Source organism: Delphinapterus leucas, chromosome 17 (genome assembly GCF_059928025.1).
Source record: "Delphinapterus leucas isolate spDelLeu-1000000601 "Yukka" chromosome 17, BTC_Dleu_Yukka2, whole genome shotgun sequence".
NCBI lineage: Eukaryota > Metazoa > Chordata > Mammalia > Artiodactyla > Monodontidae > Delphinapterus > Delphinapterus leucas.
The window spans coordinates 80,907,508-80,979,596 of NC_143145.1; the positions used below are offsets into that span (position 1 = coordinate 80,907,508).

Sequence of the window (72,089 nt, forward strand, 5' to 3'; positions counted from 1 at the left end):
AAATGTTACTTGAGGGACTGTAGTAGATGGGTCATGATGGCTATAGCTGTCCATGGCCCTCCGCAAAGGGAGGCATCGGGCCATTGTTCTTAAAGTAACTATGGCTTTTATCAAGTGTGGGGATGTCAAATGAAAGTAATCTTGCTACCTTGGCTAAAATGACTCAACTAGTGCCAAGTACACCCACGTAGAGGTATTACAGAACTACACCATGAGAAATAACTTGGCATGAAACACTGCTAGTATGAGTGACCCCTTCAGGCTGGTGTGAACATGAGGCAGGCAAGAAAAAGTGGATCACTGGAGCTGCCTTTGTATTCTACAGGACTGTGAGTCATCCTTGAAGTACTCTGTGATCCGCTGAATACTCCAGTTTTAGAAGTACTGAGACACAGAATGACTCTAAGTTGCTGGGAGGGTCCTGGGGTTCCTCGTGACTGCAGATATTCTTACATAAACCCTTATCACCGAGAGCAATCTGGGTGTGTCTCGCCTTTTCTAACTACAAAAGCCTTGAGGACAGGCAGGGTGAATGGGGCTCTAGGGTAAAGACAGATGAGCAAGAGACTTAGTTCTGCTAATAGGATAGGTGATTCTGGAAGACACTTTGTAGCAGAATATAGTATCATTAGTAAGTTCGCGCTGCAGAAAAATGTCTTTTCTATTTGCTTTGGGATTTAGATGAAGAAATCAAGTTGTGAAAATTGGCTTTATGACTTAATTGACGATGTGGGGATATTGACTGTCAAAAGAGGGGAAGGGTCTGAGATTTCACCCTACTGGCAGCTAGTAAGTTAGCCCGCCAGTTTCATGGAAGCTGGCGGAGAACACGAGACTCCTGGCTCAGAGACAAAACAATTGCGGCATTCAGAGTGTCAGCATTCCCACTTGTTTCTCAAGCCCCAGTTCCCACGGGGTGACACTTAGAGGGTCAAGACTCCTGCACGCATGCATAGTGGCTTGCCTAACAGGAGAGGAAGTTTGAACTTAGGGACCCTGAATCTTTTATAATTGGTAGTAAGCGTGCCTGCCATTATTTTTGTAGAGGAAACAAATAATAATGTACAGGAAACAAATGTGTCCTTCTCCCTGGAGGGAGATTCCATCTCTGTCTTTCCAAGCTCTTTGCTGTACAATCATCCTTGCAAAGATAAATCCTTGAAAAGGGAGTCAGTGCCTCTGCTGGAAAGACAAACAGAAAACACAGAGACTCACAGAGAACTGTTTCCCAACAGTGACCCATGAATAGAATCATGAAATTGATTCAGAGGGTTTAAAACCACAGAAGGATATTTCAGGTCATAGGGTAAGCACTGTTTAGTGAAGCTCTCTTTTGTTATAGCTATAAAGTGAAAAAAATTTTTTTAACTTTTTTTTCATTGGCAAAAAGTTTGAGACACATAGGCTAAGATATTAAATTATAGAGTTCTTACATTCTGGGTGACATGACTTGGCTTGAATTATACTAATCTGTGCAATAGTAATGTGTATTACGTTGGGGTTCTTCTGTAATATAAATTTTGAACACAGTTCCATAGACTATATATTCTAATCATATTTGATAAACACATTCAAATACTATTTTTTGCAAATCAGAACATTCCAGATACTAAATATTTTTTTAACTAGATGGGTTGGTTTTTTGTTTTAGAATTTTTTGATATGGACCATTTTTAAAGTCTTTATTGAATTTGTTACAATATTGCTTCCTTTTATGTTTTGGGTTTTTGGCCACGAGGCATGTGGGATCTCAGCTTCCCGACTAGGGATCGAACCCACACCCCCTGCATTGGAAGGTGAAGTCTTAAGCACTGGACCGCCAGGGGAGTCCCAACTAAATGGAGTTTTAAGAAGATAACTTTACCTTATTTAGGTTTTGGGTTGATAATGGGCAAAATGTGTAATATGAGCTCAGACTACCTACAGAAGAAAATATAATGTTGGACATTTTACGTTATGAACTGAACCGATGCTTTGTCAGCACTGGATTTAATAAAGAACACACACAAAAATTAACAAATATTTGACTTCTCAACAGCTCCAAAGCTAATATTTATTTCAGCTTACTTGTATCCTCGTGAAACGGATGTTTTGAAAAGACAAAATGAATGTTGGGTCTTCAATGTATCTGCTAAATTCAATATTTGAAAAAAAACACTTTACACAATAGACAAAATTTTGTTAAAAATCCAGTTTCATAAATATTTACTGAGTTCATACATGCAAAAGATCTGAGTTAGGTCAACAGATATAAAGATATGTAAGATACCTACCTGGCTTCATGTTGATCATATGGATTATAATTTCAAAAGGTAGAAATTATATCCAGTTTTCTATTGTACATACGTACAACATTGCCTCTATTTTAAATAAGTTTTAACTATTATTATTGCTAAGATCAGGGCTGCAGTAAGGGTTATAATGCTAACATATTACTTTATACGAAGTGAAAAACTTACTCATTTAGTTGAGTATTTCTAAATCTTGGGGGAAATCAGTTTTAAGAATGGACATAAATCATGTTTCAGAAACTGACCATCCACAATCTTAACATATGCAAGACACTGTCCCAAGAATAGTATGATTTACCAAAGAGAGAACTTTAGTGGCAGAAGCAAACACCATATCACTGGATCTACTATAAAACAGAATTATTGATTTTATAGGATTGAATCATTTAAAGGAAGAATATACAAATAATACTCTTTTTGGAAGTTTAATACTTAAACGTGAAGAAATGCCATCAGTTTGTTGTTTTGTTTTGCTTTCTCAGAAAAGTAGTAAAACCACTGTTACCTAGGGTTCACCTGGCCTGAACTTTTAAGTAATTTAATTGTCCCCATAAAATGCACTTTTATACAAAAAAAGAAAAATACAAGGAAACTAACTGGCAGAGACTTACCACAAACACGCTAAGTTTCTCCAAGGTAAATGTGGGGGTCAGGAGTCATTCAGACAAACCAAAATATGCCCATCATTTAAGACGTTAATAACGTTTCATAAACGGGTCTGACTTATTTCACACACAATGCAGAGCAGAAGGCAAGGTGGTACTTGTAGGAAGAAGGTAGTAACAACACCCAGGCGTTCAGGAGAGCTCCTTGTCTGACGTCCTCAGGACTGTAGCAACTCGGTTAACTGAGAAAACTCAAAGTGGGGAATTATAGAACAGATTAGACATCTTAGGCGCTTAGAAGATGTAAATATATCATCATTTGTCGATCTTTTAGTATAAGGCAGGGCTTTCTTTGCTGGCCCTTGTTGCAGTGTCAACTATATGGGTGATGCATCGTCCACAGGATGACCAGATTGGTTTCTTTAAGTCCAGCAATCTGATTTCAGCATCAGTTTGAACTTCCACAATTCTTGTTCTTCACAATCAGTTTTTGCTCCAACACCTAATTTGATGGAAATTTTTGTTTTTGGTGACTCGCCTTAATCAAGATATTTAACGCTTTCAGCTTTATATTTATACTCATGTTTGATTCTCTTATATTGTATTTAATTTACGTGTAATTATAATAATAACCACAATGGCAAAATGGGGTTGAAATAAACAAAACTAACTCTTATGGTATATATACAGTTTTACTAGTGGGAGTGGAAGGGGGCAGGTGCCCCAAGAGCACATACCCTTACTAGGTGTGAGCACATAGAGAGGAGTATGTGTGAAGCCAGTTAAGTGGAAGGTGGTTAAAGAAGTTTCTGCTCTACGTCAATGCTCGTTGCCATCAGCACTTATACAGAAGAAATATTAGTTAGTCCTCATAGTTTTCGACTCCTAGAGAAAAGGTTATTTTTGAAAGATCAGTTTGCCTCCGTTCACAAACCTATTATCTTACATTTACTTTCATATAATTTTCATTAGTATGTATGCAGTTTTTCAAGCTTCTAGCAACTTGTTACTGAAACCGCAAGTTTCTTTCAATCAAATTCCTATGAAGTTTCAACAGAGGAATGGATAAAGAAGATGTGGTACATATATATAATGGAATATTACTCAGCCATAAAAAAGAATGAAATAATGCCATTTGCAGCAACATGGATGGACCTAGAGATTGTCATACTAAGTAAGTCAGACAGAGAAAGACAAATATCATATATCGCTTACATGCGGCATGTAGAAAAAAAGGGTACAAATGAACTTATCTACAAAACCGAAATAGAATTACAGATGTAGAAAACAAACTTATGGTTACCAGGGGGTAAGGGGGGCAGAGGGATAAATTGGAAGATTGGGATTGACATATACACACTACTATATATATAATAGATAATAAGGACCTACTGTATAGCACAGGGAACTCTACTCAGTACTCTGTAATGACCTATATGGGAAAAGAATCTAAAAAAGAGTGGATATATGTATATGTATAACTGATTCACTTTGCTGTACACCGGAAACTAACACAACATTGTAGATCAACTATACTCCAATAAAAATGTTTTTAAAAATTCCTATGAAGGTTCTAAGACAATATCGCTGTCCCGCATGTAAATTGTTCTTCTTGTCATAAAGCTTCTCTTAAGGATTACATGCTGTCTTTTATCAATATCTATTAGCTATTATCAGTTGTTACCTGAATACTAAAGCACTTGGAACTACGATCTTTAAACTCACTTTCACTCTTTGCATGTGCCTTGTCATCTTCTCTCTCAAGTCTTAATCCCTTTCCTGCAGTATAAATGCCTCAGAACTTTTAACATCTCTCTCTGTGTCTCACGAAGGCTTTGTATAGTGCCACAGTGAGCATAGGCCAGTATTCCTTTCCACTATCCTTGGAATATACTATTGATTATTTTTACAAACCTCAGCCAGACTTTCCAATAATGCTTTTAATATTTTCATAACTACTATGCAACTCACATCTTTTGCTGATCTCATGGTGCAGTTTGAGGTGATTCGGTTGAGCTGAATGAAGCCTTCACTTCAACCCCGGTTTTTATATTTATCCCTAGATTTGGTAACCATAATTACCCTGTGTGACCTTCACTTTCAGATTTCTTTGGAAAGCAGCATTGCTTAATTGTGAAGTTGCTCCCCAAAGCTGACAAAGACAGTGCCAGTTCCTTAAGATTCGGTGCCGTCCACACTCCAGGAACTGTTCCTACATTGATTTGTATTTGTACGTGACTTCGTGCTGTGATTATAAGCGAGGAAACCAAGCAATCAATAGTCTTTGTTTATTGTATCTGTATAACCACAAGCGAATTCTACAGGTGCTCTGAACTCAAAGGAAGTGGTAAGTAAGAGTCAGCCGTCTCTAACAACTTGCTCAGCAATGGATGTTCATAATGCATTCTGTATACCTAAAGTTTTTAAGGTCGTTAATATTAAAGCTCATTTAAAACCAATGACTTTTGGCTGTGAACAGTAAAACCGGCTGCATTTTAAGTTGATTTTGTGTAAATATTCTAACACTTAAAATGATACTGCTCACCTTAATATTCACTTTCAAGATGGAGGATAAACTTACTAACGCTTATTATAATACTTATTAAAATTTAGTAAGCACTTATATTATTGCTAAAATCAGTGGCATAGTAGAAGGCAGTTACTTTTGTTAAATGCTTCTGCAAGTACATTTGAAGGGCCTACATTGACCCAGAGATTACATACTCTAGATTGACGGGCCACCCTGAGACAACCTTTATATTGCAGGCCATTCCTCTGCCCCCTCAGCCTCTGCAAGGTACTGTATGGGTAAGGTGGATGTGGCAGTGAGGCAAGCCCGGGGTGTTTTCTCACATCGTGAGAGCCCAGAATCAAGGTAAGTTCTTCACCTGCCTACAGGATGGTTTATTCTGGGGGGTGAAGGTAAAGGGGAAAATCTATGCAGACAGACAGATATAAATGCATAAACGTTTAGACTGGGGTGCCGAAAGAATAAAAAGCCAAGTAAAATTCCTCCCATCCCCGCCCAACTCCCGCTCCGCCTGGAAGAGCGCCGAGAGGCGATTTAAAGCTGCAGGCTCTGCCTACACAAGCGCCGACGACGGAAAAAAAGCATAGGTTTCTCTTAAAATGGATTGCAACGTCCTCCGTTCCTCAATAATCTGAGCGACGGGACGTCTAGACTGGCCCTATGGCTCTATTTCAGATATACGCTGTCGTTCAAAGAGAGATTTAATTTAAATTTCCACACGGCACTCAGCATCCTTCCGTGCCTGGGAAGTAGCTCCGCCATATCCCGGAGTGACCTGAAAACCCAAACACAGCCGTCCGACCGGAATAACTGAGGCGCCGCCGACCGTCACTACCCGGAGCTACCGGCCGGCCGCCCCGCCTCCGGTCGCCCCGCCCAGGGGGTTGGGGCTGGCTCACCCCGCCCCTCACCAGCGCCCCGCCCCCTTGCGTAACCCGGATACACACCCACGCTCCCCTTTCACCTCACGGCAGTTGGCTAACGTGTAAGCCAGGCGCGCGGGCCGGCTGAGTAACTGGGAGCGCGCCGCCCCGGGAATCGGGCGTGCGGAAAGGCGGCGAGGGGATTCTTGGCGCGGCTCGGCCTTTCCCGGGAGCGAGCGATGGGGCGCGCGGGCGCCGGGGAGCGGGCGCCGGTGTAGTCCGCGCGCTGCCCGACCCGGGAGCGCGGGCAGGCCTGTGAGGGCTGCCGCCCCGAGGGCCCGGCCTCCCGCCATGGCCCCCATGGGCATCCGCCTGTCCCCGCTGGGGGTGGCCGTGTTCTGCCTGCTGGGGCTCGGCGTGCTCTACCACCTCTACTCGGGCTTCCTGGCCGGCCGCTTCAGCCTCTTCGGCCTGGGCGGCGAGCCGAGCGGCGGGGCGGCGGGGCCCGCGGCCTCGGCCAACGGGGGCACGGTGGATCTGCGCGAGATGCTGGCCGTGTCCGTGCTGGCGGCCGTGCGCGGCGGCGACGAAGTGCGGCGCGTCCGCGAGAGCAACGTCCTCCACGAGAAGTCCAAGGGGAAGACGCGCGAGGGGGCCGACGACAAGATGACCAGCGGGGACGTGCTGTCCAACCGCAAGATGTTCTACCTGCTCAAGACCGCCTTCCCCAACGTGCAGGTGGGCGTCGCGAGCCGGCGCTGGGGCGGAGGGCGGAGCGGGGGCTTGGGCGCGGGTCCCGGCGCGTCGACTCCTGCAGCAGCCCCAGGCGTTCCGGCTCTGGCTCCGATTTTGCAGATCCGGAGATGGAGACGCAAAGGTTTAGGTGCTCAAGGTCATAACAGAGAGTTCTTGGAAGAGCTGGGTGAGGTCGCGGGGCGTCCGACTCGGGGCGCGTGACCTTCTGGCCCCTCCCCAGGTGTGCGCGCCCGCTTGGCACCTGGGATCTGGAGCTTTGGCTTCTGGGTGGGCCCTGCTCTCCAGAGGCAGAGAAAGTTAACTTCGCTCCCTGCCGCAGGCTCTTCTGTCGAATGAAAGGGTTGGGCTAGCACCCCCAAGGCCCTCTAGCCTCCTTTCATCTAATTGCTGGAAGGGTCGTGACTATAAAATACATGTTTTACGGTGGACCTGCCAGGAACCAGCTGAAGGCCACGGTAGACGTCTTGCTGCAGAGCTCTGGGTGTGCAGGACATTTGTGGCTGGTGCGCCCACGATTTACTTTAGCTGTGGTCTCATCAGGACCCTCTTACTGGCATATATTTGGGGGGCCCTTCAAGGAAGTGTTTCGAAGTATATTTCCCAGCAACTTCAGCCTTCTATCCCTTATTTACTCCAAAGAGTAAGGATTGAAGAACGTTTCTGGGGAAGGAATTGACATTTTCTTAGGGAAATCCAGACATTTTGGATTTGTTATTAATACTTCATCCTTTCAGCGCAGCTGCTGTTGAATGAATAAAGCTTTTTAAAATGTATTACAATCCAGAGGAAGAGCTACCATAGTGTGGCGGTACTTTCTATGTTTTAGCTCACCTAACAGTAGATTTTGGCGACGGGGAAGAAAAATTGTTTCCAGTGGAATTTTATTGATTCGATAAACAGTGAAACGTAAACCCCAGCTTCTTTGGAAGGTATCTGACCTTTTACTGTTGTTCTTGTAAGACTTAGGAGTATTGTCATTGTAGAATTACATATCTTGTTTAACCCTCTCTCCAGTCTGTTGCATTACTGCTTTTTCTTTTTTTTGGTCTTTTTTTCTTACTTTTTTTTTTTTTTGTCTTTTTAAAAAAATTTTGCAGTGGGAAGGAACTCTGGCTCTCGTATCACGAGCTGCTGGATACCTGATGTAATTGACATGATCGTTCTCAAACAAAACATAGAACACTTCAGGTTTTTCTTTTGCCCTACTGCGCTTTATCATCACAAATAATACTTATCTTGTGTTGGCTCCTGGATGTAAGATGTGCTTGTAAAATTTCTTTTTCACTTCTCCGAAGCACATGGTGTTCCCTAAGAGTTTGTGGAAAAAAACGGGAATTTCAGAGAAGTTGATATATGCTAGTTATAAACAATAGTGATAGTAACCACGTATTGAGTGTATTTTAGGTGTCCAGATCCTGGCTACATAGGACTTGGCTTGATCCTCACAGCAACTTTAAGAAGTAAATTTTATTTTCCCACTTTCCACGTGGGAGACCTGAGACTCATGAAACTCCTGTCCACAGTTTATATGAACTACCTTTAGGAGGCTACTTAAAACTTGTAGTATGATTTTTCTGGGGAAAATTTAAAATTGTAGAAGCTTAAAGGCAATAATAGTGAAATATGGCAGAGAGTTGACTTTTTAAAAAAGGCCAGTTCAGGGCTTCCCTGGTGGTGCAGCGGTTGAGAGTCCGCCTGCCAATGCAGGGGACACGGGTTCGTGCCCTGGTCTGGGAAGATCCCACATGCCACGGAGCAGCTGGGCCCGTGAGCCATGGCCGCTGAGCCTGCGCGTCCAGAGCCTGTGCTCCGCAGCGGGAGAGGCCACAACAGTGAGAGGCCCGCATACCGCAAAAAAAAAAAAAAAAAAGGCCAGTTCAAAAATATTCTCAAATATTGGATGTGTATATCCATATGTACATGTGTGTTCAAATGTGAACTCCACCCCACTGCACATCTATCAAAACTTTTGCCTTGGGTAACTTCCACAGGATTCTGCATTTGTTTTCTCCCTTCTTAACAAACGCTGGGGGAATAGCTGCCAAGGGTGATGAGCTGCATTTTGTTAAAACACAAAAACTAAGCTTTTTACAGATGTTGAAGTCTGCTTTTATGTAAAATAACTTTTTGTTTTCTTGTGACTGAGTGTTTGCATGTACGTCTTTTTGCGTGTCTTTTTGTGTTCGTGTTGGATGGTGATTAGTGGAATAGAGGAGGTTATGTTCACTTACACAATGTCACAGTAGGATGGTGTCATGATGAGCTGTCTCCTTTTGTCAGTAAGTTGTTAGACTAGAGGCCAGATGTTACTGCCATCTAGGTAGTGACTCAGCCCTACATTCTTTCCTGTCTCCTTCCCTTCCTCCAACACCTAGAAGTACAGTCTTAAATGTCTAGCTGTTTTTGAAGCTGCACCTGAAATGTTTTGGTGAGGATCTTAAGTCGAATCCCACTCAGTTTATGTCCCCGTGGAAAATTAGCATTGAGAAACCATAGATCCTCTCCTTTTATCCTGGTGCCCTAAGCAAATGGAGAGAGGTCCCTTTCTCCCATGACTTCCCTGTCTGGAGTCAGAGGCTTGAGCTTGCCTCTCTTAATTGTTCACTCCTTAGTAAGAGGATATTGCAGGTGTCCCTCACTCTCAACTGGACAATTTTGCCCCCAGGGGACAGTTGGCAATGTCTGGAGATTTTTGGTTGTCACAACTGGGGGAAGAATGCTATTGGCATCTAGTAGGTAGAGGATAAACATCCCATAATGCACAGAACAGTCCCCCTTAATGAAGAATTACCTGGCCTAATTTTTCAATTGGTGCCGAGGTTGAGAAGCCCTGCTCTAAAGCAGTGCATGTTGGACTTCTCTGGTGTTCCAGTGGTTAAGACTCCCCTCTTCCGGCGCTTCTATTGCAGGGAACCCAGCTTTGACCCCAGGTGGGGAACTAATATCCCACATGCTGCCCGGCGTGGCCAAAAAAAAAAAAAGGTGCATATGCTGTCCTAAGAAAACTCAAGTTTGGCCTGGGATCTCTGGATTCCCTTTTGCCTTCAGTCTTTCTCACGTTTGGGATCTTGGGAGAGGTCTCAGGGCAGCCTTTCTCCTCTTCCTAAACACATCGGCAATGCTTGATTTCATGGTGTGAAAATAATAGTGACTGCCGCCATTTGTATGCCACTGTCTCATTGTGTGCTTGTGGGTAATGATGAAAACGGAGGCTGAGGATAGCTTTCTGGAGTGGATTTGCACTACAGAGCACATTTAGACTTACAGTTGTGGTTTAATGTACAGGGAACTCGCTTTCTAAGGGGCTCCCGTCCTCAATTTGTTACAAGTTTTTGACAGTGATTTATTTGAAGATAAAGCATGATACTTCAAGCTGGTAGGAATCTTGGGTCTGTGCCTTTCTTGACCCTCAGGGATGAGAGACTCTTCTCTCTCAACAGGAGTACTCACCGGAAAAGTTTGAGAAGCGCTAATATAGTGCAAAGAACACTCGCCTTAACGTCTTGTCCTGTCACCAGGCTAGGTGATCCTGGCCAGTCATTTAACTTCTTTGGGCTACAGTTTCCTCTTCTATAAAATTGAGATAACTAGTAATTTGATAATTAGTACAGACATAAGCATCACAGACAGAGAAAAACCAAGTTCAAAGGAGCAGGCGGTATAGAGGTGGTAGTGTAGTAAATTCAAGTAGCCTGATGAACTTGAAACAGATGCACGTGGAAGGCTTACTGTGGAAGAAACTAGGAAGGTAGGCAGAGGCTAGATCCTATGCTAATCTCAAAGAAGTTTGAACCTGATCTTTAGTTTAATCCTAGAGTACTAAAAGAAGGCCAGACTTACCTGACTTTTCTTGAAGCCTACATGATGCCATACTTTGTTTGGGCTTTGGGCATTGAGAGGTGAGCGAGACCAGTTAGGAGACTGTTTAACTAGACTTTGTGAGAGATGAGGACCCAAACTCAGGCAATGGGAAAGTTATACTCAGCTTGTTTTACCAGCCAACATTTATTTAGTCCTCGGTAAGTGGCAAGCCCCGAATTAAGCTTTTTCTTACCATTATTAATTTACTCTTGACAACAGCGTAGGAGGTTAAGTGCTATTACCTCCATTTTGCAGGTAAATAAATTGAGGGTTGGAGAGGTAAATAATTTGGCAAAGCTTACACAGGTAGAAAATCATCTTAGGCTCACAGAGATTCACTTAATGGTCTGGGAATTATCTCAGGTCTGTATAATTTTGTATATAAGGCAGCATAGGAGTAGCAAATAAAGTGTACTCTTAACTACAGTTTTTTAAAGGTTGGAAGAGCTCATGGCGTAGATGCTTAGAGAATGGTTTGGAGGGGGTAGACCAGTTAGGAGGCTTTCTCAAGTGAGAGATGATGCATTTTGAATTGGGGGTCATGGTTGTGGAGAGGAGGATATATGTGGAAGGATATGAGAGAATTTCTAGGGATGTGTGTCAAAAATGACTTCTGTTTCTGGCTTTCACAATTGGCGTTTTGCTGGTGGTGAAGGGCAGTGGAGGATGACAAGTGCAATAGGGCACATTACGAATGCCATCTTAGCCTTGTTAAGTTAGAGGTGCCTTTGAAAGGTCCAAGGGGACTTGTTAAAGTGGTAGTTGAATATATGGGTCTTAAGCTCTGAAGAGACATTTGAATTAGAAATATAAATTTGTGAGTCATCAATGTTGTAATATTAATTGAAACCAGTTTTGGACAGGGGTGCTTCGGGAGAGAATATAGTGTGAAAGGGAAGATCAGGGCCTAGGACCAAGAATAACGAAAACTGAAAATCATCCTTTAGTAAGAATACTAGCAGCCAGCTTTTATGAAGTGCTTACTCTGTGTTAAGCACTGTACTGTTTGTTGGTTTTGCCTATTGTATGTCATTGATTCACCCGAAGAACCCTATAGGAAGGTGCACGTATCACCCACTTTTAGCAATAAGGTAACTGCAGCTCAGAAAGATTAAGTGACTAGCCTAGGTAAGTCACATACCCAGTAAAATGAGGAGCTGGAATGTAACTCAGGCAATCTGATGTAGAACACATACTCTTTATAATGGCTCTGTGTGCAGGTCATTGGTAAATTTTGTGAGAGTTCTCTTGGTGTCTTGATGAGAAGGAAGCAAAATTTTAAAAGATGGGAAGTAAGGAAAAGGAGACATTAAGTAAGACAAGTCTTTCAAGAAATTGGGCTCTAAGGAACTTGGCTAGGGTATTATGTGGGACTAAGAGAAGGTTCTGTGGATTTTTTGATTCATGTGTTTGTTTTTAAAGTGTGAGACACCAGAGCATGTTTATTTATAGGGGTATATTTGAGAGGTAATAGCTGGCAGTAAAAGGCTTCTGTAGGTAAAAGGAGAAGAAGACAGCTAGAGAGCTATATATATCCATTTAGAAAATAGTTATTGAATGCCTACTGAAAGCACAGTGTGAAGCATTATATCTAAAAACTTATCAGGATATAATGATTTAGGGAGAATGCAGTAAATGCTACCTTCTTAAGGCATTAACCAAAAGTTTCTTTGACCCCAGAGTAACTGAACTGTCATATGAATGGCACTAATTGTATTTTAGGGTCTTGATTTCTTATTCTTCAATTCCTTGGTGAGGACTGAGACAGATAGGCAGTAGTGATGAGAGTAGATTGAGTGGAAGGTCTTACAGGGAAGAAATGAAACTGCATTGATGAAGAATAATGTTGTCAATCAAGAAGTATTTATGTAGCACCTACTGTGCCAGGCCCTGGTTTGGGCACTGGGGATAGCGCTATAGTAACGAAGGAAACTGTGTCCTTGAGCTCACAGAACTTATGTTCTCGTGAGTCAAGATAGATAGTAAACATATAAACACATACGTCCGATACTAATGAGGGCTTTGAAGAGAATAAGATTGTGTGGGGAGAGGGGTGGGGTGGGGTGGGGCCCTGCTCTGGCCATGGTGGTCAGGGAAGGCCACTCTGGGGCCCTGTTTAGGGGCTGAGAACTGAATGACGAGAAGCAGGCAGACCATCATGCAGAGGTTTGGGGAGAGTGTAGATGAAAAGAAGAGTACAGGTGCAAAGGCCCTGAGGCCAGAGGATCAGACGAGGGCAAGTGAGTGGAGTGTAGTAAATAAGGGCGCAAATAGAGAAAGGTTACTGGAGCCAGATCATCCCGGACTTAACCTTGTAGGTGATGGTAAGAAGTCTGGATTTTATCTCAATGTAATGAGAAACCATTGGAGGGTTTTAAGCAGGGAGTGACATGATGTGATTTAGGAAGATGTCAGGTTGCTGGGTTGAGAAGTGAAGCTTCAGAAAGGCAGTAATTGATCTCTTTTGTTCACTATTATATTCCCTTGCCCAAAGCAGTTTAGAATATGTAGTCATTAAATTGTTGAATGAATGAATGAATCAGTGAATGCACGATTGGAGGCAGAGCAGTCAAAGGCTATTTTTGGAATCCAAGTGAGAGACAGAGGGTGGTTCAAACTAGGATATATTTCTTGGTACACATAGTGACAGATGTTTAGAATCGAGAGCTAGAATTTCCAGAGCTTACTGGCTGGTGGAATGTGGAAAATAATTGAGGAAGACTTACTGGTTTTGACTTTAACAACTGTTGGTGAGGCTGTTTACAATGGTGGGAGTGTTTATTAAATTTGTAGGTGTGACGTGGTAGTAGCAGGTAACAAATAGCTGTTGTGCAAAAACAGATCAGATAATTGTGCTGATGTTCTTATTCTCTTACTCTGTTTGTTTCTCCCTTACCTGACTCTCAGTGAAAATCTTTTCAAATAAAGTTCTGTAACTTGTTAGCACATACTCAGTTGAAAGAATATGAAGAAGCTGATGAACTCCAAGCAAAAATCTTAATCATTAAGGCACAGCGATAGGGCTTTCCTGGTGGTCCAGTGGTTAAGAATCCACCTTCCAAGGCATGGGACGCGGGTTCGATCCCTGGTCAGGGACTAAGATCCCACATGCCACAGAGAAACTAAGCCCACGCGCTGCAGCTACCGAGCCTGCACGCCACAGCTAGAGAAGCCCGTGTGCTGCAACTACAGAGCCTGTGTGCTCTGGAGCCCACGCACCACAACTAGAGAGAAACCCATGCATAGCAACAAAGAGCCCATGTGCCTCAATGAAAGATCCTGTGTGCCACAACTAGGACCCGACACAGCCAAAAATAAATTAATTAATTAAAAAAAAAAAAAGGCACAGTCGTTGCCACTCAGACTTGGCACTACCGTTTTTGTAAAACTGGAGTGATCAAGACCCAGGAACTGCTTCTCTTTTCTTGGTGTCACATCCATTATTTGTTTTAAGTTTATTCTGGTTTTTGCATGTTCTTACTGCTGCATTCATTCATTGAGGTGGCCTAGCATTGTCATTAAGAGCGTGGGCTCTATACCCAAAATACTTTAGAGTGATATTTGCAAGATGGTAGTATAGGAATTCTCTATTGTCATTCCCTTATAGAACATTGATTTTGGCAGTCACCCACGGACAAGAGTTTCTTTGTGGGAGTCAAGGAGTCCAGCAGAGAAGTTTCAGCACATTACTGAGACAAAAAAATCCAAAAATAGATGCATTGAAGAGGGTAAAAGGAACATTTTTCACTTTTCTTACGTTGCCCCTCTGTCAAGGTAACACAGCTCAGTGCCAGGAGAGAGAGACCCCTTCAGCCTATGATTTCACCCACAGGAGTGTGTGAGTGAGTGCCTGGCTTTTCTAGCCATGCAAGACACTGCCAAAAGGCCTACTTTTTTTTCACCTCCCCTAGATTACTGAGGTGATCTGCAAGTCGGAGGGGTTGGGAGAAACTGTGGGAGCACCTAAGTCAGGAATCAACTCATCAAACGGATGCTACTAACCTCTTTGCAAATGCCGTCAGGAAGCCTGCCCATAAGCCACTGGGGACTCCTTACCTGCAAACCCCCCCAAGTGGCCTGTGAACACCCCCAACAATACATGCCTCACCCACACCACCCACCCGCTTTGGCCTGATTTTGGCACATGCTCCCACAGACCATGAGATTAAGCCTTTGCAGATGGCTAGTGAACAAATGCAGAAAGTCACCATGACTCTGGGATGGGGAAAAGGCTCACAGACTTGAGCATTTCAGGACACCACCCTAGAGAAAACAAATGAGAGGCTCTCGGCACTTGGCCTGGCTTTAGGGGATTGAGATAAAGCAAACTATAACAAGGGATGAAGAAGGTCAATCTGTAATGATAAAAGGGTCATTTCATTAGGAGGATATAACAGTTGTAAATACCTGTGCACACAACATCGGAGCATCTGAATATATTAAGCAAATATAGACCTGAAGCTAGAAAGAGAGCAATGCACTATAGTAGGGACTTCAGTACCCCACTTTCAGTTACAGATCATCCAGACAGATCATCAAGAAAGAAATAATAGACTTGCGCCATAGATTGAATGGACCTATCATACATATACAGAACATTTCATCAGCAGCAGAATAATACACATTCTTCTCAAACTCACATAGGATATTCTCCAGGATAGATCACATATTAGGCCAGAAAACAAGTCTTAACAAATTGAAGAATATTGAAATCATATCAAGCATCTTTTGTGACCACAATGATGTAAAACTAGAAGTCAGTAACAGAAGGAAAGCTGGAAAATTTACGAATATGTGAAAACTAAACAACACTCAGAAAAAGTCAAAAGGGGAATGAAAAAAAATATCTTGAAGTAAACAAAAATGGAAGCACAACATACCAAAGCTTATGGGATGCAGCAAAAGCAGTTCCAAGGGGGAAATTTATACAAAAAAAAGAAAAAAGCCTACATTAAGAAAAAAGAAAAATCTCAAACAACCTAACTCACACCTCAAGGAACTAGGAAAAGAAGAACAAACTAAGCCCAAAATTAGCAGCAGGAAGGAAATAATAAAGATCAGAGCAGAAATAAGAGACTAGAAAAGCAATAGAAAATATGAACTGAGATCTGGTTTTTTGAAAAGGTAAAATTGACAAACCTTTAGCGAGACTAAGATAAGAGAATACTCGAATACATAAAATCAGTAATGAAAGCATAGACATTACATCTGATACTGCAAAATACAAAGGATCATAACAGACTACTATGAACAGTTATATGCCAACAAATTGGATAACCTAGAAGAAATGGATAAATACCTTAAAACAAAAACCTACCAAGACTGAACTAGGAAAAAATAGAATATCTGAACAGATCTGTAATTAGTAAGATTAAATCATTAGTCAAAAGTCTCCCAACAAAGAAAATCCAAGGACCAGATGACTTCTTCAGTGAATTCAACCAAACATTTAATGAAGAATTAATTGAAGTCCTTCCCAAATTCTTGCAAAAAATTGAAGAAGTAGCAACACTCCCAAACTCTCTTTATGAAACCAACATTACCCTGATACCAAAGTCATACAAAGACACTACAAGAAAAGAGCATTACAGGCCAACATCCCTGATGAATATACATGTAAAAATTGTCAACAAAATACTAGCAAACTGAATTCAACAGCACATTTAAAGGATGATTAAACACCATGATCAAGTAGAATTTACCCCTGGGATGTAAGGACAGTTTAACATATGCAAATCAGTCAAGGTGATATACCACTTGAACAGGATGAAAGATAAAAATCGTATGATTCAACATACTTCCATGATAAAAACTCTCAACAAATTAAGTATAGGAGGACTATACCTCAACATAATAAAGGCCATATATGACAGGACCACAGCTAAGGTACTCAGTGGTGAAAAGCTTTTAGTTTTCCCTCTAAGATCAGAAACAAGACAAAGATGCTCACTTTTACGACATCCATTCAACAGTACTGGAAGTCCTGGCCAGAGCAATTAGGTAAGTAAAACAAATAAAATGCATCCAAATCAGAAAGGAAGAAGTAAAATTGTCTCTGCAGATGAGCCAATCTAACATATAGAACACCCTTAAGACTCCACCAAAATACTTTTGAAGTAATAAACAAATTCAGTAAAGTTGCAGGCTACAAAATCAACATGCAAAAATCAGTTATATTTCTGTACACTAACAACAGTGAACTATCTGAAAGAGAAATTAAGAAAACAGTCCCATTTACAATAACATCAAAAACAATAAAATATGAATAAATTTAACCAAGGCAGTGAAAGACCTGTATACTGAAAACTGAAAGACATTGATGAAAGAAATTGAAGAAGATACAAATAAATGGAAAGAGATTGCTTGTTCTTGGATTGGGAAAATTAATATTGTTAAAATATCTGTACTCCCCAAAGCAATCTTCAGATTCAGTGCAATCCTTATCAAAATTCCAATGGCATTTTTCAGAGAACTAGAACAAACAATCCTAAAATTCATACGGAACCACAAAAGACCTGAGTAGCCAAGCAAGAACAAAGCTGGAGGCATCACACTTTCTGATTTCAAATTATATTACAAAGCTATAGTAATCAAAACAATATGATAGTGGCATAAAACATACACATAGACCAATGGAATTTAATATAGAGTTCAGAAATAATCCAGTGCATATATGTCCAGCTAATCTTTGACAAGGTGCCAAGAACACACCATGGGGAAAAGATAGACTCTTCAATAAATGGTGCTGGGAATGCTGGTTATCCATATGCAAAAGAATGAAACTGAACCTTTATCTTACACCACGCAATAAAAATTAACTCAAAATACACTAAGGATTTAAGTGTGACACCTAAAACCTAAAATTCCTTAGCATGGTCTTAGCAATGATTTTTTTGGAAAAGGCACCAAAAAGCATGGAAAACAAAAGCAAAGATAAACAAGTGGGACAACATCAAACTAAAAAGCTTTTTGCACAGGAAAGGAGACAGTCAAGTAAATGAAAAGGCAACCTATGGAATGGCAGAAAGTATTTGCAAACCATATATATGATAAGGGGTTAATGTCTAAAACATGTAAGGAAGTCACTCAGCTCAGTAGCAAAAAATAAATAATTCAATTTAAAAATGGGCAAAGGACCCAAATAGACATTTTTCCAAAGAAGACATGTAATTAGCCATCTGATATATGAAAAGGTGCTCAACATCACTAATCATTAGGAAGATACAAATCAAAACCACAATGAGATATGAATTCACACCTGTTAGGATTGCTTTTATCAAATAGACAAGAGATAAGTGTTGGCAAGGATGTGGAGAAAGGGGAGCTCTTACCTTTCATACTGTTGGTGGGAATGTAAATTGGTACAGCCATTATGGAAAACAGTGTGGAGGTTCTTCAAAAAAAATTTAAAATAGAACTGCTATATGATCCAGCAGTCTCATTTCTGGATATATATCTGAATGAAATGAAATCAGTATCTGGAGGAAATATCTGTACTCGCAAGTGCATTGTAACAATATTCGTCATAGTTAAGATATGGAAACAACAGATAGATACGTGTCCATCTATGCATGAATGAATAAAGAAAATGTGATGCACACACACACCTAAAGTGGAATACTATTCAACTTTCAAAAAGAAGGACGTCTTGCCATTTGGGACAACATAGATGAACCTGGAGGGAACTCTGCTAAGTGAAATAAACCAGACAGAGAAAGTAAAATATTGTATCACATTTATATGTAACCGCAATGAGAAGCCCGCGCACCGCAATGAAGAGTAGCCCCTGCTTGCCACAACTAGAGAAAGTCCGTGCACAGCAATGAAGACCCAACGCAGCCAAATTTAAATAAATAAATAAATTTATTTTTTAATAAAGCAACTTTCGGGCTTCCCTGGTGGTGCAGTGGTTGAGAGTCCGCCTGCCGATGCAGGGGACACAGGTTCATGCCCCGGTCCGGGAAGATTCCACGTGCCGTGGAGCAGCTAGGCCCGTGAGCCATGGCCAATGAGCCTGCGCATCCAGAGCCTGTGCTCCGCAACGGGAGAGGCCACAGCAGTGAGAGGCCCGCATACCGGAAAAAAAAAAAAAAAAAAACTTTCAATTATAACTAAGATGAATAAGTTCTGAGGATCTAATGTGCAGCAAGGTGACTGTGGTTTATATTACTGAATTATATACATGAAATTTGCTTCAAGAGTAGATCTTAAGTGTTTTCACCACAAAAGAAAAAAGTGAATACGTGATGTGGTAGATACGTCAATTTACTTAATTGTGGTACTTACTCCACAATGTATGTGTATATCATCTCATCATGTTGTACACTTTAAATACATTCAGCTTTGTCAATTATACCTCAGTGAAGCTGGGGGAAAAAGCCAAAATATGTCAAGGAAAGTCACCCCACCATGATATTTATATATGTATATATATATACACACATACATATATATATATTATGATATATCATATATATATATTTTTTCCTTTTCCCCAAAATGGATTGTTCTGTTTTCAAGAAGGGATTAAAAAAAGTGTAGGGATTTTGATTGAAGTTGCTTTAAATCTGCAGTTTACAGATGAGAGAATTGACATCTTTATCATTGTTTTTAAGTCATATTGTTTTTAAGGCATAATTTTAAGTCCATTGTCACTTTTCTCTTTCTGACTCTTATAGTTACTTGTGTTCAGTGTTCCATAATATTGTCAGTCCATTTTCACACCTTTAGATCTTTTATTTTTCCTAAATATTATCAACTTTTAAATAGCTTGTTTCCTTGATGTTTAGTTTCTTTTTATATTTCTCTATGTTTAGATTCTCTGTCCTGCTTACACAACAAGCTAATTTCGAATATTAGATTGGAAAGCACTGGAAGACAATGTCGCTGGAATTTCTTACATATTTTCATTTTTCATTGGCATTCCTTGAAATAAAAATATTTATCTACTTTCAATTTATGGGATTTTGTCTGAATTGTTTTTCTCTATTCTGTTTTTTCCAGGTAGTGATTTTTTTCTAACTTTAAAACTTTTTTAACTGTCAATTATTTTTAATGCAGATAAATACTGAGGAACACGTGGATGCAGCTGATCAGGAGGTTATCTTATGGGATCGTAAGATTCCTGAGGACATCCTAAAGGAAATAGCCACTCCTCAGGAAGTGCCAGCAGAGAGTGTTACAGTCTGGATTGACCCACTTGATGCTACACAGGAATATACTGGTAATTTTAAATTAAAGTTGATCTCAGACTTCATGTTGCCATTATGTACCGGAGAACCAGAACAAGGGCAGGTGGTGTATTCCTGGTGGTAAGTACTTTACCAACCTGACACAACTTTTCCAATTAGATTTTAAGATGGAGAGCTGGATTAAAGCACTGTGGTATGCAACTTCTGGAGTGGATCAGTTATTCTCAACCTTTTTTTTTCCCTCAGATCACTGTATTATGGCATCCTCCTCTCACTGTGTCACTGATTCTTTAGTGAAGTGAAGTTTCTAGCAGTCACAGCAACAAAATAGTTCCTATCGGACCCCAGTTTATTGAAGTGTTGATTTACATATTGATTTATTTATTGAGGCGCTCGTTATTGAGGTATTTATTTATATAGCCAGAATACAATATTCACTTGTGATTTTTGGAATTTAGGTTTTATTCCATATGCATCTGTTCTTAGAATTCAAGATAGTAAATCCTAGGCACCCAGGGAGCAAGTAAACAGCAAAACAGAATTACTTCTCCCACCTCCTATTGCTGTTCTTTTCACCTAGTCCTAGCTCCTGTTTCACTTCTGTGGATCTTCTCTCAGTCCTTATTTCTTGCACAGAGATATATAATTTTCTGTGTTTGCTTTGTTCTCTTAGTACATAAAAGTTGATTGCTTACATATCTGTTCTTCTAAACGGTACGTTCTCTGAATATGGAGGCTTCTGCTTTTTCACCTTTGCAGTCTAGCGCTTAAGTACGGAACTTGGCCCAAAACAGACACTCAGTAGAGAACTATTTGGAGAACAGGGAGAAGACACTAGGTGTGTATATCTGATAGTAACTGAAATTATAAAACAATATTTTGCAGAAATAGTAGAAATATGGAATATTGAGGGGTTTGTTTGTAAAGAGTTTTTCCTAGAGTGCAATTGATTTGATGATATAGTAATGATATTTAGTGAGCACATCCCTTGCACAGGGACTATTCTAAATGCTTTTTAAAATTCTAAATGCTTTAAAAATTGAATTTTTAAATTCAATCCTAAAATTATTTTAATAATAATTTTTATTATTGGATTTTTTTTTTTTTCTTGTAGAGGATCTTCGAAAGTATGTTACTACTATGGTGTGTGTGGCTGTAAATGGTAAACCTGTGCTAGGAGTAATACATAAGCCATTTTCTGAATATACAGGTAAGAAATACGCTAGAGCTTCCAAGAGTTAACGTTATTAAACCATTTGTCTGTAGGATTTACTGTCCTGTTGGAATCTCAGCTGTAGCTCAGTAATTGTTAAAGTCAGTCCCCTACCCTACCTCACCCCCTCCCTGGATACAGTGAGGATTTTATTGTTGGTACTAATAATATATGGCAAAGCAGAGCTTTCTAAACCTTCTTTAGAGAATAGAAACTGTATTAAATGAAGATGAACGATTCTTAGTGTGTCGGGGAATACAACTGGGCATGGACTCCCCAGCAGCTGAGCTCCTCTCTGTTTCTATCATTGCTGTTGCTGGGGATAAGGTCCAGGGCTCTTACACATTGGATTCTGTGTACATTCTGAGATCCACCGTGAAGTAGACTTAGCCCAACCTGTTGTCATATCAGGAAATGAGCTTGATATTGCGGTGGTTAAGGGCAGTGCCAGTCTCAGCATTACAGTTGGGTTGTAGCACTGTGAAAGTCTTAATAATCAGGCCAATCCCTCTGTAGGTCTGGACGCCCTTCCGAGCTCCTTTAGACCCTTGCTTCCCCACCTTCTTGATGCAGTAATGTTTGTTAGCTTCCTGCAGGTGACAGGTCAGATCCATGACAGTCGTGTTGGGAGGGGGAATATGGAAGGCCATGCCAAAGAGCTTGCCATTCAGCTCAGGAATGACCTTGCCCAAAGCCTCGTCAGAGCTAATGAATCCTGGGATGACATTTTGGGATCTGCACTTTGCCAGAGAGGCTAGTCATGGTCTTCCAGATATCAGTGATGGTGTGCACTCTGGGTTACAAGTCCACGATGACACCATGAATTTTCAGGGTGGTGAAGTGGAGGGAAACAATTAGTGGCATAAGCAGTATTGCTGACAGTCCGAAGGGAATCCTCATACTTTTAATTGGGAACTCCCCTCAAAAACTTGAGGCTAGGATTATGGCCCTTTTGACTCCAGTGTTCTCTAAGATGATGAAGTTCTTTTTTTTTTTTTTTTTTTTTTTTTTTTTTTTTTTTTTTGCGGTACGCGGGCCTCTCACTGTTGTGGCCTCTCCTGTTGCGGAGCACAGGCTCCAGACACGCAGGCTCAGCGGCCATGGCTCACGGGCCCAGCCGCTCCGCGGCATGTGGGATCTTCCCGGACCAGGGCACGAACCCACGTCCCCTGCATCGGCAGGCGGACTCTCAACCACTGCGCCACCAGGGAAGCCCGATGATGAAGTTCTTGATGGGGACAGTATCTACTTTGCTAGTATTGAAAGCAGCCCTGATGACCAGTTATAGTAGGCTGAATAATGTCTCCTTCAAATTCACATCCATCCCTATATTAGTTTTCTAGAGCTGCCATTAAAAATCCCATAAACAGTGTGTCTTTAAACAGCAGATATATAGTCTGTCATAGGTTTGGAGGCTAGAAGTCCAAAATCAAGGTGTGGGCAGAGCCATGCTCTCTGAAACCTACAGGGAAGAATCCTTCCATGCCTTTCTCTTAGCTTCTGGTAGTTTGCTAGCAATCCCCGGTGTTTCTTGGTGTAAATCCAGTCTCTGCCTCTGTCATCGGTGTGTGTTGTGTCTCCCTGTGTGTCTGTGTCTGTGTGTCTTTTCTTATAAAGACACCAGTCATGGTAGATTAAGAGCCTACCCTACTCCAGCATGACTTCATCTTAACTAATTACATCTGCTAGTAACTTATGATCCTGTTTTCGAATAGAGGCAGGTTCTGATGTGCTGGGGGTCAGGACTTCAGCATATCTTTCGGGGGAAAACAGTTCATCTCATAACAACCCAGAACTTCAGAATGTGACCTTTCTTGGAAATAAGGTCCTGGCAGATGTAATTAAGGTAAATATCAACATGAGCTCATCCTGCATTAGGGTGGGCCCTTAAGCCAATGAGAGCATCCTTAGAAGAAACAGAGAGCGCGCAGACATACCAGGGGTAAGACGATGTGTTAGGAGGCAGGGCCTGGAGTGATGCGTGCAAGCCGGGGGACACCAACGACTGCTGGCAGCCATAAGAAGCTAGGAGAGAGGCACAGAACAGACTCTCCCTTCGAGCTTCCAGAAGGAACAAACCCTGCCAACTTCGGGATTTTGGACTTGCTGGCCTCCAGACTGTGAGAAAATAAATTTCTCTCATTGTAAGCCACCAAGTTTGTGGTAATGTGTTATGGCAGCCCTAGGAAACTAACACATTGGGCATCCGCATAGTTTTATCGTTTACTCCAGCCTCATCCATCGTGTCTCATTGGTGTGGCTGACACTGCATAAAAATGCTGTCTGTCAAGTGGAGAGAAATAGAGACAAAGTTAATTTTTTATTACTCTAGATTATTTGCTTTGCAGAATAACCTTGTACCCGAATTCTAGCTGCTCTGAGATAGGCTAAACATATATATGAGGATTGGCTCCTCATTTCAAAACGAAATCTGCTTTGTGTTATCTGACCTTTTAACTCCTTTTCATAATTCAGGTAGTTTTTTTCAATTGAATGAGCTACAAAAGCTTCATGCCATTACTGTGGTAGTGTGCCTTAAGATTAATTATATAATTGCTTAATGGTTTATGGATTGCTTTCACATATTTCATTTAATCCTTACCAAATTAGTTATTATACAGGTTAGACTTCTAGTTGAAGCTGTGTAATAACCTGCACCAAAGTACAGGAGATTGAACAAAACAGTTTATTTCCCTCTTCTCCAGCAGCCTGTATGTAAGCAGACCATGGCAGCTCCCTGGTACCAAATTCTCACTCAAATTCTCTTGCTGTTTTGCTGTACTAAGGTTAGTTGCCCTCATCTGCATGACTGAGGATGGCTTACTGCTTCATCCACTTTCCGGCAGTGGAGAGGGCTAGAAGGCAGACACGGAAGATGTTTCCCACTAAGGGTTTGACCTGTAAGTTGTACACATCACTTCAGCTCACATCCATTGATCAAAACATAGCTGGAATCCAGCCACAGGGGAGGTGAAGAAATGTAGTCTTTATTTTCAGTGGCTATCCAAGCTGAAATTCAGGGGCTCTGTCCCTCAGGGAACACAGGGAGAGTGGATATTGGAGTGTAATGTAGCAGTACTGCTACACTTTGTCCAGCTCCTGAGGGAGGGACACGGTTACTACTAGCATCGCACTTACAGGTGAGAAAAGGAAACTCAGAAAGTTGATATGTTCCTCAAGATCATCCAGCTAAAGCAGAGGAGTCAACCCCGGAATTTCATGCAATGGTGTATCACACCGCTTTCGGAATAATAACTCCATGAGTCCTAACGTGTGTAGTGTTTACAAGTTTATGTTCTCTCATTTGAACCTTTCGATAACTCTGGGGGACAAAGAAAAATGTTGTCTTTCTTGTAGATGAGAAAAGGGCCTTAGGTAGCTCTCATCGAGAAAACCATACAGTTTAAAATGTTACTGTAAGAGCCATCCACTCCTTATTAGTATCTTACATTTGTTTAGTATTTTCACAGTTAGTGAAGTGTATTGACATAAATTCCTTTCAGTCTCAAAGTAACTCTGGAAAGAATATAAAATAGGAAATAGGTGACTTTCTTTTAATGACAAAGAGAAAACAGGCACATAAAGGTTGTGAACAGGGCTTAAGTCTTTGAGATCCTCTCATTCTTCTGACAGCGTCCCTCATGCCTGTTTCTGTCAGTTAGGACTGCCTTTAGCTGCGTAGAAAATAAATCGTCTTTGCAGTGGTTAGACAAGTAAGGGCTTTATTTTTCTCACCTAATTAAGAGGGCCACAGGGTAGGAGTGATTCGGTGGCTCCTGATCCTCTTAAATGCCTGACTCTCTTTCTGCTCTTTCTTCTTAGAAGGTGGCATTTTGTTTGCATGCTCACAAAAATGGACGATTCCAGTTACCATGGCTCTATTCTAGGCAGGAAGAAAGGGCAAAGAAGAGGGACAAAAGATCTATCTTAGATATTCTATTTGGAAAGACTGACTTTGAAGCCCTCCGCTTCATCTCATTGGCCAAATGTCACGTGGCACGCTTAGCTGCCAACAGAGCCTGCCGCCCAAAGAGAATTCGAAGTGGGATAGAGAAAATGCAGAGAAAGTTGATATCAGAGAGGCCGATAGGTCCTGGTCTCCACATCTGTTCATGTTAGGAGGGAGAATGGCGATAATAAAACCTCCATTTTTAAAAACCTTTATTCCATCAGAATATACAATATGCCCCCCTCATAGGCTTAGGAACATAAGGTGCTTGCTAGTCAGCAAACATTCCAAAAGAATCAATATGCCCTTAATTAGGTGTGGGTTGACCTTCCATTCCTGGATCGAAGGTTTGTTTGGCTTGTGCCCTCTTTGGGACTATTGTTTTCACATCCAGACTGTATATTGATGTTGGCAGAGTACAAACTGTCAAGTATTGTGTATTTACCAGAATTTAGCTACACTTGACTATAATGGGAGCTAGATATTATTGTTGCTGGCAACAGTTAGAACAAAGCTGATCAGAATTCTTCTCAGACTTAATTAGAATTAATTCACTGAGTGAAATACTTAAAAGCAAGAGATACTAGAATAGTACATATTTTAATGAAGTAATATATAAGTAGGTGTAGTATATCCACTCAGTGGAAATTTGTAGGTATTAAAAATAAGTGATAATGTCTGAAGTATGTGTAGAAAAGTACCAACCACTTTCTACTTCCTACTGGACTTTTTGTTAGCATGTCTTATAGACTAAACATATTCTGTTGGCTGCTTTTAGCTTATCACTGCTACCTTATCATCAACACCAATCGTTTATATTTATTTAAGCACCTACTGTATTTTTTTAGGGGCTTGAAATAATTTTGTCCATATAAATGTTATGACTGAATGTCTTGAGTTTATGTGATCTGAAATATATATTTTTAATATTAAATTAATAATTCTTATCTAAAATTACTCTTGTACTATCTACTGAGATATAGTCTTTATTCTCTTACACAATACTGACCTCTAGAGATACAGCATTGTAAATTCACTTCTTAATAAAACTTTTTGATCATCTCTAAAAAGAATTTAGAGGATTTTTTTGCTCCCATTTCTTATTTTACTTTTATTATGAATAATTCAAAAACCCAATTATAATGAATTTTCATGTACTCCATCCAGATTTAACAGTTGATAACATTTTTATATATTTGCTTTTATTTATTCATTTATTTATTTATTTGCCTATGTACTTTAGAGAAAATTACAAGGATCATGACATTTTACCCCTATATATTTCAATATGCATGTCTAAAAAGAACATGTTTCTAAACAAGAACAGTACTATTAATATAATAATAAAATTAAGAATTATTCCATAATTGATCCAATAGTCACATTTCCCCCAATTGTTCCTAAATTGGATTTTACAGCCTGTTACCTCAGACCAAAATCCAGTCAAGGACAAGCATTTCTTTTGGTTGTTAGGTTGCTATGTTAAATTCTTCTAATCTGGATCCTAGAACAGCCCCCAGCCCCCTTTATCTCCAGACATTGACTTGTTGAGGAGATCAGGTCCCTTGTCATAGAATGTCCTGCCTCTTGGATTCTTCTGATAATTTTCCCAGGCTATTGTTTAACTTGTTTATTTTTCATCTTCTTTTTCTTATACAGTGTAACAGATCTGGAGGCTTGATTGGATTAAGGTTAAATATTTTTCTCAAGAACACATTTTAGGCACTCTTCATGTACTTCCTACTGCATCACATTATGTTACATATGTGTCATCTCACCATTAATGATGTTAATAAGATGGTTAAGGTGTTCATGACCAGACTTCTCAATTATAAAATTACGGTGATTCTCTTGGTATCAGCAGGTAATCTAGAGAGAGATTTTGGCATCATTTGAAATCAGGATTCCATTAAACCTTCCATATAATAGTTTTAAGATCTATTTAAGATGTAAAATGGGATTTTCGACTCTGTTGTTTTTTTCTACATATGTCAGCTGAAGTTCTGTAGAGGTTCTGTAGAGAAAGTTCTCCATCAACTTGGGGTTATTTATTTACCGTAAAACATGGTTTCTACTCAAAGGCACCTTTACCAATTTTCCTTTACCAATTTTCAAGTTAAGGTTAGGGTAAAAACCACCTCCGGTGCAAACAGATGTTATTCTGGGGCAAGAGTAGGCATTCTCTCTCTCTCTTTAATATCCTTATCTCCTGGATTTTTATATATTCAATGTGATTCAAACTACAGTTATTATTTTTTAAGTTTAATTTGTTCTTCTGTTGTTGCATTTTTTAGTAACACTTTAATATATACTTTTCTCTTTAAATACCACTATATAGTCATCTTCTTCAGGTATTACCTATTGGTAATTCTCTCCTAGCAGCAGCAATTAAATTAGCTTAGCTTAGCCTTCTTGACCAACTATCCCATGTTAGTCGATCATATTTTTTTGATGTTTATCCTTCTACTCCACTATTCAAATCTTCAGATTTAAATGGTGTCCTTCAACTCTCAGTAATCAACTATGAGGTAACATTTCTACACCTTTTTCCTATCTTTGTCTTTCTCTTGAATCCACAGTTACACTTATTCAGTGCTTACCAGCAGTACTTCCGCTGAGAGTCCCTCAGTCAGCCTTTGGTTGGATAAAGCCTGTCCTCTAATAGATTACTTAAGAAGAGCTAGCTCATGAATGCCCAATTACCTGAATTCTTATGGGAAAAGCTTTTTCTAAAGCGTTGATACTTGGAAAGACCACTTGGCTAGTTATAAAATATATGTGTTTTAAAACTGTATTTGTTTCCTAGGGCAGTTATAACAAATTACCACAGACTGGGTGACTTAAAACAATAGAACTATATTCTCATATTTCTGGAGGCCAGAAGTCTGATGTCGAGTGGTTGACAGTGTCACGCTCAAGAGAAGACTCCTTCCGTGCCTCTTCCAGCTTCTGGTGGCTCCAGGCATTCTTGGCCTGCCTTGGTTTGTAGACACTTCCCTGCAATTCATGTCTTCTTCTTCACATTCTCTTTGTCTCTGTATTTCTGCATTTCCTCTTCTTATAAGGATACCAGTCATTAAATTTAGGGTCCACTCTAATCCATTATGACCTCAGCTTTACTTCTGCAAAGACCCTATTTCCAAATGAAGTCACATTCTGATGGCTCAGGATAGACCTGAACTTTGGTAGGACGTTATTCAACCCACTATACACCGTTTTTTCTTGGTTAAATGGTGTAAACTCTTGAACTGGTGTGACATCTGTGTAGGCATGTGTTGAATCTTGACAAAAAGGCTTATAACCTGATTTTCTGTTCTTTGTAAGTAGCTTGGTCTTTTTGCCTGGTATGCCAAAGAACATTATCTTTAGAGTCTCATAAAAGAACTATGACCTATCCCAGATTCAGAATTGGCATTCTGGGCAGTTGTCTCCATATTATGTCTCAATGTGGACATTTAGGTTCTCTTTATTTCAAGGACATTTTCTTGAATCATAATTTTAAAGATTAGTTCTGTTTCACTTTGTTTTTCTGTTTCATGGACTGCTAATGTATGTATGCTGACTCTTCTTTCATTGGTTTCCATATGGATCACTTTTACTCTGGTCCCTTTTATGTGTTTACTCGTCTCATTTATTTTTTGTTTTTCTTATTGCTTTCTATGCTTTTGGGCAATTCTATTGTCCCTTGTGTATCCTGTGATTTAGTACTAAGCCTTTAATGATTTTGTCCTTTTGTTTGTTTGTTTGTTTTTTGCAGTACGTGGGCCTCTCACTGTTGTGGCCTCTCCCGCTGCGGAGCACAGGCTCCGGACGCGCAGGCTCAGCGGCCATGGCTCACGGGCCCAGCCACTCAGTGGCATGTGGGATCCTCCCAGACCGGGGCACGAACCCGTGTCCCCTGCATTGGCAGGCAGACTCTCAACCACTGTGCCACCAGGGAAGCCCTGTCCTTTTTTTTTCTTCAGTTTATTTCCTGTGTTATATGAGTTCCCATTTCATATCTTCCTATTGTTTATTTATCTCTTCTGATTTGTTCTTTTTTATTTGTTCCATAGCATTCTTTTTATTTTTTTTGTTGCTTGTTTATTTTTAACTGTGTTGCAGTGTTGCATTACAGCCTTAACTCTGCTTTGTAGAAATTTTCAAGTAGCCTGAAATGTTTTAATCGTTATTCCTTATGTTTTCTTCTTTTTCAATAGACATTGCAGTTCTATATTTCTTATTTCTATTTGATCCAGTTTCTGTGGAATTGGGGGAAGGGTGGTAGCAGGACAGAGGTTTGGGTAATTCTTGGTTTACGAGCTTTCTTTAACGTTGGTGTGAGGAAGGCATTGTCTTTATTAGTAGGCCTCTTTTTTTTCTGTTTTCACATTTTTTCTTTCTTGTTTGACCCTTTCTTGTTTCAATAGGGCCCTTACCTTCAACCCCTTCCTTCTTTTTAGTCTTCTTTGCCGTCTTCCAAATTGTCTCTCTTAGAGAAACGTCCTAAAAGATGTTGTACTTCATCCAGTATGCTCTTGAGACTTCACTCTTGTTTCCGTGTCTTCTCCCAGCCTCCTTTACCCACTGCTTTGTTGCCAAGTCTCAGGCCTCCTTTCAGTAGTTCTCATTTTAGATGGGACCTTTCCTTCTGGGGAGAGATTCTGACTATTGCTATCTGAGTTTGCCACCACTTCCATGAAGCTCCTGCCATATTCCCTATACAGGGTCAGCTGCGGTACTTACTCTGCTGATCTTTGGTATTTACTCCCCTTCTTTCTGATAAATTTGTGTTTATAGCTATCCTCTGTCTCCTACTTATTCTTTAGGTATTAGTTAACTCCGTTTTTGTTCTCTTTGTTGCTGTGTGTGGTTTTGGAAAGACGTGTGAGAAGAATCTGAGAGACTGCCATCAGCTTGAGGAACTCAGAAACCTAGACTCTGTTCATTTTTAAAAATTTTTTTCTGCAGCCAGGAGTAAGTGGTAACGTAACTGCCTACATTGCTAGCTGTGGTGGACTATATTTTATCTCACAGTGAGTGACTACTAGAATAGTAATCTCATTGAGATATTTATGAGGAAGTTTGTTTTCTTGTATAGTTTGGTAGTCAGTAAAGAAAACTTCGAAACCAAGAAAAACATTTCAAGCCATCTCTGCAATCTCCTCACCTTAAAAATTTCTGGTCTACTTTGAAATCTAGTGCTTTTTCTTTTTATACTCTCTGATGTAGCAGGTATGTAAACCTAACTCACTTACCTCTTTGACTGTTTTATATTTATAAAGCTCATTAGGAAATTGAGCCAATATACAAATAATTGAAACCGTGAATATATCAGACGAAAAGGTAGTATAGAAGAAAAGTCGTTTTTAAATTTTGAATTATGTCGTAGGCTGCCGCAGGTTGTGTTGCCCAGGAATCAGACTTTGGGGTGGAGATTAGAGGGCAGGATGTTTACTAGAGAGTGCTCTTGGGATCAGATTTGTGGAAGGGAGGGAAGGAGGTAGGAGAAGTTGAGTTGCAGCATGGTCCCAGTGAAGACTCGGCAGCTCCCCTACAGGGAGCTCTGGAGCCTGGGCTTTCTTAAGCCAAGGAGTTAATAATAGTCACTGTTTCTGGTTGGGCAGGATTGCATAGCCTCTTTTAGTTTTGTTTTAATATGTGACTATTGTAAAAAAAATAAACATATTACTCTTGTACTCAGAAAATGAAAGCTTCCTGTTTTGGAAAAAAGTATGAGTAATTCTTTGGAAGAAGTTTTTTTTCAGTCACTCTTGACACTTTGAGTTCTGGTTTTAAAAGCTTCAGTGCCATTACTGGCTGTTACATTTTCTTTCCAGCTTGGGCGATGGTAGACCGTGGGTCAAATGTGAAAGCCCGCGCTTCTTACAACGAGAAGACCCCGAGGATCGTTGTGTCCCGCTCACATTCAGGAATGGTCAAGCAGGTTGCTCTTCAGACTTTCGGAAACCAGACCACAATCATCCCGGCGGGTGGTGCTGGTATGTTCCTACTCCCCTGCGGTGCCTGTGCAGTGTTCCCTGTGAGGCCAAAGCCATGTCAGGAGGCAAATTCGGTTGTCCCATCCTTGGGAAGAAAGTGAGAATGGACAGTGGGCTTTCAAGACAGGCATGGTCTCCTACTTGGTGATCTCGAGAGTGGGATTCAGTCACACGTGCCTCCTTGATAGAGAGAGTCTCACAATAGAAACAGTCTCACAATGGGGATTTCTGTTCCTCGAATACTACAAAAGCATATTTCTGACATTGATGGCTGTTACATGTATGATCTGATTGTGAAATAATTGTGCTGCTAGTTTAACTGTAAGAATAGCAGGGAGAGGAAGAAAGACCCAGCACATCACAACGCTTTATTTAGCAGCAGGGTGCCAGGAGTCATCAGAAGTGTTCCTAGAATGGCCAACCCCTTGGTCACTGTTAACGCCCCTGAACTCCTCAGCTTTGGTGTCTGGGAGGAGCCACAGAGCCTAGTGCCCATCCAGCTTAATGCAGATTCTGTATTATTGCATTCCCTATGTTCTAGCTCAGGGTCAGCTGACTTTTTCTGAAAGGCCCGATAGTAAATATTTTAGTCTTTGTGAGTCACATGATCTCTTTTGCATACTATTATTTGATTTTTTTTTTTAACCGCACTTTAAAAATACCAAAAAAAACCATCTATAGCTTGAGGGCTGCACAAAAGCAGGCCATGGCCCAGACTTAGCTCCTGGGTCATTTGCCCACCTTGTTTTGAGTGTTGTTTAATATGGCAGAAGTGTTGTAATTCAAACAAATAGCAAATTATAGTCGGAAACATTTGTGTTTGAAAACCTTTTCAGCAAAGTAATAAAGGGAAAAGTAGTGCTTTTAACCTTTAAGCCTAATAGTTTTAGTTTACTGCTGACCTATATGTGTCTTTCTTAACATGGCTTTATTGTTTTCTTACAGACTCTCAGTTTGATTAGGAAAGGTGATATCCAAAATGTCCAGTAGGAATGGGATAAACTAGATTTTAGACCCAGTTTCTTCTGGGTTTATTTTATTATTTTATTTTTAAAATTCTGCCTCATTACAAAAAACACTTAAGATAGTAGCATTATTTCGTGCTTTCTTCTTTCAAATCCAGCCTTCCTGGAGACTCAAGGGAAACCTGTGGTTGTTTAGCTTTAGTGTAATAGTCCATAGGAGACGATTCATGTTGAAGGTATCACCTCGTAGAAGACAAGCACAAAGTGGATTTAAATTTTAAAAATTATAGGCATATATTTGTTTATATTTGAGAACAGCTTAATAAATTACTTTGCAGTATTTTTTTTGGCTCATTTGGGTTTAATGTCTGCACTATTATTTAAAAAAAAACTTTTTTAAAATAAGTTTAGACTTAGCAGTGGCAAAGATAGTACAGAGATCTCCTGCACACCCTGTGCTGTTATTTTAACAATGTACTCAAAACAGTAAGCTCCTTTCTTCAAATCTTTCAGACAATAACCTAAATTCTGTGTTTATCTTGTAGGTTATAAAGTTTTAGCACTCTTGGATGTGCCTGATAAGAGTCAAGAGAAAGCTGATCTATATATCCATGTGACATATATCAAAAAGTGGGATATATGTGCTGGCAACGCCATCTTAAAAGCCCTTGGGGGGCATATGACTACCCTGAGTGGGGAAGAAATCAGTTACACGGGTTCCGACGGCATTGAAGGAGGGCTCCTCGCCAGCATCAGAATGAACCACCAAGCTCTGGTCAGAAAACTCCCCAGTCTAGAGAAGACAGGACATAAATAAGCCACGCTGGTTACAGGTCACCGCTCCTCCAGAGCTGAACGGTCAGCCTGGAACGCTGGAGGCTTCAAAGCATTGGTGGAGACTGCATGGTTAAGGCCATCCCGAACTTTTTAAAGTATTTATGAAGCATCAGAGACTTATTTTCCCTGTAATAGGATGCAAGATCAGGGAGAATGGGTTGCTTCCTGTCTCAAGTATTGTCTTTATTTTTGAGACTATTTTCGTACAGTTGTCATACACAAGGCGCATATATATATATTTGTGAATTAAAATCTATAGTCGAGTCTACATTGTTATGAGTCACCATTTTCACACAATATCATGAATCTTCACTGTTTGTTAGTACTTTCGTACAGAATTGGGCTGAAGAAAGGATTGATTTTGTGTAGATGTTTAATATTACTTTACAATTATATCTCATTGAAAATAAAATAATTGGGGGTTTTTACCCCTAGTTCAGATGGAAAGCACAAGAAGCTACAAATTCATTAATATGCAACAAATTCTCTATCACTTACTGAATATATTTCTTATGGATTAAAATAGAAAAAGCTTAAATTGTTTTTTTTCTTTGAAATTTTAATAACAGGTTCACCAGCTAGTAGCGAGCATAGATATATGATGGTTGCGTTGTAACTGTAATTTCTGTGTGTATGTGTTTTGTTTTGTTTTTATAAAGAAAAGTGTGTTTGTACCTATGGGTGCAACATTTCTGCCATCTTGCTGGTAGTTTTCATTTGCCCTGTGGACGGTGCATGGTTCCATCCTTTCCCTCTTGACCAGCATTTAGTCTTTAACTTGTAAGGTTTGGATTAAGGTTTCAGGGTTAGCATTAGAATTTGGTATATTTTCTCATTAGGGATAAAATATGCTGTATAAGGCATTATAAAAATATAAATGATCCTCTTATTAACTGAAAGTTATTTGACATTACGTGAATTGAGCTAGCTTTTATTATTTTCAAAAGCCTTGTTATAGTACTTTTTAAAAAATTTGCCAGGCTTGTATATAGAGATTCTCTCATTATCAAGAATAAGTTAAGGTTGCTTTTGCCGTGGTTAGTTTTACCATTAATAAATGGATCTAACCTAACCAAACTAAGTATTAACTTTTGAGATACTTTGTGTCTTCCCTTCAGATTAAAAAAATGAAGATTGGAGTTACTTTTTGTTGAATTTTTTTCCTATTCAAGAGAGCAGAATCTGGTTGGAAGAAAGGTTGTGACATATTCACTGTGTCACTGTAATTTGAGCCTTGCTTTGTAGGATATCTTCCATTGGGATGTCTGATTTCTCTCAGTGTGATAGCTGGAAATTTCAGGTAAACAGTAGCATTATTTCACGTGACTTTGCTATAGTTTTATTCCATAACACTGATAAGGAGAGGGATTTCTTATGGTTTCATGGTTTCTTTTCTTTATATCTTTCTTCCTTTCTCTCTCTCTCTTTCTCTCTCTCTTTCTTTTTCTCTTTAGATTTTTTAACCCTAAATCAACTTTCCATTTATTTTCCTATCTTGGAGGTAAAGTTGACCAGAAGATGGGCATCCTCACTTGGTGGAATGTGCTTACAACATTAGGTTTGCAAATTACACTGTCCAAGGTCCTTATTCCTCACTGGGGAATTGGACCTAGTGTGATACACACATTACCACCCGGTCTCTAGCAGCTGGTCACCAATCTGGTAGGGTAACGGGCCTTGATAGGTAGGGTTTTGTTCATGAAAATTCATTCAAAGTTTTGGTAGCTGGAACACTTGATATTTAAACAGGACTTAGGAATTCTGAGCAGAATATTAGAGACTGCATCTTTTTTTGCAACGAGATGAGGAAATCCTTTTTCTCAGGAGGGATGGCAAAGGCATATGCTGTTTCCAGAGTCCTGTAGTACAAACATTTGTTTTCATTGTAATGTGTCAAACTTAGGGAAAAGGGACTAGCATATTAGGAAATGGGACTAGTTCATATGAGCAAGCATGGTGCTTTGGTTTTATTTTTAATTTTGTTAAACCACATGTAGATAATGACTTTGTGAAGGGCTTTGTTGTGTGTGAAAATTAAGATATTGGCTGACAGTTAAATGCATTATGTTTGTGATTTGTTGGGTATAGTATAGTACTAATGATTTTTCAGTGCTTTTATAAAAATTTCATTTTAAAACATTTTGTTTCTAAAAGTCAGTATACATTATAGAACTAATGTAAGTACAAAGAACAGTATTTATATTTATTTATGTAAGAAATTATTGTGCCAGGACATACCAGTAAAACACCTTCATGAATAAGTGAGACAGATAATATCTCCCAAGAGTGACATAAATGCAGTTATTTCTAAAATGTTTACTTTTAGTGATCCTCACCTCCCCAGTTCCTTGTCTCCCTTTCCCTCATCTTGACATTGATAACCTCAGGATCCATCAACTGTCCCCTTCCTCAGCCCCTCTTTGTCTCTACCTTGTTCCCTATCACCCTAGCCTGTTGATTAATGTTCTCCTTTTATTTCTGTTTCTCTTTCTTCACCAGTATACTCTTCCCCAGCACTTAATCCCCGAATTGTCTCATAGACCTACATCTCCACGATTGTTTGCTGAAATCTTAGGGCAGAACGGAGACTCTAGTAAAGTTCCGATGGAGAGAGTCGTCCTGGCAGAGTCCTAGCTGAAAATTACTTTTCAAAGACTCCTCAAAAAGTAAAGGAAAATCACCTTCAAAACCACAAAGTAACTGTCAAGTATAACCCAAGTCCACTGTCTTTACAGAGCATTTCTTCTGACCCATCCTTCAAAGAATGAAAATGCAGAAAATACAAGAGTTGGCTGTGGCTCTGCCTGCTGGAGAGAACTTGCTTTCTCTGTTAGTTTTCATATTGTATCCCTATTTCAGTTGAGAGTATCAGAGCCTACAAGATGGGTCATGTTTGTCTTTGTTATTCAATTGTCCCCTTTCCCCAATTTTAGAGTTTTTCTTTGATTCTAAATATTGAATTGTTTATGGCTGTATAATGAAGTAACAAGCATCTTGGTCTGTGTGTTTTAAGTAGTAATTGTGCAAATTCTTCCTGTTTTCTGGGTGCTTCCTTTGAATATTGTGCAAATTGAGTCAGAGGCAGTGGGAGGGGCAGTGACTAAGAAAAGACTAGGGAAGAAGAAAGCCCAGGGGAAGGGTAGCCAAGGGAGGATGCCAAGCAAGCATCTGCCCTGTCTCAGATGTTTAATTCAGAAGTTGGATTTTACTCGGGCTTTGAAGGTGACAGCTGTCTCTCATAGCTTAAACATAAGTAAAGAAAGCTGGAGTGCCACCCCCTGTTCCTCAGAAAAGAAAATATCCAGCTTGCCTCTCCTTGATAACAGCTTGAAAATGGCCTTCTGGAGACAAGCTCTGGCAGGTTTAAAACAGGCACTGTTTGGAATCTAGTTGCAACTACTTCTTTTGGCTATGTGTTGGCTGCTTGTGGACAGAAGCAGAGATTTTTCAGTTTAGATCTTGGTTGAATTTAAGGCTTATTTAATTATTTTCAGCATATGCCTACAAAAGTCTGCCTTGTAACTGTTGTGTAAAATAAACCTATGGTTTCATTTTTATCCTAAAAAAAAGTTGTGCCTTAACAACAGGGCATTGTATGTTAATAAGGGAAAACAAAATTCTTTTTAATAGATGGGGAAAACAGGAACTTTTGCCATTAAAATTTAAGTTCTTTTAATGTTTTTAATGTTAGAGTTGGGGAAAATTCATTAAAGTTAAATAAAATTAATATAAAATTATTTTTGCATATACAACTAAAGTGCATTTTTATAAGAACTGGCATCTTGATGTATATAGGTCTGAAATGATACTTCATCCTTTGGTTTTTAATTTGAATTAATAAGACCATGATAGATTTTTTTTTTAAATTTTACCCTTAAACTATTTCAGTGTGCTATTGTATCTGTTCTAGTACTCTGAGTCACTTTGGTTCTAACAACTATTTATGGTATCATGTCAAGAATTTCTTAATGTTAAAAAATACTGTATGTCTGTGACATAAACCAGAATGGTTTGTAGATCGGGGAGGGTTCGGATTAGCATTTAGTAAGAGGGCAAGAAGAACTGAACTTTGTACTTCAAAAGGAGGTTTTGGTTTTATGAGGTGCTGGTCATAATAAGTTGTTTATTTTTATTTCGTCAAAGCCTGGCAGGTGTTTGCATTCCAATTTACCATTGATAAAGGCTTACAGGGAAGCTTCTTTTTTAAAAATTATTTTTAAAAATGAGTGATGAATTAATTCTGTGGGAAAATGAGATTTATAAATGTTAGTTTTCCTTTAAGATAAAATAATGTAACCCAAACTTTCAGAAGTTAAGGATGATGAATAATATTACAACTTGTTGTGTATTGTGTTTGTAAGGGTTCCCTAAAGTATTAAAATTCAGGTAATTTGTGTAAATTGCAAAAGCAGAAACTGTGATGTTTGATTAGTAGTATGTTGCATTAGAATTCTTTTTGAGGTGTATGTTATACATATAGTAAACTATTATTCAGACTTGTTCATCCTGTATTTTTTTAAAATAGGAGATACAGCACCCCAAGTCGTCTTTAGATCAGCCTGCAAAGGTTTCATCTGTCTCCCCAAATTATCTCTTCTAAGCCCTCTTCGTCGTCTCTGTTCAGTTAAGTTGGAAATGTTTATAGACTTTAATTTGTGTGTAAAATATGGACTTCAATTTCCATCGTGCCCTTGCATCCACCCTTGGCAGTAGCCAAAACTATCTTTATAGTCTAACGGGAGAGACTGTGTTCTGCCCTGATGAACTGTGGTGCTGCCAGTGGGTTTTTTTCCTCTTTTGATGGTTTTACTTAAGCTACTAAATGGATATACACAAGCAGTTGAGTTTACACTAACACTATGAAATGGTATTTCCCGTCTATGCCCCTGCCTCTTCAAACTTAGATGTGGTGTGTTTTTTTTTTAATCATTTTCACTTCCTAGTCAATCTCTTATAATGGGCTAATGATGACAGGGATTAGAATAAAACTAAATACCTTTGAATACCCCTTCCCCTCTCACACACTGAAAGCTATGGAGGAACTAGACCATTTCCTGTTGCCAAGACATGCTTAGACACCAGAGTTTTCTTTGCTTGGCATGCTATCCCCTGCCTCACCCACACCACCTAATTTAAGAGGGTCCCGACTTAAGCCTCTACTGAGAAGTAAAGGTGAACTCTCCTCCTTCCAGGTTTTTGAGCAGGCTTTTTGGCATCTCACCTGTAGCCCTCACTTCTACACGTGCTCTTGTAAACTTCTTAAGGACAGGGATGACGTCTTGGTGATTTTTGTACTTCCACCTCAGCCTCGGCAGCTACCCCCGTGTCTGGAACAAATTAGGTGCTTAATGTCTGTCGAACTAAATGGAATAAAGGGTTTCTACTAGCGTCAGCGTTTCTCGTGCCTCAGTTGTGTAAGCTGTTTGTTTGTTTTCCTCTGCAAATATTTCTGTTTTATCACCCACACACCCTAAATTATTTTTTAAAGTTTTGTTTTCTTTCCTTCAGATACTACCCCATGGCCAGATAGCTCTAGAAAATGTGGTTGCCTCCGATGAAATGATCATACCAAACCCTGCCCCTGGATATACTTTGCCAAACTGAAATTTGAGTTTTCTGAATAAATTGGTCATGTCTGAAAGATGGTGTGCTGCATCTACTTTTTTTCCTTTTTAAAAAAAATTTTTGCTGCGATGAAATATACATAACAAATTTACCATTTCAACCATTTTTAAGTGTACAATTGGGTGGCATTTACATTCACAGTGTTGTGCAAATATCACCACTATCCATTTGAAGAACCCGTTCAGGCCAAACAGAAACCCTGTGCCCTTTGGACAGTCACTCCCCATTCCCCACTCCTGGTAACAACTATACTGCTGTCTGTCTCTGAATGCTTCTGCTTTTTTTAAATTTTTTAACAGCTTTATTGGAGTATAATTGCTTTACAATGATGTGTTAGTTTCTGCTTTATAACAAAGTGAATCAGATATACATATATCCCCATATACCCTCCCTCTTGCATCTCCCCCCCACCCTCCCTGTCCCACCCCTCTAGGTGGTCACAGAGCACTGAGCTGATCTCCCTGTGCTATGCGGCTGCTTCCCACTAGCTATCTATTTTACATTTGGTAGTGTATATATGTCCATGCCACTCTCTCACTTCGTCCCAGCTTACCCTTCCCCCTCCCCATATCCTCAAGTCCATTCTCTATGTCTGCATCTTTATTCCTGTCCTGACCCTAGGTTCTTCAGAACCTTTTTTTTTTTTTTAGATTCCATATATATGTGTTAGCATACGGTATTTGCTTTTCTCATTCTGACTTCACTTTGTGTGACAGACTCTAGGTCCATCCACCTCACTACAAATAACTCAATTTCGTTTCTTTTTATGGCTGAGTAATATTCCATTGTATATATGTGCCACATCTTCTTTATCCATTCATCTATCGATGGACACTTAGGTTGCTTCCATGTCCTGGCAACTGTAAATAGAGCTGCAATGAACATTGTGGTACATGACCCTTTTTGAATTATGGCTTTCTCAGGGTATATGCCCAGTAGTGGGATTGCTGGGTTGTATGGTAGTTCTATTTTAGTTTTTTAAGGACCCTCCATACTGTTCTCTGATAGTGGTTGTATCAATCTACATTCCCACCAACAGTGCAAGAGGGTTCCCTTTTCTCCACACCCTCTCCAGCATTTATTGTTTGTAGATTTTTTGATGATGGCCATTCTGACTGGTGTGAGGTGATACCTCACTGCAGTTTTGATTTGCATTTCTCTAATGATTAGTGATGTTGAGCATCCTTTCGTGTGTTTGCTGGCAATCTGTATATCTTCTCTGGAGAAATGTCTATTTAGGTCTTCTGCCCATTTTTGGATTGGGTTGTTTGTTATTTTGATATTAAGCTGCATGAGCTGCTTGTAAATTTTGGAGATTAATCCTTTGTCAGTTGCAAATATTTTCTCCCATTCTGAGGGTTGTCTTTTTGTCTTGTTTATGGTTTCCTTTGCTGTGCAAAAGCTTTTAAGTTTCATTAGGTCCCATTTGTTTATTTTTGGTTTTATTTCCATTTCTCTAGGAGGTGGGTCAAAAAGGATCTTACTGTGATTTATGTCATAGATTGGTCTGCCTATGTTTTCCTCTAAAAGTTTTATAGCGTCTGGCCTTACATTTAGGTCTTTAAGCCATTTTTAGTTTATTTTTGTGTATGGTGTTATGGAATGTTCTAATTTCATTCTTTTACATGTAGCTGTCCAGTTTTCCCAGCACCACTTATTGAAGAGGCTGTCTTTTCTCCATTGTATATTCTTGCCTCCTTTATCAAAACTAAAGTGACCATATGTGCATGGGTTTATCTCTGGGCTTTCTATCCTGTTCCATTGATCTATATTTCTGTTTTTGTGCCAGTACCATACTGTCTTGATTACTGTAGCTTTGTAGTATAGTCTGAAGTCCAGGAGCCTGATTCCTCCAGCTCCGTTTTTCTTTCTTAGGATTACTTTGGCTATTCGGGGTCTTTTGTGTTTCCACACAAATTGTGAAATTTTTTGTTCTAGTTCTGTGAAAAATGCCATTGGTGGTTTAATAGGGATTGCACTGAATCTGTAGATTGCTTTGGGTACTATAGTCATTTTCATAAGTTTGATTCTTCCAATCCAAGAACATGGTATATCTCTCCATCTGTTTGTATCATCTTTAATTTCTTTCATCAGTGTCGTATAGTTTTCTACATACAGGTCTGTTGTCTCCTTAGGTAGGTTTATTCCTTGGTATTTTATTCTTTTTGTTGCAATGGTAAATGGGAGTGTTTCCTTAATTTCTCTTTCAGATTTTTCATCATTAGTGTATAGGAATGCAAGAGATCTCTGCATTAACTTTTTATGCTGCTACTTTACCAAATTCATTGATTAGCTCTAGTAGTTTTCTGGTAGCATCTTTAGGATTATCTGTGTATAGTATCATGACATCTGCAAACAGCGACAGCTTTACTTCTTCTTTTCCCATTTGGATTCCTTTTATTTCTTTTTCTTCTCTGATTGCTCTGGCTAAAACTTCCAAAACTATGTTGAATAATAGTGGTGAGAGTGGAGAACATTGTCTTGTTCCTGATCTTAGAGAAAATGGTTTCAGTTTTTCACCATTGAGAACAATGTTGGCTGTGGGTTTGTCATATATAGCCTTTATTATGTTGAGGTAAACTTCCTCTATGCCTACTTTCCAGAGGATTTTTATCCTAAATGGGTGCTGAATTTTGTCGAAGCGTTTTCTGCATCTATTGAGATGATGATATGGTTTTTCTCCTTCAGTTTGTTAATATGGTGTATCACATTGATTGATTTGCATATATTGAAGAATCCTTGCATTCCTGGGATAAACCCCACTTGATCATGGTGTATGATCCTTTTAATGTGCTGTTGGATTCTGTTTGCTAGTATTTTGTTGAGAATTTTTGCATGTATGTTCATCAGTGATATTGGCCTATAGTTTTCGTTCTTTGTGGTATCTTTGTCTGGTTTTGGTATCAGGGTGATGATGGCCTCATAGAATGAGTTTGGGAGTGTTCCTCCCTCTGCTCTATTTTGGAAGAGTTTCAGAAGGATAGGTGTTAGCTCTTCTCTACATGTTTGATAGAATTTGCCTGTGAAGCCATCTGGTCCTGAGCTTTTGTTTGTTGGAAGATTTTTAATCACAGTCTCAATTTCACTGCTTGTGATTGGTCTGTTTATATTTCCTATTTCTTCCTGGTTCAGTTTTGGAAGGTTGTGCTTTTCTAAGAATTTGTCCATTTCTTCCAGGTTGTCCATTTTATTGGCATATAGTTGCTTGTAGTAATCTCTCATGATCCTTTGTATTTCTGCAGTGTCAGTCATTATTTCTACTTTTTCATTTCTAATTCTATTGATTTGAGTCTTCCCCCTTTTTTCTTGATGAATTTAGCTAATGATTTATCAATTTTGTTTATCTTCTCAAAGAACCACCTTTTAGTTTTATTGATCTTTGCTATTGTGTCCTTCATTTCTTTTTCATTTATTTCTGATCTGACCTTTATGTTTTCTTTCCTTCTGCTAACTTTGGGGTTTTTTTGTTCTTCTTTCTCTAATTGCTTTAGGTGTAAGGTTAGGTTGTTTATTTGAGATGTTTCTTGTTTCTTGAGGTAGGATTGTATTGCTATAAACTTCCCTCTTAGAACTGCTTTTGCTGCATCCCATAGGTTTTGGGTCACGTGTTGCCATTGTCATTTGTTGCCATTGTCAGTTTCTAGGTATTTTTTGATTTCCTCTTTTATTTCTTCAGTGATCTCTTGGTTATTTAGTAGTGTATTGTTTAGCTTCCATGTGCTTATATTTTTTACAGATTTTTTTCCTGTAATTGATTTCTAGTCTCATAGCGTTGTGGTCAGGAAAGATAGTTGATAGATTGCGATTTCTTAAATATACCAAGGCTTGATTTGTGACCCAAGATATGATCTATCCTGGAGAATGTCCATGAGCACTTGAGAAGAATGTATATTCTGTTGTTTCTGGATGGAATGTCCTGTAAATATCAATTAAGTCCATCTTGTTTAATGTATCATTTAAAGCTTGTGTTTCCTTATTTATTTTCATTTTGGATGATCTGTCCATTGGTGAAAGTGGGGTGTTAAAGTCCCCTACTATGATTGTGTTACTGTCAGTTTCCCCTTTTATGGCTGTAAGCATTTGCCTTTTGTATTGAGGTGCTCCCATGTTGGGTGCATAAATATATACAATTGTTATATCCTCTTCTTGGATCGATCCCTTGATCATTATGTAGTGTCCTTTGTCTCTTGTAATAGTCTTTATTTTAAAGTCTGTCTTGTCTGATATGAGAATTGCTCCTCCAGCTTTCTTTTGATTTCCATTTGCATGAAATATCTTTTTCCATCCCCTCACTTTCAGTGTGTATGTGTCCCTAGATCTGAAGTGGGTCTCTTGTAGACAGCATATATATGGGTCTTGTTTTTGTATCCTTTCAGCCAGTGTATTTCTTTTGTTGGAGCATTTAATTCATTTACATTTAATGTAGTTATCAATATGTATGTTCCTATTACCATTTCCTTAATTGTTTTGGGTTTGTTATTGTAGGTCTTTTCCTTCTCTTGTGTTTCCTGCCTAGAGAAGTTCCTTTAGGATTTCATATAAAGCTGGCTTGGTGGTGCTGAATTCTCTTAGCTTTTGCTTGTCTGTAAAGGTTTTAATTTCTCCGTCAAATCTGAATGAGATCCTTGCTGGGTAGAGTAATCTGGGTTGTAGGTTTTTCCCTTTCATCACTTTAAATATGTCCTGCCCCTCCTTTCTGGCTTGCAGAGTTTCTGCTGAAAGATCAGCTGTTAACCTTATTGGGATTCCCTTGTATGTCATTTGTTGTTTTTCCCTTGCTGCTTTTAATATTTTTTCTTTGTATTTAATTTTTGATAGTTTGTTTAATGTGTCTTGGCGTGTTTCTCCTTGGATTTATCCTGTATGGGACTCTCTACGCATCCTGGACTTGATTGACTATTTCCTTTCCCATATTAGGGAAGTTTTCAACTATAATCTCTTTAAATATTTTCTCAGTCTCTTTCTTTTTCTCTTCTTCTTCTGGGACCCCTGTAATTCGAATGTTGGTGCCTTTAACATTGCCCCAGAAGTCTCTGAGGCTGTCCTCAATTCTTTTCATTCTTTTTTCTTTATTCTGCTCTGTGGTAGTTATTTCCACTATTTTATCTTCCAGGTCACTTATCCGTTCTTCTGCCTCAGTTATTCTGCTATTGATTCCTTCCAGAGAATTTTTAATTTCATTTATTGTGTTGTTCATTATTGTTTGTTTGCTCTTTAGTTCTTCTTGGTCCTTGTTAAACGTTTCTTGTATCTTCTCCATTCTATTTCCAAGATTAAGATCATCTTTACTATCATTACTCTGAATTCTTTTTCAGGTAGACTGCCTATTTCCTCTTCATTTGTTTGGTCTGGTGGGTTCTTATCTTGCTCCTTCATCTGCTGTGTGTTTCTCTGTCTCCTCCTTTTGCTTAACTTTCTGTGTTTGGGGTCTCCTTTTCACAGGCTGCAGGTTTGTAGTTCCCGTTGTTTTTGATGTGTGCCCCCAGTGGGTAAGGTTGGTTCAGTGGGTTGTGTAGGCTTCCTGGTGGAGAGGACTGGTGCCTGTGTTCTGGTGGATGAGGCTGGATCTTGTCTTTCTGGTGGGCAGGACCACATCCGGTGGTGTGTTTTGGGGTGTCTGTGAGCTTATTATGATTTTAGAGAGCCTCTCTGCTAATGGGTGGTGTTGTGTTCCTGTCTTGCTAGTTGTTTGGTATAGGGTGTCCAGCACTGTAGCTTGCTGGTCATTGACTGGAGCTGGGTCTTAGCATTGAGATGGAGATCTCTGGGAGAGCTTTCGCCGTTTGATATTACATGGAGCCAGGAGGTCGCTGGTGGACCGATGTCCTAAACTCAGCTCTCCCACCTCAGAGGTGCAGAGCACCGAGACCCTGTCAGCCACACGGCTCTTGAAGGAAAATCACGAAGGCTGCTTTGGAGGCTTTTGAAGAGGGGAGCACAGGATGAAACCTAAACAACCCCACAGAAGCGCCCTTATGACATTTTGCCGGAGTGGCCTCTGGACCTTGCCGTTCCGGGAGGCCCCGAGGCCACAGCAGAAATGAGAGTGCAGGCCTGTCTAAGCAGGCCCCAGGGCGGCCCAGAACAAACTCATTCTAGTTCCTCCTTCCACTTGCTTCCCTCTCCTACACTCTGGCCTAACAGACGCCAGCTTCAGCTGGACCACGACCAACCGGAAATGGTTCAAGAAGCCCCCCTGAATGCTTCTGTTCTAGACCTCTTTAATTTTATGGGACTCTGTCTTCTCTCTCACCATTTACACAAAAATCATCTGTTTGAGAATAGGTGTACGTAACGAACATACCTCTAGCAAAACTATCAATTGAATATTCGATTGTTTTAAGTAAGATGGAGGGAGGCTAGAAAAAGAGAGAAAGAAGAAGAGAACAAAATTGTAGAAAAGTAGTAATAGGAAAAGTATGATGAGAAAGATACTCAGGGTGTTTGTTTCCCTCAAGCCTTGTAGATGACAAAAAGATGTTATCCACCCCCTTTGAGATGTTTTCATTTTTAATCTGGTTTCTTCTGAATATGAATAAAGCAGGCTTCAGGAGCACAGGCCCTTTCATTCTGTCCCTGGCAAACTGCTTGACTGTCTTTACTGACAGCTGCTTTTTGTTCCCTTATTTTAATTTCTTTAGCTACACTTTTAAAATATAACTCTACACTTGAAAAATGCTTTTTTTTCTGAAAAGCATGATTTTTCTCTGAAAAGCATGATTTTTCTGAAATTTTGCTTGTTAAATTTCCTGAGGATTTCTTGAAAAAGTATTTGTCAGATTTGCACATTAGCATTTCCCGTTTGACAAAGCTGAGTGTACAAGTGACAGAGTCGGGGGATGTCTGGGCTTGCTCTCGATCTGGTGAGCCCTGTCCCAGCTATAAATTTCTAGGTGGTAGATGTTCTGGAATTCTCTACCACTCCTTCCACACCCACATGGGCTCTCTAGGCTACAATTGTATATACGAGGCAGAAAATACCTGTTTGAATACTAACAGGAGCAGGTGGCTTCTGGACACTTAGAATTCTGAGATCCATGATTTTACATTGTCTGAGACCTTTGCTGTATTGGCTCATATTAGATATTCCATAAATATACCTTAATAATTGCATTTCTTATTATAAGTAGTTGGCTCAGGCAATGGCAGTGAAGAAGGGTGTACTTTGTTTATCTAGCACCACCCCTCTTTTTGCGGGGGGCATGTTAAATCACTGGAGAGATGAAATTTAAATCCTTGGCAACTACTTCAAATCCAAGACGTCTAGTCAAAAAATACCAGGAATTTTCACAGTGGCTCGTAACCTTCATAGTACATTTTCATTTCATGGAATGTTACTGATCACCTCTGGTATTTTTGTTGCTATGCCTGTTACCAAACTGCTTGCCACTCAAAAGCCAGTATTTCAAGAGGCAAGTGTCAGTAAAAAGGAAAGTCACTTTAATCAGAAAAGCTGGCAATCTGGGGAGAAGGCGGACTTGTGTTCTGAGACCAACTCCGAAGGTTCTACTCAGCCATGAGAATTTTTAAAGGGAAAAATGGGGGGAAGAATCTCAGTGAATCACTGAGGCAGGAGGTTGGATTCTGCATCATTCTCCACGGCCTGCAGACTGGCTGACTCTCTTCAGGTTTTATCTTGTCCGTGTGATCTGCCTGCAGGATTGCTAAGGGGGCCGCTGCGGGTAGAGAGCTGGTCATTTTTTACCTGCTTAATTCTTCATTCTTACTTCTTTTTAGCTAGGAAAATAATCAACAGGTTAGGCAAGGTATGGTGTAGCGTTCAGGAAAGCATAAATCGGAATTAGTTTCAATTCTTAGTGATCTCATTCCTATAAGTAGGTTTTTAAGGTTAGAGGGGGCAGAAATGGGAAAACAAGAAAGGGACAAAAGAGCTGCTTTCATGCCTATCATATATCCTGACATGAAAAAGAGCTGTTCTGTTCCTGGAAAACCAGCGTAAAGCAGTAGCACCATCTCCTATCACCCTCTTCTCCTCCCAAAGTAGGAGAGAGGCCTTAGAGTCAAGCATCTTGCATTGGAAGGGGCTTTGAAAACAAGTGGTACCTGAGAAAGTCAAGATCAAGGAAGGTAAGGTGATGAAAAGAGATCAAAGAGCACAGCAGTTATTCAGCCGTCGTTTGAGGAAGGTAAGTTGGATGCATCACGTACAAAGGCAGGGAATCAGACTGTGTCTGGGAAGAGGGTTAGATAACTTAGATTGTACGGCATCTTTACATTTCTTGTTTCAACCTCACCGGAAGCCCAGAAGGGGAAGGCAGATATTCCCGTTTACAGGTGGTCTTCCTTAGGTGGCCAACATCTACCTCCCAAACTGCCTGTCAGGATTGAATTCTACGTTGTTGATCTGCTCTTGCTAGAAAATGTCTTTTTCCCCTTTTGGTTTCAGCGACCGCGTTTTCTTCCGGTTTCCCTTCTGCCTCCTTGCGTATTTTTCATTTCTTTCCTGGGTCCTCTGCTGCTAGCCGTCGCTTCAACATTTACTTCCAGAGGTTCCATTCTTGAGCTTTTATTCATCTTACTCAGCATATTCTCCCAGGGCCATTTTCCACTATTACCTATGTGGCAATGACCCCTAATTCGTATCTCCCAGTTTGAATTTCTTCAAGACTCTGGACCCATATTTCAAAATGCCTATCTTTAACTGAACTCCATCATGTTCAAACCTATATGTAGCATGTCTTTCTCCTCTGACTGTTTTAAGATGTCCTCTCTATCATGGAATTGCATTCCTTTGATGGTGATGTACCTTGGTGTGGTCTTTCTGTTTATCCTGTTTGAGGTATAATGACCTTTGAAATATGTGATTGGATACTTTTGGAAAACGTATGCTCATTATGTCTTCAAATAATATTCAGCCCTCCCATCTCTCCTTCTGAGATTGCAGTTACTTTTATGTTAGATTGTTTTATATTGCCCAGGGTCCACGGAGATTCTGTTCATTTTTTTGGCCACACCATGCAGCATGTGGGATTTTAGTTCCCCAGCCAGTGATTGAACATGTGCCCCCTGCAGTGGAAGCACGGAGTCTTAACTACTGGACTTAACTACTGCAAAGTCTCTGTTCATTACTTCTTCAGTCTTCTTCCCATCGTGCTTCAATTTCCGCAGTTTTTATTGTCACATCTCCCACTTCACTTCTATTGTCTTTGCAATTATTACACTTGCAAGAGCTATTACTCTTGATGTAGCTAATCTATTATTAAGTCTATCCAGGGAATTTTTTATTCTGAGTGATTTTTAGCTCTAAAGTTTCCCATTGGTTATTTTTTATACTTTCCATCTGTCTCCTCATTGTATTCATGTTTTATTTTTGAACATATTTATAATGTCTGTTTTAAACTCTTATCTGATAATTCCAACAACACAGTCATTTCTGGGTCTTTTCCATTGGTTTATATTTTCTTCTAATTATAAGTATTATTTTTGTCATTCTTTGCATGTTTTGGTACCTTTTGATTTCAAGAAAATAAATATCTTGAGCAATGAAAGAATTTTTTCAACACAATTTTAAATTAGTGTAAGAGCGTACGCATTTTCTGGAAGACATAATATTTACTCTAATTTATTTTTAGTTATCTTGTTGAATATCAATATTTTATCATTTGGTTGTTGAAAAACTCAGAAAATTTTGAGACAATAAAGCATGGTCTACAGATATAGTAGTCTCTTCATTGTCTTTTTTCTTTTAACACTATGAATGATCAAGAGAGTTATAATGAATTAAAATTGATTATTGTTTTGAGAATTACTATGTACTTTTGAGATTATGCATATGTAGTCTAATCAAAATTTCAGGATTACTATGATGCACATGATTTAAACTACGTAGTCACTGGAGCGTAAGAAATTTTATATTCTAGTCTTTTGTTTCCTGAAGATGAACCTCCCCTCTATAATTTGCATGAAGTTGAGTGGTATATTGAATTTAAAAGCTATTTATATGGTGATAAACAGAATAACAGTCAAGTTTGTGCCTGAGCTCCATTACTTGTGAAGGCAATAAAGTGTTTTCAGCCAGAAAAGAATAAATTTATTTTTGCCCAGAAAGAGCACCAGTTTTCATCTTCAGTTCACTCAGAGACAATGTTTAATAACTCCAGCAGTTTGTTGAGTATCGAAGTCCTGAAAAAAAATCTCCAAGCAAGTCAAGAAGGTTGAAGTTCTACTTCTTGAGAGGAAAGTCTCGGGCTTAAAAGGAGAAAGAGATTAGTAAAGGCTGGAATGCACTGGATGCAAGAGAAGATGTTTAAGACAGCAAATAACTAACATAAGGGCTTCCCTGGTGGCACAGTGGTTGAGAGCCCGCCTGCCGATGCAGGGGACGCGGGTTCGTGCCCTGGTCCGGGAAGATCCCACATGCCGCAGAGCGGCTGGGCCCGTGAGCCATGGCCGCTGAGCCTGTGCGTCCGGAGCCTGTGCTCCGCAACGGGAGAGGCCACAGCAGTGAGAGGCCCGCGCACCGCAAAAAAAAAAAAAAAAAAAACTAACATAAAAGTCAACAAAAAATTTAAGACATTGTGACTTCCGGGCAGCAAGACGAAAAGTAGCCGACGCCAACCCCTTGCTACACAGCAGTGTGCCAGGGCCTTTCCCTTCTGGGAGGGAAGCTGCTTCCTGTCCCTTCCCTTGTGAGCACTGGATCTGCTCTCAAATGCTCACACGAGGTGCATGATCCAGATGTAGATATGCAGCAATGCCCAGGAGTGATTCAGTCTGGGACTGCTTGAAAATAACAACTCTTGGAAGACTACTTCCTACCCTATGAAACGAGAACTTCACAAGCTTTAGGTGACGCACGCTAATCATGGACAACAGCCATAAGTGCTGTTTGGAGGGGCTCTGATTGTAAATTATTATCCCATCTCTCAAAGAACCGTTAAAACAACAACAACACTTTGTGGCAGGTACAGCAGCCCAGAGAGATTTTTCTTCTTTGGGGAGGCAGTGTGGTGCAGTGGTGAGCCCAGGCCCAGGAATCAGATGACCTCATTCACGTCTAGTTCAGTGCCCTTGGACAAATGACTTATCCTCTATGTGCCTCCATTTTCTTATCTGCAAAATGAGAATAATGATAATATTTCCCCATAAGGCAAATCACAACAAATAAAGTCCCTGATTAAGATTAGCTATTAGCTTAGCTAATAGCGAATCAATTAGCTATTAAGATTTCACTTTCTGAACCTGTGATCTTCTGTTTCTCTTGGAGGCTTTTCTTTGTGACCTTCCCTTCTTTAGAATCCGTGTTCAGCATCATATTGTCACAGAAGGGGAGGTTTTATTTCCTTGCCTTCCATTGGAGAGCAAAGATCCTTTCTCACTGGGTACAAGTTGGCTGCCCACTTGGAAGAGATATGGATGCTCTTATGCTTTCTGTACAGGGGGATTAAACACCCTTCCTGTCTTCTGAAGCCCCAGGTTTATTTAATCATTTCACACAAATCATCATAGGAGCCACACACATTTGAGAAAAGCACTGATTAATTATACAAAATCTTAATCTACATATCTAATTGAAGAGGTTGTCAGGAATTGTTTGTAGGTAGAATTACCTGTGTCCCTGTTTGCTCAGAACAATCCTTGTTAATGCCTGTTGTCTGGGCATCACATTCAGTCAAGTATTTGTCCCAGGATTTTATTTTTTATACGTATGTATAAAAAATATGTATATATGTATATATATGTATATGCTTATGTATGTCTATATATCAGTATATATAAAATAAGAAATTTGTTTTTATATATACTTAGAAATAAAAATTTAAAAACAAATAATAAAAAAAAATAAAATAAGGAACTTGTGATAGGGATTTGACCTTACGTAATTGTGAGAGTTGGTTAAACAGTCTTTCTAAAGTCTTTGTGCTGACGCCGAGTAACAGGGTCCAGTCCTATCCAAGTCACAGCATCAAAATCTGAAAACTCACAAGAGCATCCTTAGCATAAACCTTTATTTAAAAACACCAGAGGCAAAAGGAGGATTGGAGGCAGCAGTTAAGGAAGAAGAGTGGAATGTTTTCCGAGGCTGCAGCGGGAGGGGTTCAGCAGAGGTGTAACTAGTTTGGGAGACAGTTGATCAAGGACGGTTCTCTAAGGGGAAAGGGATTGTTCTCCTGGATAGATGGCTACCGTTCCAGCAATTTGGGTTTTATCTGGTGAGGACCAGCTGTGGGGCAAGGACATGCAGGGGCTGCATGAAAACCTCTCAGTCCTTGTCTCCCCTGAAAAGACACCCGCTCACTGAGGGTGAGGATGCATCTCCTCTTGTTTCTGTTTGAGTGACCAGCGCGGTGCCTGATGCAGAAGCGGGGCTCTGTGAAGGTGTGTTGCCCTAAAATAACCTGAAGAGAGACAAGGAGGGTGCTGAAGAACAGAGGAAACAATTGAAAAGGAAGGTCACCAAGAAGCAGGAGTGTCTGTAGTAGGATGAGATGGACTTGACTTCAGAAAGGAGAAGACGTCCTTCTTTTCTCTGCGACAGGGCAGCAGAGAAGAATTCACGTCAGAATAAAAGTATCTAGTGTAAAGCATAAAGAAAACTTCCTTGGCATTTCTATTTCTTTTTTTTTTTTTTTTTTTTGCGGTACGCGGGCCTCTCACTGTTGTGGCCTCTCCCGTTGCGGAGCACAGGCTCCGGACGCACAGGCTCAGCGGCCATGGCTCACGGGCCCAGCCGCTCCGCGGCATGTGGGATGTTCCCGGACCGGGGCACGAACCCGTGTCCCCTGCATCGGCAGGCGGACTCTCAACCACTGCGCCACCGGGGAAGCCCCATTTCTATTTCTTGTGGAAGTGGGTGTAGGGTGAAAGAGTTTCGCGACGGCCATAACGATGCTACTTGAAAGGCTGGGAAGAAGGGTGTCGTTGGGAGGATATAGCAGAGCCCACCTGCAGAAGCCCTGATTTTCGTTTGGGAAAGTCATGCCAAAGGAGATTTTTCCTATGTATATTCCTATCCTGTAAGGAGCTGTTGGTACCTAGACGTGCCGAATTATGGCTTGCTGTCATAATGTGCAAGGCCATCATCACAGAGGTCAGAGAATATCAAGAATATTGGTACAACCATTATGGAGAACAGTATGGAGGTTCCTTAAAAAACTAAATATAGAGCTACCACATGACCCAGCAATCCCACTCCTGGGCATATATCTGGATAAAACCATAATTCAAAAAGATACATGCAGCCCAATGTTCATTGCAGCACTATTTACAATAGCCAGGATTGGAAGCAACCTAAAAGTCCATTGACAGATGAATGGATAAAGAAGATGTGGTACATATATACAACGGAATAAGACTCAGCCATAAAAAGTAACAAAATTGGGTCATTTGTAGAGACATGGATGGATCTAGAGACTGTCATACAGAGTGAAGTAAGTCAGAAAGAGAAAAACAAATACCATATGATATTGCTAATATGTGGAATCTAAAAAAATGGTGCAACTGAACTTATTTATAAAACAGAAATAGAGCCACAGATGTAGAAAACAAACTTATGGTTACAGGAGGGAAAATGGAGGAGGGATAAATTGGGAGGTTGAAACTGACATATACACACTACTATATATAAACTAGATAACTAATAAGGACCTACTGTAGAGCACAGGGAACTCTGCTCAATACTCTGTAATGACCTATATGGGAATAGAATCTAAAAGAGTGGATATACGTGTATGTATAACTGATTCATTTTACTGTACACCTGAAACTAACACAACATTGTAAATCAACTATATTCCAATTAAAAAAAAAAAGCCACACATTTCCCTGTAAAAAAAAATAATAATATGGAAAAGTTGACTTAGAATTTGCAATCAAGAATCAATGTACAAAATTGTAAACATTTATAACTGAGCTCCACTTAGGACATCTTTTTCTGGTTGATGGAGAAAATAGTTAAACTTGTGAGAAACTGAATCTACAAATGAATAGTGGCCAGATCACGCTTAAAAATAGAAACTGTGACCCACATCCTGCAGCAACTGGACCAGGAGTCAACCCTTCATCTACAATCAACAGCCCAGGACACCAGTGTCTATAAGTCAGACTTGCAGGACGCCAGACCCTTATCTCTAGTGACAATCAGGAAACTAGAAAATAACTTGCAACAATCAGCCCAAAATGTCCAGGACTTTAATAACTGACAGCTTCCCTAATGTTTGTGCCCTCTTCCAACTTAGGATGAGCCAGAGAATGTCCAATATGCTCCGCTAACCAATCACTAGAAGACCCAGCTTCTAGTCAGCCTGCCTACAGCTTCCCCAAGCCAACAGCCTCCAATCAGGGCATCCCCGCCTGGAGCCTTCCCGTTTTCACTCTAAAACTTACCTGCTGCTCTGCCTGACTTTGAGTCGCTGCCCAAACACAAGTGATGGCGGCCAGAAGAAATAGCGTTTGCTTTGCTTTTTTCATTTGGTTTGTCTTCTCTTATTTCCCTACTTGCCAACACAACACAGTACTGTCACTTCTGATACAGGACTGGGGCAGGTTAGGGTCCATACGCGGTCACGCTCAAGACATCTCCCCTTCTCTTGTGCCTTTGGCTGTTCGCTGAGGTGGTCCAGGTTCCCAGAAGTTTCCCTTACCGTCTGGGCATTGGAGATGGGCATCTGGTCTGAGAACCATTCTCTGCCACAATCTGGTCTCTACTGAGGCACCTCATGCCATGGTCTTTGGGTGATGGCCTTTGTTCTTGCTGCGTCTGTGCCTGAAGTGGCCTGATCCCCCCCGACGACCCCCACCGGTGGACTCTGGCTGTCAGAGTCTACATGCTCTGCACTCCCCTCTTCTGACCATGTCTTTGGGTTCACCAGCCTTCTGAGTACTTCTGTGTCCCCGTGGAGGCTTGTGGGACTCTCAGCATCTTTCCCCTCACCTTGCTGGTGTGCAAGGGACTCTGGGAGGCTGTGCTTGGGCCCATTCATCTATACAGATATTTGTTTTGATCCCTTACTGCCCAGAACTCTGGATCACTTCCTCCGTTCCTCTGCCATGAACACTTCCTCTGTTTATGGCTTCACCTTCACGGTAGAAGCAGAAACTCTTGTTCCAAGTTTTGTTTTGTTTTGCTTGGTGTTTTTTTTTTTGTTTGTCGCCAACAGGACATTGATAAGTGGCTTAGACTCTGCGGAGCTCACAAGTGGCTCCAGCCTGGAGACCAGTGGTGTGAAGCAGGCAGTACGGGCTGCATAGTTAATAGAGAATGACGATGAAACACCCAGTTTGCAGGGTCAGCAGTGGCAAAGCTCGGAAAGGTAGCGTTTGATGTAACGTGAGATTCTCTGCCCTTCCTGAGATTCCAGGAGCTCTCTGTTCTCCTCTGATCATTTCTTTTTAGGTTGAAGCTAGCTAAGCTGCGTTCATTTATTCACAGCTAAGGACCCTATCAGATACTTCTGCAACCGTTGTTAATCTGTCATTCAGGACCCCGTGGCCCCAACAAACGGGCCAGATCAGACACGAATTGCTAAGGGGCACATCCTGAGAAGGAAGACACCTTGGGCAAAGCATATAAGTTCAAGAAGAAACAGTTCCATGATGGTAAGAGGTGACCCAAGCACAATTCTGTTGGACTGGAGCAAGTAACAACAGTCGACAACCAGAGCTGATTTGGAGAAGGTGTATGCTTTCCTCAGATCCTCAGAAATATCCACTGGGTTTTTTTTACAGGCACACAGGGTGGGGCTGCAGCTGTGCTATCTGAGTATGCAAGTACAGGATGGAGCTCCCTGATCTAAAGCCCTTGAGGAGTTTCAGGCCCCAGGAGCCACTATATTGCGTATTGCTTTGTGCCCGGCACTATTCTAAGTACCAGGCATTATCCGTCTCATGTAATCTTCTCTGCAGCCTTCAGAAGTACACCCTCACTGTATAGATATGAACACTGAGGCTTAGCGATATTAAGGTCAAAGCCACATAACTGGTAAGTTTGGAACCATGACACAGAAATGGAGGAAAAGGGAGGGCGGCAGAGATATCAAAGCTCCTGCTTTGAAAAACAACCCATGTTGCACATTTCCAGCTAAGAATATCTCTTTTCATTACAAAGAGGAATATGTCAATTAAATAAAGGCTCTAATAGGGCTGCAAAGCAGACCCCACCACTCATCTGAAAGGAAGGTGATGTAGGAGAGAACGGGACTTTGCTCCGTTCGTCAGTGGCCACAGAACATGTTATTTCCTGAAAAGCTGTTTTTCCTTCCAGTCTTAGGGACTAGTGATCAGCCAGCTGTGTCCACCTCTGTTCATAAACAACTCCCAAAGCCAAACCTCATCCTTGGTAGCCTGTAGCAATGTTGCTGAGTGAGACTGGATGGGTTTTTTGGTGTTTTTTTTGAAATCTTAACATCTTTTTTTGGAGTATAATTGCTTTACAATGGTGTGTTAGTTTCTGCTGTATAACAAAGTGAATCAGCTCTACATATACAAATATCACCATATCCCCTCCCTCTTGCATCTCCCTCCCACACTCCCTATCCCACCCCTCTAGGTGGTCACAAAGCACGGAGCTGATCTCCCTGTGCTATGTGGCTGCTTCCCACTAGCTATCTATTTTACACTTGGTAGTGTATATATGCCCATGCTACTCTCTCACTTCGTCCCATCTTACCCTTCCCCTTCCCCATGTCCTCAAGTCCATTCTCTACGTCTACATCTTTAGTGCTGCCCCTAGGTTCGTCAGAATCATCTTTTTCTTGATTCCATATATATGTGTTAGCATACGGTATTTGTTTTTCTCTTTCTGACTTAACTTCACTTTGTATGACAGACTCTAGGTCCATCCACCTCACTACAGATAACTCAATTTCGTTTCCTTTTATGGCTGGGTAGTATTCCGTTGTATATATGTGACTGGATGGGTTTCAGGGCACCTGCAGTATTATTTGATTTTGCTGATGCTCTGCAAGTTCTCTTATCCCCTCAGATGTCAGCCTATCCTCATCCAGGGCCATGTAGAAAGAGGAGGTAGGGATTTGTCTGTGGCAAGCGCTTCTCTGGCCTCATAAGTTTGCTCTTTTAGGGCAGTGGTTGCCAAGCAGGGCATCAGGATCGGCTGGGAACTCAGGTTTGCATCAGAAGCAGTGGCACTGGAGTGGTCCTGCAATCTGTGTTTCAGGCTGATGCCTGCTCACACCTGAGAAGTACCAGTTTGGAGTGCAGGTTAAATATAAACCCCAAGGTCATCTTCTTTTCTCTTTAATATGACAGCTTCATTGAGCTACTATTTACATGCCATACAGACCGCCCATTTAGAGTACATAATGCAGTGGATTCTAGTATATCCACATAGCCGTACAACCAGCAATACCATCGCCTTTAAAACATTACCATCACCCCCAAAAGAAACCCTCCAGTGGCTCCTCCCCCATTTTCCCTTCAACCCCCAGCTCTCTCAGCTCGAGGCAATGGCACTGATTTTTTAATCTCTGTAGATTTTCCTATTCTGAACATTTCATACAAATGAGATCACACAATTCGCAGTCTTTTGTGATGAGCTTTTTTTCACTTAGCATAATGTTTTCAAGATCTAGCCATGCTGTGGAGGTATCAGTAATTCACTCCTTCTTATGGCTGAATAATACTCCGTTGTATGGATATGCCACATTTTCATTATCCTTTCCTCAGCTGATACATATTTGGGCTTTAATTTGGTTTTATATTAAAACTCTGTAGTGCAATCTCTTCCTCTCCTCATGGAAAAATATCTACATGTGACGATTTTGTAGGTACACACATCAGTATTCTGAATTAATATTTCAGTACCGAGTGGACCACAAGTATTTATGAAGGTTCTAACTGCACAGCTTTCTCCCCTGAAGGATTCAGAGTTTGTAAGGCTATTCTTAGCGCTACTATCACTGCCACCAAAACAGAAATGAATTGAATGTGTGGGATCTAATCTGATGCTTGTTTTCTGAGTTTCCGCTGTGACCATCAGCAGGGGTAGCCCCATGGGTGCTGGGGGCTGGTGTCCAGCTGGTACTCAGCTCTGGGTCCTGAGCCAGTCTCACGTATGGAAAGCTTGCATGTCACCTTTCCGGGACTTGGGATTCCTGATCTTTCATGACACACTGGAAGTTCTTCAGACATTGTGGCCCCAAATGTTTGACTCAGATAGTGCAATAAGATCATGCCCGACTCCCCTGTTCAGTAGCGTGTCAACAAGGGGATTTGAAGACTATGGGCAGGAGATGTATGTGCCTTACAGGTGGACAGGGAATTCTGAACTAAGACATATACACCTGAAGGGGATGCCAGATGTCAGGGAGAAAATATTCAGAGGACTTTCCTCTCTCAGCAATGCATGGCTGCCATATGAAACTGATACGAAGCCAGGTGACTAGTCTCTCCACAGGTTGACATTATCCACAAAAAAGGCCACAAAGGTATCTCTCCAACTGAAAAAAATATTAATTCCTAAGCAACAGATAATAAAGGATGCCTCCAAGAATTTATGGACATGAAACTCAACGTAATATGTTTTTGCATTTTGGAGATTTATGTTCTTAGAGACAGCTGATACAGAAGTCAAATACGTTAAATAAGCAAATTCATCATTGGATTTTTTAAAAAATAAATTTATTTATTTATTTTAGGCTGCGTTGGGTCTCCATTGCTGCACATGGGCTTTCTCTAGTTGTGGAGCACAGGCTCTAGGCACATGGGCTTCAGTAGCTGTGGCACGTGGGATTAGTAGTTGTGGCGCACGGGCTTAGTTGCTCCGCGGCATGTGGGATCTTCCCGGACCAGGGCTCGAACCCGTGTCCCCTGCATTGGTAGGTGTATTCTTAACCACTGCACCACCAGGGAATTCCTCTTACCTTCTTTTTTTTTTGAATTTTTGAATTTTATTTTATTTATTTTTTTATACAGCATGTTCTTATTAGTTATTCATTTTATACATATTAGTGTATATATGTCAATCCCAATCTCCAATTCATCACACCACCGCCACCGTTCATAATTGGATTTTTTAAAATGCTTTTTATTTGTTCATATAAGTAAATAATAGAGAACTCTATTCTACATCCTAATTAAAATATTGGGATGTAGGCCATTATTTTTAAAAAGACTTCCAGAATTTGAGTATTTTGAAAGCACCGAACCATTTTTAAAAGTCTCAGCTGCTTAATAAGAGCAAGGACTACTTTCTTCCTCCCTTTTCAGCCTTTCGGGTGGCTCTTATCGAGACTATCACTTCAGAGTTTGCAAAGTGCTTCAACATGGATTCAAGTTTTCCTGAAAGAGGGGTGATCCTGTGACCATGTGACATTTCAGAGGTCACATCTGATTTTTTACTTTTTGCCACTTGCACACATATGAATTTGTCTTGCTGGAACAGTGTGAAGCTTGGAGCAAATGGAGAGGAAACGTGATTCACAGTGAATTCACTGGTGGAGTCCAGTACGTCACGTGGCCTCCGTCTACTCTCTAGAACTTCTGGGCCTTCCTCCCAGCCAGTGCTGTTTGCCCACCAATCATGCCTTGGGGGTTAACATGAGAACATCAGGAAACAATGGATCACATCTTGTTGAACAGAGAGCAGAGTGGTTTCTTTCCCAAACCAGATTTCCGATTGTGGAACAAGATTTCCACAGCTCTGATGGGAGATCTTCCCAGATATGTCCTGGGTCACGTCTTATTTCACAGTAGGAATGCGGCGAACAGCTTACATTTGAAAGTTTTTCTGTTTTCAGTGAATTCAGTTCTCTAGCTGGATTAAGATCTTTGGTTACATCCAATCTCCAACTGGCAGAGGACCAGACCTAATTTTTCAAAGAGAACATTGTCATGGAAAATGTTTTCAATAGTGGATATAGTTTTTCCCAAAGCTGCTCTTGGTAGGTAAGCAGTGGAGTGCCATGGGACAGGAGGACAAAGGATCTTTCTCCAATACACTTTTTATTCTCTGGGGAAGAGATAAAACATTCTTCAAACAGTTGTTTTGGACCGCAAGCCAAATAGTCTTGGAAACCTCAGAGGATTAAATACATCAACAAGAGGAAACACTGAAAATGGGAAGGTCTGTCAGACAACAAAAGGATACCGCACTAAGAGCAAGAGGTAAATTTCCAGTAGTGACAGGTCCCCATCAGCCCTGGACTCCTGGAGAGTGGCAGGGTGGATGCACTAAACCAGTGGCCTGTGTTTAATGCAAAAGTTCAAGAATAGTTGACCGTCGAGGCAAGTCAGAGACAGGAGTTAGGAATCTCCAGAGAGAAGGGTGACGAGTATGAAAGTTCGCCCCCAGAACTCGGGGACAACAGTGCCTGCGGTTGAATACCCCTCCACTTATTAGCTGCGTGATTTGGGTCAAGGTACCAGCCATGGGGTTGTCGTGAGGATGAAATGAGATAAAATATGGGAGGATCTTAGAACAGTCACACGGCCCCTAAGGATGCACATCTCCTCTCTGAGCCCCTGTTTATGTTTGTCTGATCTGAAGGCTTTTACTCCATGCTGTATTTATTAGACAGGACTCTCTTGCTTTCTAGAGACTGAAATTAACTCAAATTCACCTAAACAGAAAATAATTCATTGGTTCAAGGGCCCAAGAAAGAAGGTTAGGGCTGAGAAGGTCAGCTGTTGAAATGATGTGGTCATCTATCTCTCTCTATCTCTCTCTCAATCCCTCCCTCTCCCCTTCACCCCCTCTTCCTCTCTGCTGGTGTGCTATTTCCTTCTCTCCTTTGATAGATCTTCTTCCTCCACAAAATGGGGAGCTCAGACCCACATTCTTCCAGCAGTGCCCACATGCATGGAACAATCTTCCACACTCACCTTACAGAAAGTCCTGGAAAGAAATGTGATTGCTTTGGTTGGGTCATATGTCCTCACCTGTCCCAAACTCTCCTGTCCAAGGCGCAAGGCAGGATCTGTGAAGAAAAGAAGCAAGGAGGTTGGGCAGAGGAAACCATAGCTACTAAAATCCAGTCAATAAGGACTTCCCTGGAGGTCCAGTGGTTAAGACTCTGCACTTCCACTGCAGGGGGCCTGGGTTTGATCCCTGGTGGAGGAACTAAGGTCGACCAAAAAAAAAAAAACAATCAACAAGATTTATCTGCGAGAATGGGGTGAGGGGACCCATCCCAGGTCAGTGCCCGGCTGTCAAGGGCGCTGACAACTGTCTTGTTCTCGGGTTTCTCACTGTTCTCTCCTGATCGGGGGCCCGGGTCACAACAAGATGGAGCTCGGCAGCCACAGGCACCTCCTCCATTGCCTGAAGCCCAGCCGGCCACTCTTCCCTGCACCTTGCTCTTCTGGGGGGTGTTGGGTCAGGAAGGGGCAGGGGGGCCACAGATTGGACTGCACCCTGTTTTGATGCTTAAAACTCATATCTCTATCTAGTTCCCAGATCCTTCTTCTTCTGTAGACCTCCAGGAGTCTGGTAGTGTGAGGGGCAGATGGCCTGCTCCCTGCTGGGAGTCCTTGGTATTTGAAAAGCTTCTGTGGACTTCCCTAGTGGCCTGGGAAGAGTCTGCCTGCCAATGCAGGGGACACGGGTTTGAGCCCTGGTCCGGGAAGATCCCACATGCTGAGGAGCAACTAAGCCTCTGCGCCACAACTACTGAGCCTGCGCTCTAGAGCCCGCGAGCCACAACTACTGAGCCTGCACGCCACAACTACTGAAGCCTGCGCACCTAGAGCCCATGCTGCACAACAAGAAAAGTCACTGCAATGAGAAGCCCGCGCACCGCAACAAAGAGTAGCCCCTGCTCGCTGCAACTAGAGAAACCCCACACACAGCAACGAAGACCCAAAAACAGCCAAAAATAAAAATAAATAAATTTTAAAAATAAAAAGCTCCTGTGCTTTCAGAGCACTAACATGGTCTAATCCTAAGAATTCTGTATTATAAAGAGCAAGTAAAAAAGCGTTTTTAAAAACCTGGTGACGAATTTGTTTATTTAACATCCTTGACTTCTGCGTCAGCTATTTTTAGGATCATAAAATTGTTTCACATCTAGGACCAAAAATTCCAGGGAGGTTCCCCTTATCCTCTGTTGCTTAGAAATTAGTATCTTGTTCAGTTTCCTGGCCTCAGTCATCATAGGCCAACCTGAACCCACAGCCCTGGCTGGTCTGAGTCTTTGCCCTGTCTCCTCTGGTTAAAGTGAGTAAAATTACACCTACGTTAGTTGGCTTTGGCTGCTGTAACAAAGTACCGCAGACTGGGTGTCTTCATAACAGAAATGTGCTGTCTCCCAGTTCTGGAGCAGAGTTCCAAAACCAATGTGTCATGAGGGTTGCTTTCTCCCGAGGGCTGTGAAAAGGACTCTATTCTATGGTTCTCCCTAGTTTCTGGTGTTTTCTGGCAAACTTCGGCTTTCCTTGGCTTGTAGCACATCACTGATCTTTGCCTTTATCTCCAAATGGTGTTCTCTGTGTGTGTGTCCAAATCTCCCCCTTTATAAGGACATCAGTCATATTGGATTAGGGGTCCACCCTTCACCACTCTGACCTCATCATAGCTAATTACACCTACAAAGACCTTATTTCCGAACAAGGTCACATTATGAGAGACTGCAGGTTAGGACGTAGAAATTTGGGGGAAAGACAACGTGACTCAATAATACATCTAGGAAGAGACAGAATAAAGAGATGAAATGGAATAGAGATCATGAAAGAAATACTTTTAAATCCATGATAGTAGCGTTTTCAGTGCAACTAAAGCATTTTTTTAAACTTTTGTAATACTTAATGAGTGTTTTGTTTGCTTTTTAAGGAATTACAATTATTTAAGAGCGTTTGACTTTTGAAAAGGCTGTTTTCAATTAGTGTTTAAATGCTCTGTGATGGCCTATTTATTAAATGAATGGACTTTGCTGTATTTTTTGTGGGTAAGTCATACTAGCATATTTAGATGAATATCAATTCATTTAAAATGAGAGATTGAATATTAGGAAAATAGTAGTGAATGTTCCTCCTTACGAAAGCCCGATGTGAACGCATCTGTGGCCAGGGAGCCACAGCAAACACTCAGATCTGCAGGGTCCTTCAACTCTCAAATATTCCAGCCTCTTCCCCCAACTTGTTAGGAAAGACAAGCGCTGCCCCGTGGAATTCCGTGTCCTGGGCTGAGCCCGGCAGGAGCTGAGTCTGTTTTCAACATCTTTGAACTGCAGGACCTTTTGTGCAAAGAGTATCTTACGATGTAAACTCAATCTATAAAACAGATTAAAGCCGACATCCTTCCCTGTCATTGGGAAGTTTTCCTTTGAATGTTATCCTTGTACCCCTTTCCTCAGAACCACCCAGAAATCACAGTTTAAGAGGTAGATTCGGGGACCTACAGTAGACTCCCCGATTCAGAAGTTTAGCCTTGGGACCCATGAATCCATGTTCGCACACTCCTAAGGATACTTCGCATACACACTAAAGTTTAAGCGTTGCTTCGTTAGCTTAACCTATGTCCTGGCACACATTTCTCTGCCTCTACCGTTGTTGAGTATCCCGCTTATCAATGCACGAAGGCCTCAGCACAGGGCCTGGCGACTCAAAGTGTCACTGGGTTTGTCACCGTCAGAATTTCCATTGTTGTTGTTACCACGGCGGCTGTTCTTAATGGTGACGCCTCCAGGTTGCCCTGTGGGGTGCACCTCAGTGACCACCACTAAGTGACAAAGCCCTGCTTCTACTCCCTGGGAAGTCACCACATTGTCCCTCGGAAACCGACGCAAGCCGCCACCTGCCGTTGGGGTCCCTGCCTCCGGCGCTTCTAGTCTGGGGCTCACGTCGTCCCCAGGGTTGCCCCCTCTGACCACCACACCTCCCTCCCAGTTGGCGGGTCTTGGTCATTTCAGTTGTTCTGGCCCCGTGGGTCTCAAACATTAACGTGCATGAACTCCCCCGGGATGCTGTTAAAATGCAACCCCTGGCGCCGTAGGGTCCGGGGTGCGGCTGAGACACAGCGCTTCCCAGAAGCTCCCAGGGGACTCCTGGTGCAGGAAACACGCTCAGAGGAGCAAGGTTCCAGAAAAGGGTCTATCTCTGTGTAGTTCTCCCTGGGTGCCCGGCATAAGTGCTGTTCCAGCCACAGCGCCTCTACCTCAGGTTAGAGCATCCACGAGACCCTGTCACCCACCCTCGGCCTCGGGGGCTCCAGACAAAGACTTCCCAGGGAGGTGACACTGTCCCTACACCCAGGATCTTATCTAAACTTCAATTTTCTGCAGGCTGCGTACATCATTTTCTGATGAATAGGAACTTCACTTTATTCACATAGATATTATTATTGTAATTATATTTCTTGTTGCTTCCCACGTCACTGTTGCATGAACTAAAAAGCAATCTTAAATAATATTCTCTATTTCTACAGTTGTAGAAGTCTTTTGAAATTTAGAAGAAGGCTTTTGAAATTTAGAAGAAGGCTTTTGAAAATGTAGAACTAAAAAAAAAATTCTATAAGCATATTATAAAATAGCTGTTGGCTTTTTGACTCTAACCTTTTGTTCGTAAAAGAAGATCAAGATATGGGTAATTTTTTTTAAAAAAAAGCCTCTTGGCAGTGCTTGCTTTTTCCTCCTTTTGTTTTGGCTATAAATCTGGTTTCTTTGGGGTGAAATACCGAACTCTGCCACACGGGGGCAGCAGAGCGCCGCTGTCTGTGCTCAACTAGAAACGCGCTGCTTTCAGTTTGGGGGTGAATTTCAAAACCTTGAAGTTAGAATTGAAAATAACAGAATGTAATAAACCTCCGCTGCTGGTTGAAATTCCGCGGGTATAACCTTCTAACTTAAAAGTTCATCTGAAGAATCCTGTTTTGAGTAAGCTCTGTTGTTAAAGGAAACTGCCCATCTCTTTTCATCTGGTCCTACAAGCCTTGCAGGAGTGGGTAGTTAAGAGGGTGGAGATGATACAGCACCAGCAGGGCGCTGATTAACTGAACTCCAGTCCAGGACAGCACGATGACCACGGCTTCTAGCAGAATATAGAGTAGGCAGGGGAAGAAAAAGACAAGAAGCCTTTGAGGGAAGAATGCTGTATCCAAAGAGCTAAAGCAGAAGACTGTCTTATAGAATCACTCTACAAAGATAAACGTTATCCTGAAGAATCATTTTGGAGACCATTCAGGTCATTTGAGCCTGTACCTGGAACACCAGCTGTGCCAGAAGGTGACAGGATTTATTTTTGTTTTTTACTTGGTGTTTGAGCCTGTACCTGGAACACCAGCTGTGCCGGAAGGTGACAGGGTTTATTTTTGTTTTTACTTGGTGCTGTGAGGTTAGCCTTTGAAGGCAGGCTGTTCGGGACATGCTTCTATTTTGTCTCTGTGCAAACTTGCAAAATCTTATTCATCTGTGTTCTCCTGTGGAAAATGAGGCAAGAGTGTGATGATCTGAAATTCTGTAAGACACACACGCATGCACGGTCCGTATTCTGTCCTTCAGCTGTGTGGCCTCACGTCACACGGAAATGGCTAAATGCTAAAGGACATGAGTTCTTCCTGCATCTCATTCCTCTCCTTCTTTAGGCTGGAAGGTTGGACACGAGGAGGATTTTTCCAGCAGATGCTATAGTCCCTCAGTTGCTGTGATGATGCCCTGTGGGCTGAAGGGTATGTTAACTCAGGTGGGACTCACCGCACCGCCTGACCTGGCCTCAGGATATGGGGCTGGGCAAGGCACCCTCAGCCTTAGGACAAGGGTGAAAGCACAGACCCAGCCCACAAGAGCAATCGCAGAGACAGAGTCGGGAGGTGCTATGCCACCCGAGGGCCCTGCGGCATGCGGTGGTCAGCAGGTAAATCCGTGAATGCCTCGTTTCCTTCCCGGGGTCGTTAGTCCAGCCCTGACTCAGCTTCTGAGCTCCGGACCCATAAATGCCACTGCCGACCTGGGACGCCGCGAAGGCGCTGCTTCCAGGTTAATGCTGTGGCTATGAGCGCAAGGCCTTGCGCCCGACGCACCGTGAGGCCAAACAAAATGAAACGTCAGAGTTTGGAGCAGGGGAATGTTTATTGCAGGGCCACGCAAGGGTAGCTCATGCCCAGAAAACCCCGAGCTCCCTGCAGGGTTTCCTTAAAGCGCTTTCAAATGCCGGGTGAGGGAGGAGGGGTCACAGGGTATGTGATCGGTCCGTGCACAGTCCTCTCATTGGCTGATGGTGAGGTCACAGGGGTTCACATTATCAGTCCTTAGGCTCCAGGAGGCCTGGGGGCTGTGTGCTCGGTCCTCAAGAGTTAACCTCTTCCGTTTGCTGGGGGATTCACATCTGAACCCTGAAGTCAAGGCTGTGACAACACAACTAAGAGTTACAGGAGGTCATCGCAACCGTGGGACCGGGAGGGGTCCCCAGGGAAGCGCTCAGGGTGGGGGTAGGAGGCTGAGAGCCCAACCTTTGGGGCGAACCGTGTAAGGCGGACCGGGAAACAAAACAGGCAAAAGCAAAACGATAACAACAGAGACAAAACGAGGTCAGAGGAAGGAGAGAAATCGGAGGCATTGGTGCCATGAGATCCAAGAATGGAGGGGGAAAGACCAATGGTGTCCAACGTGGTAGAAAGATCAGGTAGGATAGCGGCCAAGAGGGAACCGGGGTGGCGTCCGTGCCCACCTGGAGCTCCAGGTGAGGAGGGGGCCTGCTTTCAGCTCTGCCTCTGTCTCTGGTGTTTGTTGGTTCGAGGCAGCCATCCTCCCTGGGTCTTACTTTTCTCCCCCGTGAGGGGAGACATCGTGTTAGTTTCCCAGGGCTGCTGAAACAAAGGACCACGAACTGTGTGACTTAAAAGAGCACACGTATTCTCCCATGGCTCTGGAAGCCGGAAGTCCGAAATGAAGGTGTCGTCAGGGCCACGGTCCCTCGGACGCTCCAGAAGAGAGGCTGTTCTTTGCCTCTTCCACCTTCTGGCGGCGGCTGGCTTTCCTTGGCTTGTGTCTCAACCACTGCAGTCTCTGCTTTGTAGCCACATCACTGCCTCCTCCTGTGTCCGAGAAAACTTCCTCTGCCTCCCTCTTGTAAGGACCTTGTCACTAAATTTAGGGCCCACTCTGATGATCCAGGATAGACCCCTCTCAAAATCCTTAATCACGTATTTGGGACCCCAGAGGGTAATATTCACTCTTTTACCATATCCAGGGAATATTCACAGTTTCTGGGGACTAGGGCATGGATGGAGCTTTTGAGGTGCAACCTTCTACCCACTACCAATGGACTGATGGACGCTCAGACCAAATAATCCCCTCAGTCCCTTCCGGTGGTGACATTTAATGAATCGCCAAAAGACTGACAACACGGGAAACTCTACTATTATTTAACACAAGTTCAAAATAGTTGACAGAATAAACAAGTATTATTTTCAACAAGTCGAATAGCTTACCTCTGGGTTGCATTCATTTTTTTAAAAACCTCTCACATGCCGTCCTGTGGTTGGCGTGTCTCTGACCCCCCCACACAAGGGGAGTCCTTTGGTGAGCCGTGCACTTTTTCACCTACTCACCTGATATCCGTTTTCTCCCTATGACCTCAACTGCAAATTCTTTGCGGAGTGAAGTTTGGCCACCATCAGTGTGATAAGGGGAAAAAATTGATTTTGGAAACTTAAGAATTTTCAATTTCAATTCAAAATATTCAATTCCTTTGAAATCCACGACGTGCGCCCTGTGAAGATGCTGGCGTGTGGGTGGATAGGGAGAACGCTGTGTAAGTGAATACGTTAATAAGTGGGTAATTTATGGGGATATTTAGTGTTCAGGAGCAAAATTTGCATATAAAGTGGTTTTCTAAATTCCCTAAAATAGTTTCAAGCTTTAAGCATTACCCTTGCTTACATTTTTAGATTGCTTTGTAAGTTCTTATTTCACGGAAAGTACAAAGGTACAGCTCTGTGAGCTAGAGTTATTTCAAATTCTGATTTAGAGGATTCTCAGAAATAAATGGGGCTTCTGCCATACTTAAGAGAAACTAGGTTGCATTTTTATTTGGATTTTGGGCCAAACCAGGCGGGATACTTTCTGTCTCTCTGTCAACTACCTCTTCCCTACTTTGAGTGCATTGAGAATGTTTGCTCTTCTCTTTAACCCTCATCTGGTCTAGTCTGCTTTCCCTTTGGCTAATATTGTGTATTTCTCAAGGGAAAGAGATGAGAAGGGAAAACTCCAAACATGCTAAGAGTCTCCAAGCACCTTGAAGCACACACACCACAGTTCATAAGTGTTTGTTTACGAGATGCGAGAACAGGACAAACTTTCCACCAGCACTCTTGACAATTTTCCAACTCATCTCTATTTTAGAAACTAGACATTTCTATCCACTGTGTTCCCAATATGTGGAATCTTTTCCCTACTCTTTAAAGAATGAAAAAGGCAAAACTTTAGAGTCTCAAAACCCCTCCAAGGCTAAGAAGTAGGTTGAAATCTTTTAACGCTGAACACTAGCTAAAACAGAAAACAAAAATACCACCAAATAAAACACACACACACACACACAAACCTGCATCATTTTTTCAATATAAATTGTAATCAACTAAATGTTCCTTAAAAAGGCCATTTCCGGGGGTTGCCGGGGAGAAAACAGGAGAGCCAGATCTCTCTGCAAAGAACTTAGGCCCAGAGAGGTGAAGGGCAGGGTGGTGAGCGCACATTGGAGGTGGCCGCTGCTTGCTGCAGAGGGGATGCTTCCTGCCCAGCCGCAGGGACGCGACGTGGAGCGGAGCGTAAGGGTACCACTCACTTCCTTCTCTGCACTGGTTTTCTCATCCGCCTATTTAAAGTCTGCATCTCCTAAGACTGCACACTCCGTCTTTGCTTCCTGGACCCCGACCCGCCTCTGTCAACCGCCTCCCCACTCTCCACCCCAGCCTCTGCTGCTCCTTTGCTGCCTCTCAGTACTGTGAACGCTAGCTCTTCCTTTGGAAATGGGACCCTACTGCTCTTGCGTTGGCTGGATAACTGCTAGCTGACTTCTTTCTCTCTCCCTTCCTCCCGTTTTCTCTATAAGAATTTTTGTTTAAGACATGGGTTCTCTGTTCTGTGAAGGTTTGACAAAAATGGACCTATAACATTGTTTTACCTAGAGCTATATCTGTCCATCATTTGAAATAGTATTTATCGTTTTTCTCTCTTTTCCTTGATAATAGAAGTCCTTCCAGTTTATTTGGGATATTATCTTTTTGTCTGTCCTGTAGGTTACAAAGATTTTTTTCGAATTTGTCACTCAAGCATCAATTTTGTTCATGCTACTCTTTCATATAGAAGAAGAATTTTAAAATTTATATCTTTGTTTATATTTGTTCATTTTTAAGTGTTCATATATTCTCTAGTACTATTTGTTTATATATTTTCTTTTACTTATTTTGATACTACAAATGTATTTTTTTCTTTTTAATTGTTTTGTTTATTTTTCATACAATTTTTGAAGGTTACACTCCATTTACAGTTATTACAAAATATTGGCTATATTCCCCATACTGTACAATACATCCTTGTATGTTTAAATATTTAATATACGCAAAGATTTTAAAATTTCTAGTTTATACTGGAAACTAGACATCTCCAATAACTTTTCCCAAATGTGTTGCCAGTGTTCCAACATTAATTATTGAATTTTTACTCCACTAATTTGAAAACCTGGCTTATTAGTCCCTAAATTCTATGTATACTTGACTCTATCTATCTGAACTCATAGATCTGTCCTACTGCTTTATTCTTTTAGCTAATAAGGGTTTAACTACCCTTTCCTTTGTGCTGAAATCGTACCCTCTTCTGTGGGAACTACCACAGTCCTCTATTTAATCTTCTGCTAATCTCATTTCACTGATCTTCTTGAAGATACCAACTATGACCCTTATTAGCTGCTCCAGAAATTTTCTTTTTTTAATATTTATTTATTTTGGCTGCACTAGGTCTTAGTTGCAGCACTCGGGCTTCTTAGTTGCAGCATGTGGGATCTATTTTCCCCAACCAGGGATTGAACCCAGGCCCCCTGCATTGGGAGCTCGGATTCTTACCCACTGGACCACCAGGGAAGTCCCTGCTCAAGAAATATCTTGAATGAGGAAATACAGGAAATAGTTGAGGCTTGCTGTGTGGTTTTGATGAGATAGAAAGGCCACCAAAACCTGCCTTACTAAGGAAAGAGCTTTCTTATCTGATACAGTCAGGTATGATTTCATGGGCTGAAAACCTATCAGGGCAAACATAAAACTTGTGTTGCTCTTTTGTGGCTGAACTTAATCTAACCCAGAAGCTTCCATTTCTTGGATGGCAAAACCTTGCCACTTCAACATAACTCGGTCACTTCTGGTTTAAACTGGGCATCTCTTGGATAAATACCCAGTAAGTCCAAAGTCTCCCTCGCCACTTCCCCACCCTTTCGTGGGGGACCCAGGGTTAAGGGAGGACCCCTGGCCTCTGGCCTGTCCAGCCCCCTCGGGGAAGGTCGCTGGTCTCTGTCTGGGCTCTGCCGCATGCCTGGTTCACACTGTGTGCTGACTCCCTGGCTCTGCCGTGCCCCGTGCCTGGACCCTGCTGGGACTCCCAAATCTGTGGCTTCTGCTTCAGGGACTTGGCTTGTATACAAATATCTCTTGGATGAGTTTTCTAACTGTCAGCTTCCAGCCATCTTCCCCACTGCCTCAGGCTGGTGGGAAGCATTTAGAACAACCCCTCATGCCTCATCCTTCATCCCTGGGAGCCCAGGGAAACCCAGGAAGCGTGGGCAGCTCTCTGGGGCTCTACCTCCCCTCCCAAACCTCTCTCCTCTCCATGGCTCCCTCCTAAAAGACGCCTTCAGAGTGGTTACCGGCTGTGGAAGGTGAGCATGGGAAGGACGACTGCGTGGCCCAGACCTTGGCAGTCTCTGATCTTGGGTGGGCTTATGAGTCCCCACAGCTTTGGGCTTTCCGTGGGGTGGTCCTCAGGCTCCCGATGTGAGCTCAGCCTGCCCCTGGCTTCAATTCAGGGTTCACCTCTCAGGGCTTGGCTTCTCTCTGTCGTGTCCAGTATAGCTGTGTTTGAACAAAGACCCTATACGGTTCTATACGGTCTGAAAAGGGGCCATGACTGCTGGACACAGAGTAGAGATTATCTATAAACACTGCCCCATCCTCTATTTTAGACTGATTGGTTGTCAGGACCATAAAGGTATCCCATTTCCCTCTTCTCCCCCACCAAGAGCAGGGTATGCGGGTGTCAGATCCTAAAGACCTAGTGAGGAAAGATGTGTTGAAAGGCTCTGGTACACAGAGGTGCTCAGTGATGTTAATTTCCTTCTTCATAGTGACAGAAATGGTGGGTATTAACAGCTGAGTAGACAAAACTTTCTTTTTCAAATAGAGTCACAGATGTAGAGAACAACTTATGGTTACCAAGGGGAAAAGGGGGGTGGGATGAATTGTGAGATTGGGATTGACATATATACACTGCTATGTATAAAATAGATAACTAAGGAGAACCTACTGTAGAGCACAGGGAACTCTACCCAATGCTCTGTGGTGACCTAAATGAGAAGGAAATCTAATAAAGAGGGGATGTATGTATACGTGTAAGTGATCCACTTTGCTGCACAGCAGAAACTAACACCACATTGTAAAGCAACTCTACTCCAGTAAAAATTAATAATAAAAAAGGAACCTGACAAGGAAAAAAAAATAAAACTTTCTTTTTCAAAGCTGGAGAGCTGCCTCCACCCTCAGCCCCCCAAGAATAAATTATGTAGGCTAACCCTATTCTTCCATGTGCTCCAGGTTTTTTTAATGTTTCAAAATTTCATTAATAATATTTTTAGATATGGAATTGATAAAAAAATTAAATAACCCTCCCTAACTCAATTTCTTCCATGTTCATGGATTTGTCATTTTAGCTTTCCTCTCTCTAAAAGAATGATCAGTTCTTCAAGCCCTTAAAAGTCAGGCTCTAATGATTCTCATTAAAATATGATACATGTGACGCAGTGTTCTTAAAAATACAGATTCAAATCACATTGATTCTCATTAAAATGTGATACATGTAAAGCAGTGTTCTTAAAAAAATAGATTCAAATCCCATTCACCCAGCAATTAGAGTTGGAGAAAAAAGAGAAGACACAAGTATAATTTGCCATGTATGAATATAAGACTGGTTCTTATTGAAGACAAATGGACTTTAATGCTTATTTATTCAATAAGCCAGTAGTATAATTGGGATCAGAACGCCAGTTGTTCAGAAATGACTAAAAGACCTCTTCTTAATGGGCTGGAGCTACATTTTTTAAATTTTTAATTGATGTTCAGTGGCAATATTTGTGCTGCGTATTTTCTGAGCACACACTCTAACTTTAAATTCTCTAAATTTAATTCTCTAAATTCACTAACTTTAAATTCCCAAGTTTCTCATGGTAGTAAATCTGCTGCATTAAGCTAGGCTAAACCCCCTGTAAGAACTCAAGATACCCTTTATGTTTTCTGTTGGTTCTTTAAAGCAATGGATGAAGTTGCCAAATTATTTCATGTGACAAGAAGATTGGTCTGACACTCTTACCCCTCCTGAACCGGAGATTGCTCTCCTAAGAGTGATAAAAATGTTTCCAGCCTCTCAGGACTATTGTTAGGATACGATGACTGCGGACATGGAACCATTAGGCATAGTACTGGGCACACAGCAGACCTGAATACAAAGATAGATTTGAACTGAGTGACTGAAAAAGGATGGGACATCCCCCCAGCCAAGAGACAAGCTCACCAGGCACCCCAAGACCCACTTAGTAAGGTCACAAAACCACCTGAAATGAAAAATTGCCATGGCTGAATTTTGGCAATGTGAGATAAAAGATCAATTTCAAGTAATTTAATCAGGTGAGAATATATGTCAATAATTACTTGCAATTTGTTTAAAATTTTCCTTAAAGAAAACAAAGAGCATGTATGAAAATGAGTGAAAACAAACAAACCAGCAAACAAAAGAAACAATTACATTTCCAATAGTTGGGAAAATATCAAATAAACATATATGGATAAATTTAACAGAAAACTTAAATGATATTTATGAAAAAAGCAATGAAATCTTATTAAAAAACATAAAAGAGAAAATCTGAATGAATGAAAAAGATATTACTTTCCTGAACGTGAAAACTTAATATTGTAAAAACATTACTCTGAATACATTTTTAGGTCAATATATTTGACGCAAATTAGATTAAGTTCTAAAAAGTTGGTTGGAATATAAAAATGATTACGAGGTGAGTCTGAAAAAAAGACCACACGATTTAAAAAAAAAGAAGAAAATAGGGCAGGGTGTCATTTTCCTTTCACTCATATGAAAACATTATGAAATATAAAATAATAAAGCAGTAGGACAGATCTATGAATTCAAATAGATGTTGAGTCAAACATAAATAGAATTTAGGAAATAATAAACTGGATTTTCAAATTAGTGGAGTAAAAATTCAATAAATAATGTTGGAATACTGGTAACACACTGGGAAAAAGT

At 41.1% G+C, this 72,089-nt stretch overlaps 1 protein-coding gene across 4 annotated transcripts; it reads left to right on the forward strand.

Annotated features, from left to right (window-relative positions):
- Positions 1-5,754: 5,754 nt before the first annotated feature.
- Positions 5,755-38,683, forward strand: BPNT2 (3'(2'), 5'-bisphosphate nucleotidase 2). Of its 4 annotated transcripts, none has more exons than XM_089899138.1 (6): positions 5,755-7,027; positions 19,967-20,129; positions 21,212-21,307; positions 31,079-31,240; positions 37,568-37,665; positions 38,551-38,683. In XM_089899138.1, exons 1-6 carry the CDS (start codon positions 6,641-6,643, stop codon positions 38,644-38,646), a joined length of 1,002 nt encoding a protein of 333 aa, XP_089755264.1. In that variant the 5' UTR covers positions 5,755-6,640; the 3' UTR covers positions 38,647-38,683. The 4 variants fall into 4 exon arrangements, 2 of the variants coding, with proteins under 2 accessions (XP_089755264.1, XP_022412484.1); XR_016388564.1 differs by having other exon boundaries at positions 5,761-7,027; positions 37,568-38,456; XR_016388563.1 differs by lacking the exons at positions 37,568-37,665; positions 38,551-38,683 and adding exons at positions 32,751-34,342; positions 35,542-37,544 and having other exon boundaries at positions 6,394-7,027.
- Positions 38,684-72,089: the final 33,406 nt, after the last annotated feature.

Bases quoted from the DNA above. Each gene is read 5' to 3' on its own strand.
- BPNT2 (XM_022556776.3), top strand. From the start codon at position 6,641: ATGGCCCCCATGGGCATCCGCCTGTCCCCGCTGGGGGTGGCCGTGTTC. The intron at 20,130-21,211 runs GTAATTTTAAAT...TTTTTCTTGTAG, and splicing joins TGCTACACAGGAATATACTG to AGGATCTTCGAAAGTATGTT. The intron at 21,308-31,078 runs GTAAGAAATACG...TTTTCTTTCCAG, and splicing joins GCCATTTTCTGAATATACAG to CTTGGGCGATGGTAGACCGT.